The following is a 72089-nucleotide window of genomic DNA, read 5'->3' as shown; positions in this document are numbered from 1 at the left end:
GCAACTTTCAAAATATAATAAGCACTTCAGGAGTTGTCACATACCAGCAAATCATACATACTGACTATTCCGAATAGCTCTTCGGGTGCATACAGAGGCAGCTCTTTTTTTACTATTTTGCTTACACAAATTATCGGACATATAAGATTTGAGTTTTAAATCAAGAAGAAGTCAACAAACTGTGGTATCTTCATGGTTTTATTTCAGTTATTTACTTCTTTGTGGAAAAGAGGTTTATTGCATTAATCTTTGTTCTTAGCTTAAGAAATGGGCTGTATCAAAATTGAGCCTGTTATAGGTCCATTTCATTATTTCTAAACAAGGTTGAGAAAGGTATGACACATTTCAAAGATAAAATGTGAAATTTGGATTCAAACAGACATATTGCTTGAGTGTCATTTGAAAGCGCTTTAAATATGCAAAGACTGAAATGACAGCTGACTTGTCATTGACATTGACATTAGATGCCTTTGCGGCAGTTTTAAGATTATGACCGTTCAAAGTGTGAGGATAGTAAGTAAAGTTCTAAATCAGGTTCAGATGATGACTGATATTTGCAGATAAAATTGTATCCCTTTAGCAGCAGGAAAAAAGTAAATATGCCAAATACTTAATCATGCATATGGGTTGACCTCTGACTTCAAGATCTATAAGATCATCAACTGGTCACCCCCAACCTAGATGGCAAGTTTGAGGACCATGGGTGCAGGCATTGTCAAGTAATCACAGGAATATGCTTTCAAGGTCACTGTAACCTTCACCTTTGGCCTGATTACCCCTGAAATCAAAATGAACCATCTACTGGTAAATCCAAATCACCTTATCATGGGTGCAGGCATTGTTGTTTTATCACTCAATTCATTCTTTACGCACTTTCGTCACTTAGGGCCAATGACTCCTTAAATCAGTTATGGTCATACCCAGCCTCAATGTCAAGTTTGATGATCATAGGGCCAGACATTGTCGTGATATCGCTCAGAGAATCTTTGTTAACCTTTTCAACTTAAAGGTCACTGTGACTGTTACCATTGGCCCAATGACTCCTAAAATCAATAGGGGTCATCTACTAATCAGGCCCAGCCTCCATGTCAAATTTGATAACCATACCGTACTTTCAGATATTTTTTAGTTATTTCTCCGACAAGCTTTAACAACTGTATACCACAAGTACAAAAGTTGCTGCAAGATGCAGCAATTGGATGTTAGCGCGGGCCAACTATTGGTTATGCAAGTCTATATGTAGGGTCAGAACGAAGTAAATAAAGTGAGGACTAACATTGATTGTAGATGTCAGTGAAATGAAGTTACTTAAAAGATGACAGAATTGGGCTGTTGTTTTGAAATGAAAATAAAACTTAACACAATAACAATTGTACAACTGATGGTATATCTATGACAGAAACCATAATTGTATCAAATAACTTTATTCATGAACTGTATCAATATACACACATTTATAAAAGACAACATGGCCACAGTGATGGTTTTCTTTTGGAGTGGCTGATATGATAGCTGAAATGTTAAATATGCCAACATGATTTGGTAAATTCTGGGCAAAGTTCGAAACGTTGAGAATTTGAAGTACTTTGGTGAAATGATGACTTTAAACAGGAGCTGAGCACCAAAGGTTTATCCAAAAAACTAATTAAGGACATCTGCTTAAAACAATGTTTACTTTTGGCTAATAATCCGCGAAACAAGTTGACCGTTATAATTAAGTGTAACAAAGCCATTGTTTCTAACTGAAAAACACATAAAACTGTTTGCATATGTAACAGATTTTAACACAATTAAATAAATACATTTAACATAAACTAAAAGAAGTTGGTTATACATGAGCTGAAAGAAAGAAGTCTGATCATCATTATTAATATCATTTTCCTTGTTCCGTGGCGTAGATGATTTAAAGGTATGCAGGATGTTTTAAACAAAGGAAACAAGTTTAGCATATACTGACACTTATAGGTAATAAACATTATGTAATCATCATGCATTATGCACTTTTAAGGCATAAGATATAAGAATGATGAGCAGAATGCGATGCAGGTTGATAGTGGTATGACTGGGAAGTTGATCACTTAATGTGTATGGAAATATAATGACACAAAAGATTTATGAAGAAAGTGCTGAAAATTATAGGTTACAATGAAATGAAGTGAGGAATATGTTTTAATACATGAAAAGTGAAGCATTTGTACAAAGTTTGGTGGAAATGTGTTAATGTTATTTTGCCTGTAAAACTTCTCAATTCTTTAAAATATGACATTGAAATATAAGAATAAATACTGCATTGAGTATTACTGAAATGTGAACATATGTACAAACAAGAAATAACATGAACAATATGACATTTTATATACATTTTGTATACACCAAAGAGTAATAAGCATGATAACAAAATATACAGAGTTAGTATGTATGCTGGGAATGGTAGAGTTGTACTGAAATGTAATAAACAATAGAAAGAATATTTGTTATAATTTGGTGTAAGTGCGACATATGCATTATGACCAATACTTGGAATAAGAATGCACACAGACAAATTAATACAATTATTATGAAGCAATTTTGTGTCGAATTGTCTTCATATATTTGTTATCTTTTATTTAATATTTCTTAATGTTTTTGTCCCAGAAGTTAGATGTACATTCTTCTGCTATTCAGATGTAAATCTTTTATTCATATGAAATATATTATATTTGGTATGAAAATTATTGTTATCTTATGAGGAATTCATTTATATTCTTAATAATATAGAACCTTTGCATTATATGCAATATTTCATACATTTTATTTATTTCCTTTTACATCTGAAGGGTTTCATAATGGTTTTTAATTCTTCAACAAACTGTTATTTCTTGTGTCTACATGTTTCCTTTAATTTTAGCACCTTCATTATTTTATGTTCTAACTAATCTTTATGCAACAGGCTTAGCTAGACAAGTTTTGATAGCTAAGCCTGAGTGAGACATTTCAGACATTCTTGTTATTTCTTAACCTTTTAAAACAACAATATGTTTCATATAAAAGCTTAAGGGTCACTTTTATTAAGGACTTCGAATTGTATGGTGTTCCATAACATTACTTTATACTTTGTGTGTTACCAAAGTCAGGACATTGTGTTACAAATATTATTTTAGACTTTGTGTGTGTTACCAAAGTTATAATAAAGGACATTGTGTTACATATATTTCTAGGAACAGTTTAATAAGTGTGTTTAATAATTTGTGTTACAAATTTAAAATACTTAAACACTTGTGCTACAAGAATTATTGATGACACTGTATAAATTTCTTCTACTGGTGTTCCATAGAACTGTATGCATGTGATTATATTCTGGACATTATTAAACCTTAAATACATTCATTGTGAGTTGCGTCAGGATTTGAACCCACACATTCACGTCATTATAGTTTGGTGGATGAATCTGGGGCACAGCACTGTTTAGCTGCTGTGACTTTCCTGGTACCTCTGAGTGTGTGGACATATCAACAGCCAAGCGAGAAATTCCCATTATCAAAGAAACTGACGGACTCTACAATGAATTTCAACAATTTCCAAAAGGGTAACCATCATCTATTTTACCCTGTAATCATGATGTGCCAGCCATGCCGCAGTCATTCTCACCAACACTGCAATCGAACCAATTCCCCTGGTACTCCACACCAAGCCAGGTCAACTTCTATTCGCAAAAACCAGATGCAGCTGCGGGACCATGTAAGAATGACTGCCTTCATGAACAGAAAAGACTCCCAAAACATGCCATTTCACAACCTTGAGGATGCTGACCTGCAGAAGTTTCGCTTCAACTCTTTAACTAAAATAACATCAAATTGTAAGGCAAACTCTAAAAAACTTCAAGAAAAATTTCAGGCAACTATTGAAGGTCATTGTGCAGCAATCTCCGTCCTCAAGCTCCAAAACAATGACCTCAAAGTTAGTGACCGTGTGCTTAGTAACAAAAACATAGAATTATCAAAGCAGCTAGACCGCCAATCTGAAATACACACAAAGGCTATGTCAAAACAAATTAAGATAAATAAGGACCTCACCAAGAAGCTTGACCACATGGTATCCGAATCAAAAAGGGCTACTAATACAGAAGAGATTGCCCCACTTAAACTGCTCAACTCAAAGCTTGTTGAGAGACTCAACAAGGCACAAAAACTACTACAGGATCTAAACCTACGTAACAACCAGGCCTCACAGACACGACACAAAATATTTCACAAGGCCAGACAGGAATTCAAAGATGTAGTAAGTGAAGCCACTCTACAACGTTATGACTATATGGAAGATGTTGAAGATTTCAATTGCCGGCAATGTGGAAGTGATTCATACCATCATAAAAATGTGTGCCTTGCCATGGAAGAGACATGTGGGTGCTGCAAAAGAGATGGACACTTCACACTTTTGTGTAGACAGTTACAAAAACATCTGTAACATGCATAGATTTATATTCTTAACTTTTAAGATAATTGATGTAACGTTTGGGGTCCAAACTTAAATGTATTCGGGGGGAACTATTATGAAGCAATTTTGTGTCGAATTGTCTTCATATATTTGTTATCTTTTATTTAATATTTCTTAATGTTTTTGTCCCAGAAGTTAGATGTACATTCTTCTGCTATTCAGATGTAAATCTTTTATTCATATGAAATATATTATATTTGGTATGAAAATTATTGTTATCTTATGAGGAATTCATTTATATTCTTAATAATATAGAACCTTTGAATTATATGCAATATTTCATACATTTTATTTATTTCCTTTTACATCTGAAGGGTTTCATAATGGTTTTTAATTCTTCAACAAACTGTTATTTCTTGTGTCTACATGTTTCCTTTAATTTTAGCACCTTCATTATTTTATGTTCTAACTAATCTTTATGCAACAGGCTTAGCTAGACAAGTTTTGATAGCTAAGCCTGAGTGAGACATTTCAGACATTCTTGTTATTTCTTAACCTTTTAAAACAACAATATGTTTCATATAAAAGCTTAAGGGTCACTTTTATTAAGGACTTCGAATTGTATGGTGTTCCATAACATTACTTTATACTTTGTGTGTTACCAAAGTCAGGACATTGTGTTACAAATATTATTTTAGACTTTGTGTGTGTTACCAAAGTTATAATAAAGGACATTGTGTTACATATATTTCTAGGAACAGTTTAATAAGTGTGTTTAATAATTTGTGTTACAAATTTAAAATACTTAAACACTTGTGCTACAAGAATTATTGATGACACTGTATAAATTTCTTCTACTGGTGTTCCATAGAACTGTATGCATGTGATTATATTCTGGACATTATTAAACCTTAAATACATTCATTGTGAGTTGCGTCAGGATTTGAACCCACACATTCACGTCATTATACAATACTAAAATACATGCTGCCACTATTTCATAAGCAATGAAATAGAACAGGTATGAAAGAAAAGAATATAAATGAAAATGCATGAAAACCTAGTAATATGTACCTAGTATGCAAATGCACAGTATTTGAATGAAACTATTTATAGGGTGATAAATATCTTTTACATGGGGGGGGGGGGGGCTTAAAAAGACTCAGTTTCAGTTGTTATGTTGGAATGAATTGGGTTGAAAATAGGTATATTTGTTAAATGATTTACTAACTTAAAAGTTGAAAGTTGTCAAACCCAAAACTGTAAATGATATGCCTGGAGTTTTATATTATCAGTATAAGCATTGCTGATATGGTTGATAGCCAAAAGGCCATTAATTTTTGAAGTTTGAAAAGTCATACATCACGAAAATGAAAAACAACAACACACAATAGAATGGTTAAGGGTCATGCAAAAAAAGCAGGGTAAGTTGAGAAGTTGAAACAGGCATACTTTTTTAAGCATTATGAATTCAAATGTTTGTAAATGGAGAGTCAGTGCCTATAAAAGAGACATTTAATGATATATTCATCAGAGTTAAAGCTGCACAGTCTCACAGATTGAACGTTTTGACAACTTTTTCATTTTTTGACTTAGAACAAGCAATATTTTGTGAAAATCCATTGAAACCAGTTATATAAGACTGCTGACAAAAAAAGATTGCAGATTTTTATACTTAAGTTCAAAAACTGATGTTTTATGCAATTTTCTTAAACTGTTAGTAACAGATTAAGCCATAAGACATTAATTTTCAATTGGAAACATGAAAATCTGTGATTTGATCTTTTGTCAGTAATCTTAAATCATTTGTTTGCGGATATTAACACAAAATTTGCGCTTTCCAAGACAAACAATAAAAAAAGTTGTAAAATGGTAAATCTGTGAGAGTGCAGCTTTACGCATAACAGGTAGTAAAGAAGGGTGACATGGCAAAATGACATAGTGATATACCGTAAATACAAGTATTTCTTGTAATTTAACATTTTGTAACTGTTTAAGTGAGATGTTGAAAAACAGAACATTGTTAAATATATGTACATATGAGAAATTGGCAAAATGACATAGTGATATAAATACAAGTATTTTTTGTAAATTAACATTTTGTAACTGTTTAATTAGTAAGATGTTGAAAAACAGAACATTGTTAAATATACGTACATATGAGAAATTAATTTAAACATTAATGGGAATTAAACTTAGCAAAAGCATAGTGATATCTACAGAGCTTTCCCGTGCCAAAAAAAAGCTCAGCTTTCTAAAAAGCGCAGCTTTAGCTTAGCTAAAGCTATGCTTTTCAAAAAGCTGCGTTTTTTTAGCTAAGCTATTTTGAAAAAGCTTAGCAAAAGCTGTGTTTTTTATAGGAAGGTTAGCAAAAGCTGTGCTTTTTAATAATAGCTTAGCTAAAGCTATGTTTTTTTCTCTAAAAAGCTGCGCTTTTTCTTCAAAGCTGCGCTTTTTAAAAAAGAGCTGCACAAAAGCTATGTTCTTTTCTCTAAAAGCTGAGTTTTTTTCTTCTAAGCTGCGCTTTTTGTTTATGAAGATGCGTTTTTTAAATCAAAGCTTAGCTAAAGCTGCGTCTTTTGACTAGGTAAAAGATTGCCTCTTAGAAAAGCTGCGTCTTTTTCAAATTAGCTGCGTCTTTTCCAAAATTAAAATTGGGTTAGTATTTCTTTAAAAGACTAAGCTTTTCAAACAAAAGACTAAGCTTTTGGAGAAAAACAAAGGTTTATATTGTGAAATTCATTTTTTTATTATTTATTTATAACACATTATTCTGTAGTTTTTGGCATAAATATTTTGGCAGGAACAGAAGATACATCTTTTTTTTATTGGCATCCCTTTTAAAAGTATCTTTAGTTTTATTGATAATCTACTGTCATTAAAGAGTGCATTTTAAGTGTATCTTTTTACTAAGAAGTGCATCTTTTAGTTTAGGTAAAACAAAGTAGTATCTTTGTGTAATAAAGTAAACATTTATGAAATATACACATAAATACAAGAATATGAATGAATCAATCAATCAATCAATGAATGAATGAATGAATGAATGAATGAATGAATGAATGAATGAATGAATGAATGAATGAATGAATGAATGAATGAATGAATGAATGAATGAATGAATGAATGAATGAATGAATGAATGAATGAATGAATGAATGAATGAATGAATGAATGAATGAATGAATGAATGAATGAATGAATCAATCAATCAATCAATCAATCAGTAAATAAGCATTTTATTATTGATCAATATACCTTCAAACTAAAATAAAATAAAATAATGAAATAAAAAGAAAGATTATTTTAAAAATCAAAAATATATTATATTTTTTTTATTTAAATCAAAAGAACACCTTTTACTTATAGGCAATAATCAATTGCATGTAATAACAACATTTATAGAATTATTATTCCTTAAATTTCTTGTAATGCCACTACCAAATTCTTTGTCATTTCCTTTCCAATTTTACAACATGCATGATAAGCCTGATCTTATCTGATTGTACCAAGGACCAATTAAATCTCAGCATTTAGGGAGCCAATTTCAAATCAAAGCTACTGGTAGCCATTTTGTTGGGATTTCATTAAAAAAAAATTGATGATGTTTTAATTAATAAATGGATTTACACCAATTAAAGCAAATTGATATTAAAGGGATTAGTGAAATAAAATAATGATCATTAGATCAGATAAATATGAACTATGATTAGAAACATGACATACCACTATTGGATGATTTGTGATAAACTGACATGTGAAAGCACTCAGGTCATGGTATGTATTCTTTATTTCAGTTGTTAATTTCACTGTTATGACACTTGACTACATGTGGGACTTTTATTTGTCAACTTTCAATCTAGTGCACATATTTTAATAAATAACAATGGTGTTGTAGATAGTAGCCAGATGTAGGATTATTGGTCCCAGATAGTAGATTTACGTAGTTTTAAAACTCTATGAAGATGCACTTGTTTTCATCCTTATATATATGTTAATATCATATTAACATATTAAGCTGAAATTGCCATGTTTCCATACATATGCACACTAGCACCTTTAATGCTATACAAATGATTACAGTGTTGGTTTTTGGAGGGGTCATAAAACTGCCATCTGCCACATGGCTTGCCAGTTATTGGAAACTGGCCAAATTGGGTCAATCAATTTAAGTTAAGTACTAATAAAGTCATTACATATTTAAAATATGATACCCTGTTTTATTCCAGAGCTGTCAGGAATCTCTAGATTTGACAGAAATATAACTAAAGATCCTTGAGACTGTCATTTTCCAATTTGTAGCTTTAACAGTTTCATGATTTTCTATCAATTATTTTTGCCACTGAGTAAAAGGTTATTTTATTATTGCTAAATTTGACAAATATGTACTTGTTTGTCTGTCTGTAAATACATTATGTCCAGTTACAAGGTGTCATGTAAAATTAAATATGAAATAATAACAATATATGTAACACAAACTCATGTTTAGGAAATTTAAATAAAGCAAAGTGTCTATGTATTTATTCAAATGCGTTCTATTTTTGATGGTTCAATATATTTATATAACGCGGTTTAAACACACTTGGTGCATTTTTTTTTGTTTAATTTCGTTTAAAGCGTATATTTTTGATAAACAATGCACTTTAGATACACTCAAGTGTGTATTTAGTGCGTTTTTTTTGTAAAATCTTTTCTTCACCTGTGGTATTTTTTTATGAAAATAGGAGCTACGTTTTTTTTTTTTAAAAGCTGCGCTAAATTAGCTAAGCTATTTGAAAAGCTTCATCATAAAACTAAGCTTTTGGGCCAACACCGCCATAAAGCTGCGCTTTTCATAATTAGCTAAGCTATTTTGAAGAAAAAACACAGTCCCATCCAAAAGCTAAGCTTTTGGGCCAATTCTGCCATAAAGCTGCGCTTTTCATAATTAGCTAAGCTATTTTAGAAAAAGCTAAGCATTTGGGCCAATACCGCCATAAAGCTGCGCTTTTCATAATTAGCTAAGCTATTTTAGAAAAAGCTAAGCTTTTGGGCCAATACCGCCATAAAGCTGCGCTTTTCATAATTAGCTAAGCTATTTTAGAAAAAGCTAAGCTTTTGGGCCAATACCGCCATAAAGCTGCGCTTTTCATAATTAGCTAAGCTATTTTAGAAAAAGCTAAGCTTTTGGGCCAATACCACCAAAAAGCTGCGCTTTTCATAATTAGCTAAGCTATTTTAAAAGCTAAGCTTTTGGGCCAATACCGCCATAAAGCTGCGCTTTTCATAATTAGCTAAGCTATTTTAGAAAAAGCTAAGCTTTTGGGCCAATACCGCCATAAAGCTGCGCTTTTCATAATTAGCTAAGCTATTTTAGAAAAAGCTAAGCTTTTGGGCCAGTACCGCCAAAAAGCTGAGCTTTTCATAAAATAGCTTAGCTATTTAAGAAAAAGCGCAGCTCCATCAAAAAGCTTAGCTTTTGGGCCAATACTGCCATAAAGTTGTGTTTTTCATATTTAGCTAAGCTATTTTAGAAAAAGCTAAGCTTTTGGGCCAATACCGCCATAAAGCTGCGCTTTTCATAATTAGCTTAGCTATTTAAGAAAAAGCGCAGCTCCATCAAAAAGCTTAGCTTTTGGGCCAATACCGCCATAAAGCTGCGCTTTTCATAAAAATAGCTTAGCTATTTTGCCCAATATCACCAAGAGCTGAGCTTTTTTAAGAAATTAGCTAAGCTATTTTGGCCAAAAAGCATAGCTTTAGCGCAGCAGCTGTGTTGTTTTTTTCCTAAAAAGCTGCGTTTTTTATAAAAAAAAAAGCTGCGCTTTTTCGGGCCAATACCGCTAAGCTTTTAGCTATGCTTTTAGCTATGCTTTTAGCTGTGCTTTTAGCTCAGCTTTTAGCTTAGCTTTAGCGAACTTTTTTTGGCACGGGTTATGCAATCATCAGTGTTCAGATAGACAAAACCTTGAATGAGAAGTCTTATAATACTGTCAAATGTCACTGATTTTAGGAACATGTTTTGTAAATATTATTGAAATTGCAGAACATTTAAGAAAACAATAGGAAGATAAGTAATCATTATGATGAGGTTATTAAATAATGTTACGATTCTGTAAAGTCATATATTGTGACTGTAAGATATTGGCACAACTGTAACTTAACATATTGACAGAATGGTAAAACACAACAATGGCAAAAATGGAAGTACACTATTTTATAAATATCAAATTTCAAATCCCCCGCCACGGAGTGGGGAGGGGATTACAGAAACACTTCATCAGTCTGTCTGTCCGTCTGGCTGTAACATTTCGTGTCCGTGCTATAACTTACTTATGCATTGATGGATTACCATATTGCTTGGTACAAATGTTGTCTTCATTGAGACGATGAACAGTGACATTGACCAGGCTCCATAACTCAAAGATCAAAGTCACACGAGATATTTAAATGTCAGAGTACACATACCCGTGTCCGCGCTATAAACTCTTCCTACATATATCAAGTTTGGTCACAGTATGTCAGCCTTAACTGAAACAGTAATCTATTTTTAGTAACAGTGACAACGACCCTAGGGGGCCAAAAAGCATCCATTAAAGCTCTGCATAAACTTGTCCTATATACCAAGTTTGGTCACACTATGTCAACCCTTACTTGAGTTATTCAGTACTTACCATATTTCTATTTTGACCTTGACCTAGACCATAACTCTCAGGGCCAAAAACACAATCTCAGGAAAGGTCTCTATAAACTCTTCCTATATACCAAATTTGGTACCAATTAGAAGACCCTTACTTAAGTTATTCAAAACCAACCATTTTTCTATTAATAGTAACCTTGACCTTGATCATAGGGGCCTCAAACGCATTCCCATAAAAGGTCTCCATAAACTCTTTGCATATACCAAGTTTGGTCTCTTTATGTCAAACCTAGCTAAAATTATTCGATACATAAGGTGACTTTGACGCTGCTCTAACACCAGCCGCCCGAACAATGACACAGGTCATTCAAATATCTTGTTTTCCCTTTACGAAAATTTGGCTAGGAATATAAAAATGTGCCTTTCAAAAGAAATTAAAAGAAGAGTTAAAAAGGAAAAAAAAAACATTTAAGGGCAATAATTTGTATTTAGGGTTAACATGAAGTTATGTTCCTTAGTGTAAGATGGTCTTCAATAATTCTGCGAAGTATTAAGTGCATTGAATGAAGGTATAGAAGTTTTTTTATTAAAATCCCAACTTGCCCTAAAACTTTAACTTGCCCTAAAACTTTAACGTAAGTCAATCAGGGGCAATAACTTGTATTAAGGATAATATGAATGAAGGGTATAGAAGTTATCAATAAATATATCAACCTGCCCTAAAATTTTAACCTAAGTTCCATAGTCAATCAGGGGCCATTATGTGAATAAAAATTGATATGGAGTTTAAAAAATCTTACCTAATTATGTGATGGCACTGAACAACTGTGTAAAGTATTAAGTCAATTGAATGAAGGGTATTGGACTTATTAGTGAAAATCCCAACTTGTTCTAAAACTTTAACCTGCCCTAAACCTTTAACCTAAGTCAATCAGGGGCTATAACTTGTATTGAGGATAATACAGAGTTATGTAACCTCATTGTGTGATGGTCCTGAACAAATATGTCAAGTATTAAGTTAAATGAACGAATGGTAGAGAAGTTATTAATAAATATCCCAACCTGCCCTAAAACTTTAACCTAAGTTTGATAGTCAATCAGGGGCCATAACTTGTATAAAGGAGTTATCTATTCCCATTATATGATGGCCCTGAACAACTGTGTGAGGTATTAAGTCAATTGAATGAAGGGTATTGGACTTATAAGTGAAAATCCCAACTTGCCCTAAAACTTGAACCGGACACCGACACCAGAGCGAATAGTATAGCCAACCTTATTCTTAATATAGTCGAGCTAAAAAAACACAAATGTGATAATATATTTATAACATGTGTTTTCTCTTCAAAAACAGTGAAACAAGGTTATGACATCACCACAAAATATATGTATCACTTTATCGAAAATACTTAAGGCTTGCTATTTCATCGATGTTATGAATCAAGACTCATTTTCTTTTTTTAGCCAAAATAACCTTGACATTGATCTTACCTACACTACACACAATATGTATAACTTTAACAAATACTCTTTTTTTATGTTCAAATATTCAAGAATATTTTAGGTTACTGATCATACAACTTGTATTTCTATATTCTTGACCAGTGGTTGTGTACAATTTTGATCAGATTCAACATACCAGTCAGGTTGCGAGAAAAACAAATTGCCTTGTGTTTACTTGATGTAGTGCCAGCTAAAGCATTGAGGCAGGTTGTTTCGTTAAGAATCAATTGGTCCTTTCACTCTTGCAATGACAAGTTTTTCATTTTCAAACTTTCCTCTAGCGTTTATAGGGAAGAGCACTGTGAGGTAGAAGTGAAGTGCAAGATCGTCACCGATTGTTTTCAGTTCAGGTATTGTGATGAGGAGTAACTCAACTGTTGAAGATCAAGTTGGAACAGTTTCCGCATTTCATACCTACTGCTGCGTTTGATAACAACCTCAGCTGTGCAAAAGTAGGCCACTTGTGTAAGGGACTGGCTCTAACATAGAGGACATTTGTCAAGGTCCATTTACTTGTTGCCACACTCTAAAAAGATATGAAAGGAGTTTGTTATGATATCATGATAAGTGAATGTAGCACTGAAGACCTGATAACATGAAACATGAGAAATAAAATAACTCTAAACATTAAACTGAGGTGAATTTGTTAGGTTTCAAGGTTGATTTCATAAGCTTTATTCGAAATGTGAATTGACAGGTTATTTGCTATTTGATGTCAATTCTGAATCAGGTTATACAAATCAAACATTGATGGATGAATTGCAGAATAATAATTAAGATTAAGTATTTATATACAAGTAATGATTTCATTCCTTTATTCAGCTATTGAGTTAAGCAATTTTGTTAGAAAAAGTGAAAAAATGTTATTTATTTTTAGGAAGGCTTGTTTATAGGTCATGTATTTTGTGCGAAATAAATATCAAATGATGTCTAAAAAAAGATTATATTGTGAAATAATGTAAGCTTGTAGAGTTAATTTTTTTTAACATTATATGAAATTGTGAATAATTGTAAATACATTCAATTATTTATTGAAATGCATTGAAACATCCATATGTTTTTGTTTTATTAAAGGTTGAATGTACCAAAAGCAATGCTATTTAAAGTTGCAGTTAAAAACTTAGCAAAATATTTGCCTAGCTTTAGTTGTGTTACATAACAACACAAAATGCAGAAGGTTTGGGATTTCATTTTTAATATGAATGCTGGCTATTGTTCTGAAACCATAAAGTCAACAGGAAACTAAGAAAGAGAACAAACCTGGTTTTGGGCAGCGGGGCAGCACTGATATTTGTGGGCTGAAGAATACTCATTTCTTGGAACTCCTCAGTCCTGGCCCATTATTGTTGGTGGCCATTTTTTGCAGTTTTCATCTTGAAGGTGAAGCCCTTTCTGTTCAATATTTACAACTCTTGTGGTAGAAACTGGAATGTAGGATGATAAATATAAATATACATTTTATTGAGACAGAATCCCGTAAAACATGTTTATTATTTTAAACTAATGCACCAGTCAATTGTAACCACGACCCCCAAGGTCCGGGGGTATACCCGGGATAGCCGGGAAAATGGACCATGTTTTTAACTTTCAGGTGGCCCTGCATTGCCGGGATGGTTATGTCTCGCTTTAAATATAGCAAGGAATGGGCCTTACCTAGGGCCCCTGGGGTGCGGGGGCATTTGGCGCGATTAAACCATCTGTTCATCGTGGTTTCAATTGACTGATGCATTAGTCTAAAATAATAACTGGTGTATAATGAAAACGATGCAAAAATTTAATGACTACGAACAAATCACCTTAAACTCGTTACATACAGACTGACATGCAAACTTTGCGCATGCATTACGAAGAAGGGCTTGAAATATCATCCCTACCATTGTGACTCATTCAGTTAGACGCGTTAATGTCCAAATCAAACGTTTTTGTTGCGGTATTTCACTTCGAATCAGCCTCTCGCAATTTTGACCTTGACCGCACACTCGCCTCTTAATCTGAAATGCAAGAAGTGTTTTCATTGGACGGCTATCATTCCTGGTTTTAATGACGCAATTTGGAAAAGCCTTCAAATGTTGTCCAAAATGAAATTAGGAATACCGCAAAAAACCGTGCTACTGTTTAAATCGAAAGACACGAAACCTGCTTTTAAAATGATAAATATAAAATAACAATAGTTTTTCAGTTCACTACGTAAAAAGAAAATGAAAATACCTTTCCCCAACCGCCAGCGTGTTGACCACGATATCCCTAGTGTACTGGACGCTTGCATCTGACCCGTACGTGTCATAACCGGGTAATCAGATAATAGACTGGTTCACCGATTTTCTAAGATTATTGTAAGATACATTCTGCGCATTCGTGGTTTATTCTTTTATGTAAAAATATTTAAATAAAAAAGAGAAGTTTTCTCAACAACTGTGCCTTTATGATATTTTTTCTCTAAAAGAGTTATTTAAAAAAATCTCTGGTTTTAATTTGCCTTATATTTTCAAAGATTCACATATTAGAAGATTACCAATCTTCTATTGCAAAATCGAACAGGAACCAGTCTAATGGCGAACTGCTTCGGAATTATCCGAGAGTGGACGGTAAGAAACGGCGCATGCGCGATCAAAACAATGAAAACGCCGCATGCGCAAGCCCATTGCACCAGGGACACTTCTAAAACAATCAATATTTGCGTTCAAGGTTCACTGTGATCTTGAACTTGGACCTGATGACCCCTTAAATCAATAGGGGTTATCTACTGGTCAGGCCCAACATTCACGTCAAGTTTGATGACCATCTGTCCTTCAATTGGAGTTATCACTTAGACAAGCTTTGGTCTACCAACAAAGCTGCGAATCGTCCGACCAACATGTGCAATGCAATATACCCCTCTCCCTCGAAGGGGGCATAAATATAAACAATAACATGAGTATACATAACATGCAGGTTTTCTGGCTTTCAAATTGAAACGAGGATAATAACTTTATGACAGTTTAGCAAACAAAAACAGTACAAATCAGTATTTATAAAATAACAAGTCATTCACAAAAGTATACAAAAATGATCTGATAATATTGTTTATATTATATTTTAATATTTAAGAAAATCAAGAGGACAGATCGAGGGCTGATCGCGAAACTGTTCCATTTGACATATTTTCAGAAACCACTTTTTGGCAAAAATATATATATAATACTGTGATACATATCCTACAAAAATATTAAGTTCATATCTCTACAAATATTTATTTTATTCAACATTTGTCCGTTCCATCTGGCAAAGCAATTTTATTTTCCGAAACTGTTCCATGTGAATATGCAAGCAAATAGGACAGTTTTGAAGTCAATTTCAAATTATTTTTTCAAATGGAAATTGTTCTATTTGAATAAAGGTGTTTTTTGTCATTCATTTCTTAGATTTATATGAATGAAAAGTGTGGATCTAAACTTATATGGCTAAAATATATATTTTTTATCAAAATACTTCTTCTGTTTTTCAAATGGTACAGTTCCGCAGTATTTTTATCTTTGATAAGAATTAACTTTTACTGCGAAACTATACAAGTGCTGCACATTTCTCAATATTTGGCACATATTTTATCAATAATGATATTTATATCATTAGAATATAAGTATATAGTTACTATATGATCATTAAATAAATTGAAATTAGAAAATATTCAAAAAATAAAAAGATGCAATGTCATTATGATCATATCTGCATGATGTGATGTGAATTGAAATGTTTATGTTAATAAAAGTTTGGATATTATATAGTTTGAAAAAAAATATAAAAAAATATTATTCTTATTATTACTATTTTGATAAATCTTTATTTATCTAATATCATTTAAAGTGACACTCATATTCAAAATTCAATTAATAAGACATACACAAAAAAGTCATGTATAACAAACATAAATTTTGAGTGATAAACCTTTAACTACTTACTAAATAATGCACATATGAAAACTATTAAAAACTGCTTACAAGATGGTAACTGTGTATTTAATAGCTGAAAAATATTAAACGATTGGTGAGTGCAAAAAGATTTACTATGATCTTCTAATTAGGTAGAAATACCGTGTTTTCTGCACCTTTCTTTTAAATTAAACTTAGCATCCTTCATAAGAAACATTGTTTTAGACATAATTATTCATCCTTTTTAGTATATTATAACAATTGTATTAATTATGGTTAATCTTATTTGGGAGTACTAGAGTGTATCTTTAAGTATAATGGATGACTTATTATTTTACCTATTCTCCCACATAAAAAAAGAGGAATCAGACCACACATTTTAAATCATTCAACAGAAATTTAATTCATTCTAGATATTAACTATCAACTTTGTGACAAACAATTTAAAGTTTGATCTTTTCACTTGATTTTACTTCTGTTTTTACCTCAAGTTACCAGAATTTTTTTTTATACAATTTCAAAGGGACTTAAATGGCGTCAAAAGTATTCATGAATATGTTTGAAGATTTAAACTTAATATTTTCAAATAAAGCAACAAAAATGCCCAGTTTTGTAACACAGCAACTGCAATTCTAATAGTTATGGCCTTGTGCAAATGGCCTTGTGCAAACTATAAACAGCAAAATTCTTATTCTTATTCAAAGTGAATTCTTTATTTGCCACATTTGAAAGGTGTTTCTTTGTTTTTGTCTTATCATTAATCAGAACAGTTTCCAGTAGGCAAAGCTTTTACCGTGCAATAAGTTGCATGCAGATAAATAACAACAATGTTTATGAGTAGGATTGAAGGACTTGGCTATATTTTCAACTATTTTAAGTGTGAACTAGTACATTTTGCTGCAATATTGACATAAAAAGTTAACTCGAACAATTAATTAAAAACGGCTTTGGGGTGCCGACCGGAATTGCCCCCTCCATCATCCCCCTACAATACAACACACACACTACTTATCTGAAAACCACTAATTCTAGTTGTTTATTAAACTGACTATTTGTTATTGTTTATAAGGTTATATTGATTCCCAAAAAGTGTGGTGAAGTGTATTATATTATAAATCATTAAGATTCATATCAAGAGTAAATAAAAATGACTAAGCAATCTTCAAGCATAAGTTAAATTTCAAAATGCTGTTCTGATTGACTATTTAGAGAGTGCGAAAATTGACAATATGTTACTAAACAGTTACAGCATCCATTACCCTTGTAATTATAATACATTATAACAAATAAAATGAATTTGTTGTTTAATTTCAACAATTGAAGTATAAAATCAGCTAATATCAGAAACAGACTGTTCACTATCAAATACTTTGTCAATAGACTTTCAGAATGATGCACGTAAACTGGATGAGCCTCAGTTTAAGAATTAATATGGCAATGCCATATTTGCATTTAAAATAACTAATAACAAACCAACTTGTTAACTCTGAATTTTTAATCAGACTTTAGCTTAGCTCTCTGAGTCACAACAATGATCCCATATTTCATAGTAAATTATAACAAGAGGCACATCAGTGCCTGTGCTCCACTGGCCAAAAGGTTCAAGCAAAGACCACCTAACGAACATTTTCATCAAGTTTCATAGAAATACAATCATCAATTTTTGAGGAGAAGTTATTTAAAAAAATTTTTTACTTTAATAGCTCTGGCTGCCATGTTGTGCAGTAGACCGAAATGATTTGGGCAATTTGAGTAAAGGAGCACCAAACAAACATTTCTGTCAAGTTTTATCGAAAAAAGGTCATCGGTTTCGACGACAAGTCGTATAAAGTTTTTTTTATTTTTTAGCTCTGGCAGCCATGGTGTGCAGTGGACTGGAACCATTTAACAAATTTTGGTTAATGACCACCCAAGGAACATTTCTGTCAAGTTTCATCAAAATCTGATCATCGGTTAACATTTAATCTGAATAGATTATGAAGCAAATATCTAACCTGAACAAGAACTGACGAGATAGAATCGACTTGGTGTTTCACTTACACTTTTCGGCCATTTAAGTTACTAAAAATAGCTGTTTCATAAACTTTCAGAATGTCACTTAAACGAAAATTAATGTTCAGTCTATATATACTTTCCTATGTATAAATGTAAGGTTTTTAAATTGATCTTTTTGTGAGAACTTTATGCTTATATGTTTACTCATAAATTATTATTGTTTAAAAATTATTTAAAGATGCTATACGTGAAAAATTAAGACATTATTTTTTTTTCTATTAAAGGGAGGTAATTCAGTAGTAAAATGTAATCAAAGCTATTAAAGCATGGCATTTCTTTTCTAACCATGTTGATATTATTACAGTCTATTCAAGCAAGATGCCTTTTGTTTTTACATAGTACCCATAGGTTCTGAAAAACAAGGAGCACTATTCCCAACAGAAGGATGTCACTCCCTATCACTGCATGAGCATCATAATAAAGAAATGTTTACTCAAACTGCAAGCTGCTCAATTGAAATAGGTATTTACCGCAAGCATACAGTTTTATAATGTGGCAAAATAGTCAGACTACTAGATTGTCATTCGGACTAGTAAAATATGCCATTATGCTAGTCCAACTGGCTAGTAGGTTAAAATGTTTTTCGTGAAGACTGCGGACGAGAAGTCCTTAAAGGTTTTTCTATTTTTAACTCTCGCAGCCATGTTGTGCAGCGGACCGGAACCATTTGGGCAATTTTGGTTAAAGGGCATCCCGATGAACATTTATGTAAAGTTTCATCAAAATCTGATAATCGGTTTCTGAGAAGATGTAGTTTAACGTTTTTTTCTATTCTTAGCTCTGGTGCCCATGTTGTGCAGCAGACCAGAACTGTTTGGGCTATTTTGGTTAAGGACTACCCAAGTAACATTTCTGTCAAGTTTCATTGCAATACGATCATCAGTTTCTGAGGAGAAGTCGTTTAAAGGTTTTTCTATTTTTACCTCTGGGGGCCATCTTGTGCAGTGGACCGAAACCATTGAAGCAAATTTGATAAAGGACCATCCAAGGAACATTTCTGTTAAGTTTCATCAAAATCTGATCATCGGTTTCTGAGAAGATGTTCTTTAAAGGTTTTTCTATTTTTTTGCCCTGGCAGCCATGTTGTGCAGCGGACCGCTACCATTTGAGCAATTTTGGTTAAGGACCACCCAAGGAACATTGCTGTCAAGTTTCATCAAAATCTGCCAATCTGTTTCAGAGGAGATGTCGTTTAAAGATTTTGCTATTTTTAGCTGTGGCGGCCATATTGTGCAATGGACCAGAACCATTTGAGCAATTTTAATAAAGGACCACCCAAGGAACATTGCTGTCAAGTTTCATCAAAATCTGCCGAACCGTTTCAGAGGAGATGTCGTTTAAAGATTTTGCTATTTTTAGCTCTGGCGGCCATATTGTGCAATGGACCGGAACCATTTGAGCAATTTTGGTAAAGGACCACCAAAGGAACATTCCTGTGAAGTTTTGTCAAAATCCGCTTATCAGTTTCAGAGGAGATGTCGTTTAAAGTAAAAGTTTACGCACGCACGCACGCACTCACGACGGACAATCTGTGACGACATAAGCTCCATGGCCTTCGGCCAGTGGAGCTAAAAATGATAAAATATGTTGAATTGGGAGGTAAAGGTCCTGATTCTGCCAGGCAGATTCATTTCAAATGCACAAAGATATGTGACCACAATCATGCTTGGTATGCCTTAGTGTTTACACTCATGTCTCTATTAAATGGATTGACAGACAGATCTGATGAAAATAATCGCCAACTTTTAATTACCGTAGTTCATTTATTGGTCATATATATATACAGTTCCTTAATATCTAGACGTTTTGCATGCGCGCTGGCTAGTAAAGAGATATCCTTGCCAAACACTAATAAATAAGTGTTTTTACTCCATTAACTATTATTAAAATTGTTTAGTCGAGATATTTTACTGTAGTATTTGGATGATACACAGGGTAGTTATTATTGGCCACCAAAAACGATATGATTGTTCATGATCGGCTGAAGACTATATGAATAAATATCGAGTCCAGGATATCCATGCAAAATTTCACACGATTCACTAGACTCTGACTGATGTTACATTGCAGTGATTTGGTCATTATCGCAGATATAACGAGTACACAAATACTTGTAGTCTTTTTAACTGATGTTGTCACACTTTTTTAACTGATTGTTGTCACACTTTTGGTTTGTTCTGTTTTGTACAACTGTACAGATGTTTAGCTCAATCGTAAAAAAATACCCATATTTTAGAGGCTTTTTTTTCACAATAAAAAGAAGGTTTATAGTTCAGAGTTTACTTTAAAAACTTACATCATAGATATTTATATCATGCAATCATTTTTTTCATGATCAAACGTGTTTCTTGCTTGGGAATATTTCAATAATATTATATTATTTGTTCATTTAACTGAGGAAAAATGTTTCTTGAAATGCATATTTTTTTTTTCTGCAAATCATGCTTAATTAATGTTATTCATCTTATGTTTCAACTATTAACTTCAGTTTTCAATTTAAAAAAAAGGTTTCAGTTCATAGTTGTTAAATTTTAGTCATTTAATCTGGTAAAAACATTCGGTAACTGATATATGAAGCGCAATTCGAAAATGGCAAATAGGACAGTTTCGCAGTAATTTTAATTTCATATCTTGCTGCTTTTTTCCTAAAAGTGACAAATTTTCATAACTATTTTGTGTATAAAGTTATGAACCATCATTTAAATAGTAAAATTGCAATATAAACCATACTTTTTAAAATAAAATTTCATATAGTTTCGCAGTGAAACAAGAGTTTAGTTTTTAGGCAATTTTGACCGTGAAACTGTTCTAAGTAACATAAAAAAAAAATATTTGTAATAAATACATATTTTAAAAAGGCATTGGTTAAAATCTGAGTCATACCTATACTTCTGACATCATTTTGAACTAAGTTTCTGAATATAGTAACAAGAAAAGCCTTAATAAGAAAAATAAACAGTTTTTAGCTTCTCCTGAACAATTTACAAAAATGCAGATGGAACAGTTTCGCGCTCAGCCCTCGAGATAAGATCCATCTGCAAAAATTGTGTTCATCTACTGAACCCTCCTTGGCAAAAGGCCAGTGTATTGTTCTTAGGGAATCGCGAAGGTTTCCTGGTCGCCACACAACATAAGAGAAAAGCCCTCTTGTCACCAGCCAAAAAATAACTCAAAACACAATATAAGTCACCTAGTAGCAGTTGGGTCGCGCCTGGTCCTCCTCATCAATGAACACAAGAAATCCTGCCTCATCAAATAGGCAAGGGTTAGAACCTCTTCATTTAAAACAAGGAGGTCAGAGTCCTGAAAGAGGAAAGGTTTATCAAAAGCCAGTAGCATAATTCACAGATACTAAGATTAAAAACAAGAAATATCCAGTGATGTGCTACTATTAAGTCATACTTACTTCAGTACAAATGTTCAAGAAAGTTCTCAGCACGCACCTAAACAGGAGTGCTTTTAATAACTTAGTAGATACAAACTTTGCCAGCATATAGAAAAACTTTTTAATGTTTATAAAATAACACAGCCCATATTTCATACATGCCAACAATTCAACTCGGTCTGCCTGTGTGTGACTACATGCATGTTAAGATGTTTAAAACCATATGATTATACTCAGTATGCTGTTTTTTTTAGAAAAATACAACACTAGACTTCCTAAGAAGTAATAAGTACAAACATGCAAATGAGTTGTCAAGTATCCATTTCTCAGTACAAATTTTCAAGAACTCATTAGCAGTATTAAATAATGTAAAACCAGCTTTTAAATTCACATGAAATGTTATAAAATTGTTCATAAATATCTACTTTATTTAACATTTAGGTACACTCATGTCTTAGATCTATGCTTAATTTTAGTTTCTATAAGGTTCTTTCAGCAGTTTGAGAAAGACGGGCTTCCCCGGCAATAACAAACTCTTTAACTCTGCATTGAAATGTCGCGGCAGTTGAAGCACACTCAAACCAGCTTGGAGTTCTACTCCCTTCCTCAGACTCTGGTCCAGCACCTCTTATACAGCATTATGAATCCTGGCTCCATCTTGATGACCCTTATAATTGCTCACTGATGTGGCAGCTTTGTCAGCTTGCCCACTTGTTTCTAAAGATAATAAATAATATTACAAGTAAAATTGTAACTTTAAAATAGCGCAGCGCATTTTTTGGCAAAAGGCACTAGACATTTTGGTAATTTTGAGTCGCGAATATTCCTAAATAGGGAAATTTTACAGTAAAAAAAACAAGATTTTCAGTCTCCTGCAAATGGAGAATTTTTTATAAATAAGTTTATTTTCCCGTTCAAAAGACTTTAAATGCCTGAAATATCAATACTTGGGGTATAAATATCTTTAGCTATAAATCATGACACAAAATATTTCATACTGATAGATCTCTGAATGTGATGAAAATCAATAATTTTCATTTTTTGCCTTTGTTTGACTAGGATTTTTTTCTGAATATTGTATATTTTGCTTTGGGAATGGGTCTGATAGTCGGAGCTGTGGGTACTATAGAAAAAGCCCTGAAGCTGACTCTCATTATTGATCAACTTGTTTACCGTTATTCCAAAATACCGCACCAGTCAGTTGTAACCCCCCCCCGTGCGGGAAGCAGGGAGTTTCACTTTAGGTCCAGAAAATATCCCTGAACTGCTGGTAAAATCCCCACCAAATGCAACTGCACCCCGGGGATCAAAGGTAAGGCTCATTCCCCGCTATTTAGGCACTACACAAAACCACCGCATTCACCCAGGTTCACATTGGAGGTAAAACAAGGCCCATTTCGCCGGACATGGGGTGAGTGGGGGTGGGGGGGCGTAGTTACAATTGACTGTTGCATAATTCTTACAAGTTCACATTTCAATTGCAAATACTGACATGTTTTGGAAAATTGAAGAACATTTGGGAAGTATAATGGCAATTAAAGACAGATGATATAAAAGAAGTCAAAACGGTCAATTTGTGAGAATTCAGCTTTAAAATATACACTATCCAAAAAAATATGGAAAGGAGTACCCTCCAAACATAATTGTGCCCCCCATAACATATTAATTATTACTGGATCAACTTGTGGTTTAAATTTTATGTGTGCAGTTTCACGTATGTGTAGTGTCAAATTATAGAGTGATCTAGTTTTGGATTCTTAACTCTCTGCATCATTCAAGTACATTCAAATACACATTTAAGATGGATTTCTAAGATGATGAATTGATGTGTTATAAACTTACACTGTTTTTGTTTTTGGTTGGCTGTGTTATGGTATTTGAATCGATGGATTATAGGCTCATCAACATTCTCTTTTAATATCAATTTGCGATAAGGGAATGCTTGGAGGTGACTGAAAATACAAAAAAAAGAATTGTATCTATACTGTACAGACTCAGTAAATTATCTACCTGACACCTTACAAGTATGCGTTGCTCAAAACATAATACTGTACGAATCTATGATAAATTAGGCGCGATTGAATATTAACGTAATTTTATCCCACCCACTTCAGTTGAAGACATGCCTTTTGATTTATGGTAGAATTTAGAAAATATAAACAAAATAAAGCAAGTTCCTTCATTACCTCATTAAAAAGTCGGTAAGAAGTAAAATAAAATAATGCTCTAACCTCAAGAGTAACTGGTAGAAACATTTCTTTTGATCATGATTGTAGCTGAATGAAAGTCGCTATCCCAAGTATCAGTTGTTTACATACGGGCGCTTCATTCATGTATTATGCAAATGATCGATTCCGAAGCTGGCTACTAACGGCTACGAACTGTGGCGGGTAATTCGAAAGTTGATATCTTTGATCTTCAAAATATCAACAAATGCGAGTTTTCTTTATAAAAAATTAAAATGTAACATCAAATGAATATGATATGAACTAGTAAAAAAAAAATATCATAAAATTTTAACTTTATTTATGCTCACATATTTTTCTTATTACCGCTGAACGTACAACTTTAATTACTTTGAATATTACTCTATGCAATGAACATCGGACTTAAAAAGTTAGAAACTTACTTTTGAAATCAATATTCATCCCTGATTTCATCTTTTTGTTCAGCAAGCTTCTGTCATCTGAATAATTAAAAAAAGGAGACTGGTCACATTCACAATGAATAATTGATAGATTAACCGAGACTTACCTTCGTAGAGGGGAAGTTGAAGGTTGATTGGAACTTCATCACTGCAAACCCCTTAAGAGCTCAACACGAGAGCGCATAATTGATGTTTTCTACCACTAAACACAAACCGCAAGAATTTCCTATCTTCACAGACTGCTATGGAGTAAAATGCATCTGTCAGATCAACAGATGCAAACCAACAGTTTTTCCTGATGGCTGCATTATTGCCGTTGACAATGTTTCCATTTTGAAATGTATTTTATTTGTAAAATTTTTATTAAATGGCTTCATGTCGAGTATTATTCTTATCTTATTATTGGTTTTTGGTCTGTAAAAAATGTTCGATATAAACTCTCCATCCTCTGGTGTGTTTTCAACCTCTTCTACAATATTTTGTGATATGAACTTCTGAATTTCTGTGTTGATTTCGTTTTGTTCTTGAGGACTAAACTTGTATGGTATTGGTGAAATAACTTGAACAGGCAATCTGTTTACTTCAAGCTTGTATCCCATAATTGTTTTTATTATCCATCTATCATGTGTAATTTGTTTCCATGCATTAAGAACTAGTTTCGTTTTTCCTGCTTTAAAATTTTATTTTGTGTTGTGTTCTTTAAAAAACATGTGATACCACTTACATTTCCACTTTTCCTGTTGGTGAATGATAGGGTTCCATCTCTGATGTTGATTTGCCCCTTGCGGGTGCTGGCCTAAAAAAGCGCACTTGTAATTTTGGTTAATGATTACTTTCGTTTGTTCGGTTGATTTTATGGCTTCTGGAATCTTGTCAAATAGTTTTTCGACTGATGCGTCTTGGTTGGCCAAATGTTTGAATTTTGGTTGTATTTGTCTTTTTATCATTTCTCTTCTATAATAAATGGTTTTCCTGATGCCATTGGTGGCCAGTTTGAAAGCATCTGATAAATGCTCCTTCAGTTCTTTGTCCTGGGATGATTGAACACATTCCAGTGCTTTTACAGTAGGGCAATAATATTGTGAGACTCTTGTAGGACAAAGTCAATCTGCTTTGGGCTTCACACGGCTCATTTGTCGCCATAAAAATTCATCAATTTTTGGGACATGTAAATATTCAACATTCTCAGGTCTTTTGTTTTTGTTCAGAATGTTCTTTTTTTTTCAGCGGCCTTATTTTTTATTGATTTATTTGCAATTTCTGCCATTTTAGAATTAATTGGCTCTCCAGTTTCTGTTAATTCAGTGCAGAAATGTCCTGAGGTGTTCTGTGACACTTACCACTTATCCTGTCCCAAGTCAGCCAAGTGATATGGAACAAACGCGTTTTTGACTGTAATCTTTAAAGTGACACTCCTATGCAAAATCAATACATATACATGTATACCAAACACAGATTTTGACTGATAAACCTTTCACTACTTACTAAATAATGCATTTATGGAAAATATAAGTTACTGATAACAAGATTGTAACCGTGTGTTTAATAGCAGAACACGCAAAAATATTAAATGATAATGGCAAATGCTAAAAGTTTTACTGTGGTCTACTATAGTTTTATAAGGTATACTGTCTTTTATGCTCATTTCTTTCAAATTCAACTCGGTATCCTTCATAATAACCATTGCTTTTGACATTTATTCATCCTTTTTGGAATATAAAAACATTATTATTAATTGGGAAAGATCTTATTTGGGAGTAATAGTGCATCTTGAAGTGTTTACCTGGTGGTAGTTAACCACAGGAGATATTATAGTGTTACTTTAAACGTGCTAACCTTGTTTTAATTTATCAGAAAAAGAAAGAGGTCAGATATGGTTGTAAGACCCTAACAAATGTAAAAACACAACAACCATTTTAATTGTGCCAACCTTTTTGTAGTTTATCAGAGGAAATGAAGTTTTTCTCCATGTATGGAGACATGTGGAGGCGGAGCGGGAAGGAGAAATGTGTGATGACTTTCTTCTTCATCATTGCCAGCATGTTAAACGTGTAACACATCGTGTTGAAACAGATTATTTTCGGCAGCTTCCTGAAACACGCTCTGGAATCAGAGGGAAGAATATTTCAGTTTGAGCCTGTATCCTTGGCACACTATAAGGAGTTAACAGAGAAATGAGTGTCTTTTAAAACAACTGTGTCTTACCTGTTCTCAGTGCACATGTTGCATTCTTCACGGTATATACTAGGGATGGCAACGAGTAGTAAAATTCGTACTCGAGTACTCGGACAATCTTTCGATCGAGTACTCGGGTACTCGATTACTCCGAAAAAATGAATTCGTATTTGGGAAAGACAAGATCGTGTTTACATGTATCGTTCATGGCGTAAATTGTGCGTTGGTCGTATTATTGGTCATTTTCTTCTTTAAATCAGACTTTCATTATGTACTTAATTAAAGGAAACCAAATGTTGTTTCATGCTTTTAATTTTGTCTTTTTCATTCACTTAAATGATTTTATATATAAGTATGCACTGCAAATTAGCTACAATATAGCTGGAAAGTTAAACCCGGCCGCGGATTTTATTCGAGCGTCTAGATAATCGAGATTTATAATGAACATCAGAATTACAATGAACGAACATTAATAGCATAATGAACGAAATACTTCATACTGTATTATTGTTGTTTACCTCATTAATATTCATAATTCTTGATTTAAGATATCAACCAATCAATTGTGATAATCATTAAAAAAAAAAAAATTAAAATACGCCCATTAAGAAATCAATGCTTGTAATGGTCGCTACTGGTTCGCTCGTTAGCATCCATTGTTTGCTGAAAGGTCTCGAATTGGTAAACAATAGAATTGTGTAGGTGAAAGCTCCACTATCAAAACTTCTCTAATTGACATCAGTGCTAATTGGAAATAGGGGCCCTTTGTTGACAGTTTGCAACTCTCAACTAATTTATTAGGGTCAATTGTGTACACAGCGGGGATTAGAGGGTCACCGTAAATTGTCCTCTTGGCAACTAACCAGATCTGTCACTTTGTCTGTAAATAGTGTATTTGGTGATTTTTAGATTTTTTATTTTTTTTCCGAGTACTCGAGTAGTGATTTGGTACTCGAGAACTCAGACGATCGATTGAGTACTCGAGTACCCAGGTACTCGTTGCCATCCCTAGTATATACACAACCCCTTTAGGATGATAACACATTACAAACTAGTGTTTAAACCCTATATGGGGCTTACCTTTTCTTATCTCGAACCTTCTTGCTACACTTGGAGCAGGTGTACATGTAATATATCTCCCTCTAACATGTCCTTCACTGTAACCTCATCAAGAGACTCCTAAAAACAAGCAAACAACACATGATTGTAACAACACTTAAGTCCTGCACCATTTATAGGTTATACCATCATATATAACGTTGGTTGTGAATATGATCCTTAATATTTACTGACTCTGCAGACATGTGGCAGACAAAATATAAAAATGATAATCATACATAACTTTGATCCTTGATATTAACTGACTCAGTCACTCTTGTAACAAGTTGGGAGCATCTTCTTAGCCAGTCCATTCCACAGATTGAGATTTATAACCCCACATGGAGGTCAAACCTTTTTGAGGTTATTTCAAAATTTTACAACAGTGATGACTATGATCATATATTGCTAATACTCATAATGCTAATCCTGAACCTGAGATCCTCATTCTAATTGTTATGACAATCTTTATTCAAACACCAATATATGCATGTACCAAAACCGCATTGATGGATCAAACAACTTACATATAGGTTCTTCATGTCTGTTACTTGACAGCGGACTGTGTAGAACTCTTCAAGTGTCCGACTCACATGTTCACAGTCCTGCAAAAATAATAATGCATTGCAATAACTGTAAGAGCGATTGGCTCTTTCAAGACTTTCCCCTCCTCCAAGAATTATAACAGATGTGAAAACTAGAAAGTAATGGTGTATTTGAAACATTTAGCAAGACCAATTTTGCCAAGGAACTCTGTGTAGTATCAGCCGCCAATAGCATAATACAAACCGAAACTGAGAACCCCACAAAGGCTATGACAATAAAGTTTTCTTGAATAGAAACATCTAAGCTTAAAATTTTGCTAATAAATTTAAAACGAATCAGTGAAGAGATAGAGGATATTTGTTTATTTCAGTGTAAGATCGTATTTTATTAAACTTACATTTTCCTATCGGTCAAAACAGCATGTCACATAAATGCTTCAAAAAGCGTTGCACTCCTGCCATGCAGTTATTAGCCTAATGCTGATAGTGAGTGCATCTAGTACAGTTATTAGTGCTGAAATCTAAAAGTATTCATCTAATACTTCCTCGAAATGCAACTTAACCTGTTTTTAACTGAACCATTCAAATTTTACACACCACTAAGTAGTAAATGTTGCACTCCTGACAAACTCTGGTTGTCATCATATAGTGTCAGATAATTGGAGGGATAGTAGTTCACAATGTACATTTTATGGCCTGAACTCAAAGATTACATGCATTGCTTCACAATTCACATTTTAAATCTCAAGAAAAATACTTGCACTATAAGTTTAAGACTTTCTTTTGAAAAGTTTCCTTAATTATTTGTGCGATTATTTTTTTATAGTATGTTTGTTCATTGCCATGGTTTTACAAGAAAACTACAATTACTAGCACTCTGAGGAAAAACAGCTTAAGTAAGGTATTGAACAAATGAACAAAGTTGGATTATAACTAAGTATTTTCTTAATGAGAGCCATTCAAATTATCCATGTTATTGTAAGTGTCCCAAATATCTGTTGCACTCCTGACATTTCTGCTATGTTTTTTTCAAATAACTTTTTTTTGGTCCGACATATTCTAATAAAACTTTGCAAAGTAGTGCAAAACGTTGGTACATAAATGAAATACAGCGAATTATGCATATTGCTTATCAAGAAATAATTATACAATAGCAAAACTTAATGGTGCCATTTTTTTGAAACAGCTTCTTGTCTGTGAGGGGAAAGGTGGCTTAGGTGACTGGTGGACTCGGTATTTCTGCCCACACACAACACGGAGTATCTGAAAATGACAGAGACTGGCCATGCACTTATGTTACATAAACTGGAAATACGCCTCTGTACACAGGCAGTTATCCGATGACACTTCTGAACAACAATTGTTAGGCGCCCAATATAGCAGTACTGACAACAATGCCATAACATGTATATATGTCATGGAGCTGTGTTGGTTCTGTGGCGTCAAAACCACTGCAAATGAGCAATTCACTTGAAATATCTGTTTAGCAAAAAGATAGACTATTACATGGCAGCTTTTGTGACTCATTGCACACCCAGAACATCTAGTCACATGACAGTAGTCTCATAGGGATCTTTAAAATTAACAAAAAGTATCAGAAAGCTGTTGAATACAGCATTATATTGCTTAAATTTGAGGCAGGCAAATATTTTTAAGGAAAGAACTATTGTAGAAGTTTGTAAAAGAATATCCCAAGCTCCAGCTAGATGATTTAGGCCTTAATTCAAAGTGTTTATCAGTATCACAGCAGAGTTACTTTAATCAAATATCATCAAAGTAACTTAGAAAAATAAGAAATTTAATAAGAATAGACTTTTAACTCTGTCACATTCATGGCAGAATGTCTGATGATGGTCTTTTAAAAGATGCCGACCGAAACGGAGAATGCCCATACAAAATTTTCAGCAGGCATCCGGCCAGAATTTGGCAGGAAAGTGGCAGGAAAACCATATTTACGCTCGTAATCTGGCAGTAATTTATTTGTGGGCAGGAAAGTTATGTACCTGGACTGGAACTTCATTCATTTACGTACGGAAAATATACAAAATGTTACAAAATTACGGTTGGAAACTGATTCTGGCCGTAATTTCAAACTTAGAAAATTTCTGAAATACTTTTTACTGCTAAAACAGACTTAGTTTTACATGACACACGTAAAGTTCATTTTTCTGGCCGTAAATAGAGACTTCCATTTTTTTCTTAATGACTTTTATGTTTAATGGTGCTTCATCAGAATTTGTCTTTATTTTTATTCTTATTATTAATATTAATATTATTTATTTATTATCATTATTTATTATTATTATTATTATTATATTTTTTATTATTCATTATTATTATTATTATTATTATTATTATTAAATTTTCATTTCATAAGTTTAAGAAAGCAAAAAAGATAAACATACATTCTAGTGTTATTGGTTTATAACCTTATTAATGTTAATTGTTCTTCCTTTCACTATACACTTTTCTAAAGCAAAACATGAACATAAATAATTCAGTTTTGTATTCTTTAGAAATTAGATACCTTTTATCAGTGTGCTCTGTTAGTTTATTGACCAAGCTATTTCTCACAGTACAGGCTGGGCTTATCAGATTATCTAAGGTCAGGCAGAAAATTTGAGTGAGTATGCAGAGAATCAGGGCCCGTATTCACGTACGTGTCTTAGCCTCAAATGTAGACTTAGGACTCAAGACTCAGACTTTGGGCTGTAAAACGGTATTCACTAATGTTTCTGAGATCAAAGTTTGAGTTCAAAGTCTGAGCCTGAGTCTCAAATGTTGAGTCTATAATTTAGAAGCTTTGCAACCTTCAAAGATGGCGGCTGGACATAGAGCTATCGTTAGAGATCGTATGTTTCTGAGGCAAGTGCCACGTCCTCGTGTTTTTCGCGATAGGAGTAACCCTCTGGAGGACCTACGGGAAGAGGATATATTTGCTCGTTATCGTTTCCGGCCGGATACGATCTACTTCATTGTTGATTTATGCCAGGCAGCTGCCCGGGACACAGGCAGATGTTTCGCAATACCTTTGGTGTTGTGCGTTTTAAGCTATCTGCGATTTTTGGCAACAGGAGCTTTCCAGTTGACTGTCGTTGACACTGTCAACCTGAGCCAGCCCACAGTAAGCAGAGTTTGCCGCCAGGTTGGACAGGTGCTTTCTGCCCTTGCATACCGGTATATCAGCTTCCCCTCCGGTGATCGTGTCCGTCAAGTGAAGCAGCAGTTCGGTGCCATGGCTGGTATGTAATATCCACTAAATATTCACTTCTTAAGCTTAAACTTTAAAGGAATTACTCAGCTAAAAAATGTTGTTTACGTCACCTCCATGAAGGAGAGTATTCCTAGTGGGACGTAAACCTTGTACCCTGTTATGTAGGTTAACCTAAAAATAGCTCACCTATAGTCTTTTTCACTCTTTCTGTCATGAATACATGTATGTTTATGTTTACCTGGTTTTATGTATACATGTATGAAGTAAGCAATGATAAAAAAGGCTTGACAAGTGATTTTTAAGCATGACAATAACTGATATAAATGAAATTGTGTCTGTTTGACATATTCCTTCATTTCAATGCAAATATTACTGTTGATATACTGTAAATATTTTAGTAAAATAAGTTATAATGACATGTACAAGGAGTTCTACATGTATTTCATCAGTATTGAAAGAATTAACTAATATATACAATATTGATAAATGATCCAATTCCTCATTTGATGTAATTAAATGTTCCATGTAAAAGTCTGAGTGTGAATTTCAATACACTACAGTTTTACTATGTTTTTTCAGGAGCCATTGATAGTAACAGATGGTATACAGTTCCTCTTTTCTGAACACCTAAGACTGGGGCCAATAACAAAAAAATCTTACTTAGTCTAAAGTTATACATGATCATGTTTCAGGCTTTCCCAACGTTGTCGGGGTAATTGATTGCACCCATGTTTCGATAAAGAAGCCATCGGCCAATCCAGAAGATTACATTGGGAGGAAAGGAATTCCTACAATAAATGTTCAGGTAAATTGAATTTAATTGAATTGAATGTTATCCATTTTCCAAGATGTTGAAGTCATTTACCATAACCATCTTAATCCTTGAGTTTGTACTCAATTATAAAGGTATATTTAACATAACATTTATTGAACTGATTTGAATTATATGTAATTTAGCATTTTTGAAATCACAAATATTAAACTGTGTATATTTCAGGCTGTATGTGATGCCTCATATAGGATTACATCAGCAGTAGTGATGTGGCCAGGGAGGACACACGATGCACGAATCTGGCGCCAATGTGCACTCCGAAGGAGGTTTGAAGATGGTATGACCATGTTGTATATGACTTAATCAATGGATACATTGGTACTGTTAAATGAAACCATATGCCTCCTGTCTAGTTATAGCATGCATTCATACAGATATATATAGGCATACTAGATAAAGAAGTTAAAAATACTGGGACAATATGGCTATTTTTTAATTGATATGTTGTGTAGTTGTAACATAATGACACATTTTACCCACAGGTGATATGCATGGGTTTTTACTTGCTGACAGTGGGTATGCCTGTACAAGGTATATGTTAACCCCCTACATGAATCCTGTGGGAGAGGCACAGGCACGTTACAATGGGGCACTGTGTCGCACAAGGGTCACTGTTGAGCAAACCTTTGGAATTTTGAAGCAACGATTTCAGGTATAATAACATTTACACTTTTTAAAATTTCTCTCTGCTTTATGAATATTATACAGATGTATGACAATGTATTAATTATATAAAATGTAGTAATATAAAGTAATTTGTTCTTGCAATGTGTGTTTTTTCCCAAAAAAATGCATTTCCTTGTTGTCAGGTACTTCGGAGGAAGTTGAATTGTTATCCAGAAAGGGCATGTATGCATATCAGAAACTGCATCACATTGCACAATCTGGGGATCGATCGGAGGGATATCGTTGCTGTTGACCCAATTGACCCCAATGATAACCCCCATTATCATAGAGTTGATGTTGGGGACAACATGGATGGGAGGGCTGCCAGGGAGTACGTGACCAGAATGTACTTTGAGCGATAGGTAAAATCACTTGTAAAACACCATTCATTTTATCAATACATACACATGTAATGTTAAATGTGTTGTGCTTTTCTGGCAGAACATCATAGATGGCAATCATAACCTCTTTTTTTTATTTCAGGTGCCGAGATCCTGGCGTCTATGTACCCATTAGCTTTTAATCATCCTCTGATGCATGCTAACCTGCTTGTAACATAGCATCAAGATGGACGGTGAATGTGTTGTACACCGTTTAAGTTATTAGCAAGGCAACCTTAGCACAAAAGGACCTTGGGGTTCGGGTTAGGAACGCATGGTTTTCATACAGGACGACCAAGCACTAGTTCGCGGAACATGCATGTAAAGTGATAAGTTTAACCTAACAGACTGATTTCCTGTTTTGTTTCTAGTTTTCATTTGAAGTAAGCATATAAATACAACAAAGACATCATTAGATATGTTTCATGTTTTAATTATCTTACCACTATGAACAAGTAACAATGTGGAATGCTTCATATCACAAGTGTTTTCATAAATGAACAGGCCCCAACTTCTCAAGTCTATTATAAAAATGATTAAGTTTATATCACTATTTTTGTTTTCCAATAATTTGCATTATATTTACTTTTTAAGAACTTTTATACTTTAGGTATATACTTTCTCAAACTCCTGATGAACCTTGTGAATTATAAATGAATGAGAACTGTGTAGCAATTGGATATTTGAAAAGTAACAAGCAATACCCTTAACTTAATTGTCTGATGACTTTATGGCACCATACATTTTATAAATTTGATATGTATAAACTATATAGCAAACTACATACCTTATGTCCTTAATAAATAATTACTTCAGCAAACTTTACAAAGAATATTTCATTGGACATGGATGAACAATGATGTGTAACATATATATGAAATGTCATCATCAAACTTAGTGGCATAACATATATGGTTTAAAAACTTTAATAGCACATGAATTTCAGGGCATTACTTAATACAACAAGTACAATTTGACTTGATCAAAAATAAAGTCACCTAAGCCAATCATACATGCAATTCAAGACTGTACAAAGCTTAAAATATTTGAAGATTGATGTAGGATCTCAAAAGTAAGTTTGAAGAAGTTAGCTTAAACAAGTACATCACCTTCAAATATACAATGAAAAATACAGGGACAAGCCTAAAATGTTTCAAAGACAATCTAACAGTGTGCTTGTTACTTTCAAATATCCAATGAATTGGTTGAGCAGAATTATTTATTAAAAGTAAAGGAATCTACAAAAAGGATTTCCTGAATGAAACTCAATGGAAGACCTTTGTAAATAATAACTTTTGGCAGCATCAGCCATTTCCTTCACTGAAATAAGTGCATTTTTTTGTTCTAATAATAGGTCCATCTGGAGCTTGATTTTTTTGGTCTCCTCCCTAATCCTGACATTGTCAAGCGATAGGTTTTCTGCAGTTAATTCATTTATTGTGGACTGCTCTGTGGTGACAATTTTTCTTTTTGCTGAAAAACAACAAAAAACATATTTTTATTTTATACTCGACTTAATACATATAATGTTAGTATAGCTATCACATTTATCATTTACTTCAATCATACATTATTCTAAAACAAAATCACTATATGCTGCTTGATAAATTATAGAAAAGATGTTATATCCGCTTTTCTTACAATTATGATATCAAAGCGTAACACTTTCTATTAAACAATTTTCAAGAGGTTCTTTACATGAAAATACTTCATTTGGTGCCAATTTGGTGTACAATCCCTTGAAAGCAATCAACACGTACAGGAGTGTTAAGCATTTCCTAATAGTTCAAGAAGTTGAACTTAACAGTATTCATGAACACTAGATTCTTCACAAGGAAATATATTGGCAAAATAAGAACACTGACATATCAATACAGTCTATGCATGAAACACCTTATATGTTATTGCTAAAAATAATATCAAATAAGACCTTTTCGAATTTGAGTTAATTTTAGATCTACCACAGCAGATGTTACAAGCACAGGAAGTGTATGCATAAAAAGATCTGTCATAAACTATGACACAAAAAAAGTCTCATTTAATCTTTACTTAAATGAAATTACCTTTCCCGGTCTTTTGTCTGCACGACTTCAATGGACCTGAAAAATATGAAAAAGTTAATTTGTTACGTCAACTATATTTAAGCTGTACTCTCACTCATATACTGACTGTTTTAAAAACTTTTTTATTTCTTGTATCAGAAAGATAAAAATTTGACGTGAAATATCTGCAAACAAGTAAAAAAATATTGCTGACAAAACATCAACTTGCAGATTTTCATATTTCTGTTCGAAAAATAATTGCTAAAACTGTTATTAACAGTTTAGGAAACATAAAATCAGTCGGAATCCTCAAGTATAATAGTAAAAACAAGAGCTGTTACAGGGACAGCGTGCTCGACTATTCTGCCGCTTTTCAGTGAAAGGATTGAAAAGTGTTAGAAATGGATCACTGTAAGATTAGATTTCATTTGGTTACATTGAAAATGTTAACAATTTTGTTGTGTGGTTGTATACAATTGTATTAAGTCTCAATGCAATACATCACGCAGTTGCCGAGATATTATCCTGTTTGTGCTAACATGCAAGACCTTAACCGGATTTTGTGAGATATAGTTATTGTACTTGATTTAAGACGAAGGTTAAATGTTTGGGAGCCTGTGTGTAAAATTTCAATGCAATATAAGATGTATTATCTGAGGAATAGACTTATAAGTGGTTACATGCAAAACCATAACCATAATGTATATGTCCAAGAAAGGGGACATTATTTGAATTTATTACAAACAAGTGTTATCTACCTGGTTTAATTTAAGTAGGTGTGATCATTGAATACCATTGTTTAAAGTCTCAATGCAATAACTCAATTTGTATCATGTATTGGTGCTTTTCATAGTAATGAGGCTTTTTCTTTTATCTCTCCTAACTTTTATTCCTTTCACTTTCAGTAAGCGTTTTCATGCAAATTATGGGCCAATCAATCTTGTTAAGGGAATTGTTGAGTTTCAAATGGATGGCTTAATCAGCAAAAAAGTTGTGTAAGAATATAATGTTATTTAGAAGAAATAAAATTAAGAGAAATGAGGAAACAATAAAAGTCCAGAAAATGACAGACAAAATAAAAGGTGAAAGGTTAAAATGAGAATGTATGAACACCCACAGTTGAAGCAGCATCAGTTCAGAAAAAAGCACAACATGCAAAACAACCCCTTCAGAGGGATTCCATGGCATGGGACTCCACAATTAACCGTCTGGTAAACCGAAGTGAAGGTCTTAAAATAAGTCATTTTGTAGAAAATTACACAATTGGTGATGTCTGTCAGTCATAGTCATAAGAAAAGTAGGCACACCAACTAAATCAAGATTTTTTTTTAAAAAGGCAGCTAGTATACACAAGCAATGCTAAGAATATGTGGAGTTGCAAGAAAGGTCTGGCAATTTGAGCGCCTAAAAATAGACCGAAGTAAAACCATGTCAAAGCAAGGTGAACTTAAATCATTGTGGAAACCAAAAGTTGAGAATTTTCTTGAATTTAATTCTTGAATAATGCCTAATAAAACAGATACTATTATATTGAGTAGGATGCCAAAGAAATTGCTGGGAAATTAAACAAGGTGTGTTGGAAAACCGGCGCTTGGGTGAGTAGTATAGCTCTCCATATTCTTCACATAGCCGAGCTAAAACTGAATGCCATCAGACAAAATTGTGTGATTCTATCAACGTAGCTCATATGATAATGTATGACAACATTTTTTTTATGAACCAGACAACATTGCACGCATACATTCAGCCTTCCTGCAATACATAACACATTAATGAAAGTGAAAGGGTTTACGGAATTGAATTGCTTCTATTGATTTAATGTTGGGATAAGGAAAAGAATGAAATATTTTACCTCCTGATGTTTCTGGGATAGTGGCCTCAGACGTTGGCTCATCTGCCAAGATCATTGAGGCCGGTTTCGAGGCCCGAAAAATTTGTTCAAGGTCTGCAATAATAAAAATCATCTCGAAAGTTTGGCATGGCACGCTGGATTGTTATTTCAACAATGGAAAACTCGTACAACTTCTACCAGTATACATAATGTGATTTGATTTTGTATTTATTATTCAAAGTCATAACAATTTCAACCAAAATATGAACACCTTTAAAATAAAAACTTGTTTCAGTCATCAAAATTAGACTTTTGGATGAACAAGCCCGAACTATTGTTTTATTGCATGATAAATAAAATTCAGAATTTGAGCAAGCCCGGAAGACATTTTACCAGAGATGAGGGCTTGCTGTTTACTGTCGATCAATTTGACATGAATATACAGTGCATATCAAACATTAGACTGATAAAGCTTTTACAAAACATATGTGAATGAAGGATAAAACATATGTGAATGAAGGATAAATACCATCTGAATCAAATCCTCCGCCAATGCCCGTGACAACTTCGTGTGTGGCAAGATGGTCTGCCACACACGACTCTGCCACGGACAATACAGCCGATGGGCCCCCTCCTGTTGGTGGATGCCGCAGCCCACTGACTTTGTTGATGGCTAAACGAAACAAAGATAATATGCAAGAAAATGTACTTTTCTGTCATCTTTTCACACCTGACTGAATCAACAATTAAAGCAACCAAACATCTAGAAATATTTTGTTTTAGTTAATGACGTTAGTCACTGACACAGTGAGACTTGACACAATGAGATGCATATAATCATATACATGTATACTTTCAGTAACTTCTGCAATTTTTCGTTGCAAATCTTTTAGATTGTTTCTGCCTATATGAACTAGTAGCATGGTAAACATATTTTACTTACAACGTCCTTTTACATTTTGAAATTTCTTCCGGCATTGTTCCGAAGAACGTGGAGCTGTAAATTCACTGAAATATAACAACATGAGGTGTTTTACTTTTAATTATTTTAACTTCAGTAATTCTTACAAAGTTGAATGTCCACTGGTAATTGTTTCAATGTATATTGCATTCTTATAAAAGTTTAAATATTTTTTTATGGATGATTTTCATTCAATTGCCAAATCAATAACAAGTGTATACCATCATTACAATGTTGATAAATGTATATTATAAATTAGTACAGTATGTTTCAGTGGAACAATAATGTGGCAGTAATACAGCTATGCATGGCCATGTTACGTAACTGTTATTTTTAATAAAATTGTTGAAAACTGTGTTTAATACCGCATGCAAAATATTATCCTTATGAACAATTATCCTTCATGCCATGCTGTATCAAAAAGAAATAACAACAAAAACACATGTACAAATAAGGCATAAAGTCTGTTTCAACTATCAAACGTACTGGCTTACAACAGTGGCAATCTCTTGCCACTTTGCCCGGCGTTTTTTTGTTAAGAAACCCTAAAAGAATAACAACGTTATAATATCTAAACTTTCTAGTCCATTGCTAAGGTATCTACGTAAAAAAGAGTTCTCAATGAGAAATTATTCAGTATATGATCAGCATGTAAATTACTTTTTTAACGAAATGCATGATATCAGTATCAATAATTTATAATAAAAAACATGTAAACAATATACCTGTCGAGTCCATTATCCGTCTGTCAGTGATGTAACGGCGCGTGCGAGCACCTGCTGACGTAATCATGGAAAAATACCGCTTGCATCATCGACATAAAGTATTCTCAGCTGAGTCTGAGTCTAAAATCGTTAGTGAATACCAAAATCAAAATAGTCTCAGCATAGCCTGAGTCTGAGACTGAGACTGAGTCTGAGTTTGAGTCAATAAAAAATGTACGTGAATACGGGCCCAGGGCTCAGTAGCCAATAAGATCAGTGTATTTCAAATGTTCAGGCGGTTTTCTTGATGTAAACATGCAGCCATGGGGATTTAACCTTCTGAAGATTCCTATTGTTTTGCTGGATATAATCAGGATCTCTCATGGTTTGAAGGTAAACACTTATTTCAAAATGTATCTTAAATTATATGTCATTCATTTGATCCTATTTGTTACATTATATGAGTCTTTTAAAAAGTTATGCTATAGATCAGTAAAATAATGCTATTTCCCTCATTGTGAGTTCATAACAAATGGTATTTCAGATTGTGTTTTTATAGAAAACATGGTCAGAACTTTACATTTGTATGATTGTGGAAAACCTGGGAAATGTTTAAATTGAGTGTGTCATAAAGCCATATAAATTTACATGCATGATACATTGCATAATAAAATATAAAAATTAAAATATATAGATAACTTAAATAACTATCAACTAAAGAAACTGTAAGTGACAAGTCTGACAGTAAAATTGAGTTTTAATTATGTTTTTCTGTATATGTATGTTATTCTTTGTTAAAATGCTTGTAGATGGCTTTAATATTCAATGGTGAGGGAGAAAACAAGATCTGAAAGTAACAGTTGGAGCATATAAAGCCGACCTTACCCTCAAAAAAGGTTTGTGGAGGATTGTATTTTAATTCAGAAAGAAATATATCTATATGATAATCATGCTGATTTTATAGTCTTATAGTTTTAAAGCAGTATTGTTACTCATGTAAAAAACAACAAAAACACATTTGTGATGAGTAACATCTTTATGTAGCGGGTAATTAAAATAGAGGCTATGTTGATTGAATGTTTGCATTTGTGTTTTGTTGCATGTTTCTAGCCATTGCCCAGATCCATAAAACAGGGTTTGACTGCTGGGCATGTCCTTGTCAACATATCCACCAATCTGTATAAGTCCTGGTGGCTGTGTGGACAAGCCTGCTGTTTTCTAATAATTTCTTGACTTAAACGGCATTGGTTCGAACTCCACTTTAACCAAAATCTTTTTTTATACTTTAACTGTATTTTTGTCTGCAATTTTGATATGATAGAGTAAAATAATGATAAATAAGTGTTTTCAGATGCATAACCGGGAAAACTTATTTCTGGTCCAAAATCATGAGCGAGTCACTTTAAGCTGTGAGAATGATAAAGTGTGCTTGAGAATGTATAAATGGATTAAAAATGATGCATTTTGATACTAGTGATAAAATAATTTTACATGATATTAAATTTTACTGCAGATTGTGTGACATCATAGTTGCTGGACAGAATACATTTGGATCTAGACTGGAAAAAAAAGCATCATCAATCCAGCAAGTTGAGTCTGTGTTAAAAAAGTGAAAATAACAATTGACATAAAACTCACAGACGATTCCAAAAACACTATAACTATTATTTTCAAATAAGTCTTTGTTAGGACTTAGTGTCTCTTCATCTCATGATAAATTTATATTGCAGATTATATCATTATAATCAGTGTATTGATTTTAAAATCAGAAAAAAATAAACTCATGGAAATGTAAATAAAGTATATAATATAATAAATAATATGAAAGAAAATTATATTATTTGATTTAGACAAGAGTTGGAAAAGTTAAAGCAGGCATGTAGTGAAAAGCAATGAATTGAGTTCTAGAAATGTTGTAAATTCCAGTTACAGTAAATATTACGTGCCATTTTACGGTCAGATTTTTGAAAAATTCCTGTTCCAAAATTCTGGTTAATTTAAATATTACGTCCACTTTTACGGTCAGATTCCGTCCGTTTAGCACACGTAAATTCTATCTTAATTTTACGTACGGAAATATTTACGCACAGAATGTTATATAAATTCCTGTTCCGAAATTCCGGGTAATTTAAATATTACGTGCCATTTTACGGTCAGATTTTTGAAAAATTCCTGTTCCAAAATTCCAGTTAATTTAAATATTACGTCCACTTTTACGGTCAGATTCCGTCTGTTTAGCACACGTAAATCGTTCTTTATTTTCCTTAATTCTGGGTGTAATTTCCATGATTCCGTACGTAAAAATTAAAGTTTTACGTATGTTTTACGGTTGGAAAATTTCGTATAATGTGATGTTGCATACACACTTGCATAATCAATCAATCAATAAACACACACCTGGGAAGCAATGAAACCCTTTGGAAGAGATGAATCTTGCAGTCTGGTAGACGGATGCTGTCTTAACTTAAATAGACCCGTACAGCAACTGCAATTAGAAAAACATGTTGTTTACAGTCCAAAATGGAGATGTCCACATTAAAAAAAACCTAATATTGTGAAATGGCTACATGCTGTAGAAAATGTAGAGAAAGCATTATCATGGCCAAATTTGAATTTTTCTTTTACTTTAAATATCTGTTTTTAAGGCTCAATTCCGTACAAACTAAGAATACAGCACATTACCATTGTATATAAATTGCTTAAATTAAATGACTTGCTTAAAAAACTCATTTGAACCATTTACACAGAACCAAGTACTACAGAGTTGACTAACATCTTTATTCTCCTAAAATATTGGATTCGGAGGTGCATCTTCTGGATTCATATTGCAGGACAACTTTTTTAATATGATGTAAGCCGCACACTTAAATTACGGACTCGGTTCTGCTATTTTACTGAGTAAGCTATTTTGGACCGAAATTAGAAAAAAGAGAACAATTTCCGAACCAAATATTTTAGACATTTTCTATATATGTTTATACATATCATGGGAAAATTGACAGACAAAATCTTGTTGATATAAATATGCATGGGGCAGGAGAAACAGCTCTTCATCTAATTAAATCACATGCTACAAATAAATACTCTTTAATAAGGCCAAAAAAAAAAAATACCTGTGTTTCCGGTAACCCGACTGACCCTATTTTTTCCTCGCCCGACCCTAATCTTTTTTTTAGACTTTTTTTAAATTCTTTCGTAAAAAAATATATTTCTTCAAATATATCGTTATTATTTTCGTTGTTTGTCTTTCAATGTCCCTGGAGAATATGCTTTCATTCCTGATGATGCATTATCGAGACGGAAAAACAAAATGGCGGAGGGCGGCGAACCCTGTCCGATATCTTAAAATTGGCAAACGCATGTTTACGGTCAAAACACGTGGTTGATCACCGGAGACATATTTTGATGTCTTTTTAATGAAAATATTTTGAATTATAGTTTGCGGTGTTATTTATCCATATCCATGTCCAAATTAAAACTTACTTTTTTACGATAAGGCTTTGCGTATATCACACTAGGCTGTGGGAAGATTTTCGGTTTTTACCATATATGGAATATTAAAATAGTCACGTGGTGTGAGCATGCGCGGTGCTACACTACCGTGATGCTGACTGTAACAAAAATGGCTGCCTAGAAGAAGGAAATGTGTTGCCGGTAACGAGACTTACGCATACTTGGTTGCATGTTTGTATGAAATCATGAGAAGATAAGTGGTGTTAAATGTGTGTAATTTAAATACTTTGTTCAATTGAGTTTAGCGTCGTAGCCAACGGTGAAAATGGCATCGATCCAATTCCAAAATAATAATTGATGTTTTTTATTTGTTAGTTCTTTTTATGTTTTTACTTTGACTACATACAGGCTAAGGATACAAATCCGTACACTTTTTAAGTGTTTTTTTCACACTTATCTTTTTTGTTGCAAGGTAAAATTTCGTATGAAACATCTTTGGTTAATGTGACAACAGATTCCCGTCCTAATATTTCTTTTATGTAAAAAAATCGTTCATTTTATGGAAAGAAAAACACCAGTAAAATTATGCTATGGAGGGCACATATACTGTTTCCTTGCATGGTAATACAATTATAAATCATACGTATGCTATTTTGAATAAACACTACTGTCAGTCAATTGTAACCACGGCCCCCTAGGTCCTGGTGGGTGGGTGGGGTATATACCAGGGATAGCTGGGGAAATGGGCCGTGTTTTTACCTTTCAGGTGGCCCCACAGTGCCGGGTGAATGCGGTGGTTTTGTCTTCGCTTTAAATATACCTAGGGTCCCTGGGGGACGGGGGCATTTGGCGGGGATCTTACCATCTGTTTGTGCCCGCAGGGCGGGGATTTTAGCTGGGGTTGGCTGGGCTGAAAGTCAAAATCCCCACTATCCCCCAGAAAGGGAGGGGGGGGGGGGGCATGGTTACAATTGACTGGTGCATAAGCCTCACTCAAGTTATTTATTGTTTCAAATGTTTTTTGGAACAATTGCAATTCAAATGTTAAGATTATTTATATTTATAAATATCTTGAAGTTAACATAACCACAAAACCTCAAAAATGCACATGAATCTTCTGAGGTCATTCCCGCGTGTGCTACATTATGATTTTTAAGCGTATTTACATTAAATGGCATTTTTATTTTTAAAAAGTACTCAACAAACAAGATGAAATTAATGACCAAGGCAAGCCCTGTATTCATCAAATAATGCACCAGTCAATTGTAACCACGGTTCCCCCATGTCTGGGGGTATACCGGGGAAAAGGGCCGTGTTTTTACTTTCCAGGTGACCCCGCAGGGCCAGGTGACCGTGGTGGTTTTGTCATAGGGCCATATTAAGCCGAGATTGGGCGTTATTTAGAGTCTCTGGGGTGCGGGGGCATTTGGCCGGGGTTTAAACATCAGTTTGTCCCCGCAGGGCGGGGATTTTACCCGGGGTTGGCTGGACCGAAAGTCAGACCTGGGGGGGGGGGGGGGGGGGGGGGGGGGGGGGGCTGGGGGCTGGGGGCTGGTTACAATTAGTAGGTGATCAGTATTTGTGCCCTGTTTGGAAATATACCACGTATGGTCAACCAGTAATGTCATAATTTTTCTTTAAGCTGCCCTTCTATAACTCCTGTTTGAATTCTTTTCATCTCAGTAAGTTATTGTGGGGCTATTAGAACAGGTTATATGAAAGTTGACGTCACGGTATGTGAATTTCATCACCAACATCAGAATCTTCTATTTAGAAGTAAGAGCCACATTGTTGGTTGCTTGTCATGTAATGGGACAAAATAAAACAATTTATCATGAGGAAATAGTTGTCAAACATTTAAAATGCTCCAAAAAACTGATGTTTACAACCATGTACACAGGAGTTAAGAAATGAAAAAGACATGTTTGTGAATTGTCACAGTAAATAAATACTGCCGGTAGATATCTATAACTGTCTCCGATGCCCAGTTGTAAAGTTGTCCGCCTAAGGAGTTGGAGGTCAGGGTTCAAACTCCCAAGCCACTTCTTACTGAAATACTTTAAAAGTTGGTACAAGTACATGTAGCTCCCTTGTCTGGTGCCTGGCAGTGTAGTGCTTAAAAAAGTGGTGTATTCAGTACTGGTTTAGTCTAGGTAAGTTGCACCCTGTGTATCAGTGCTTCACACCTAGCCCGTGAAGGAACTAAGGGGTCTCTTCGTAAAAGAGCTAGGGTATTGCACCTGGACTCTTGTTTCCCACATCTGCCTTTTGCTACATCTTTTTCTATTTTTTTCTATTTTATAAGGTGGTTGTCTCAAGGTGTTCATGTTAAATAAAGCATTCGGGGTTGTTTATCTTCCAAGTCTAATTTCAACATGTAAACATGACGGTATTTTTCATGGTCTCTGCACAATTGCCTCCGAATATGACAATTCTGTCTCATGGAAGTGGCATGCAATGCACCAGTTATTGGTTACCACGCTTTTTCCCCCCAGACCTGGGAATTCGTTGTTACAATTGACTGGTGCAATTTAACTTGTGTAATCATCTTTTTCAAAAATTTAATATTGTCACTCTTCAGACAGTTTGAGGGACGAATTTCTCATAGTATACTATACATGACAAACAGAATACTTGAAAAAAATGTCTGTTTTTCAGCCTGTCTGTGAATTTGTTAAAATTCACAGCCGAAAAATGACAGGCGTGAGCCTTGCATACGAGAAAGGCTAAATACCCTCTAGGGTTATAACATTGAAAAGTCAAAAGATAGTAATAGTAATCTTTTCTTTTTTTAAAAAAATGTCCACACACACTTCAAACATGAATAATATTGATATCAAGTCATAGGGTACCTATATATTGCTTTTAGTGAAACAATGTTTATACTCCTTTTCACTAGCTAACGACCAAACTAGTTTGTTCAAACAGTTGGAGAAATCCATCAAAACAGACACATATTTAGTAAACAAAAACACTATTTTATACACCTAAATCATACATTTCATTATATGACAGTACTGTTTTATTAACAGCGTTGATACAAATACCTAAAAGAATTAAGTACTCTTACTGGAGCATGATTTAGATATGAAACTATTAATCTTTTAAAGAGACACCGCATAATACAATTGCACACAATTAAAAATATTGTCTAGAATTTACATAACTTTTATATATTGTTGTGAAAAAAAAATGAATTACAGATCAATACATACCCTGCTGTAAAAGTCAATAAAGTGGTCCAGTGAACTCATGGTTCCAATACCCAATTATGGGAACTATTATTGCTTTGTCTTTGGGTACAATTAGGTTTGGTGTTTCTATACAGTGTCAGCAGGTGCTCTAAAATGGCAGCCAAAGGAATGCTTTTCATCTATATAATTTGCATATATTATATATATAAATATCACAGATTTGGTTAGTATATTGAAAGGCTAGTCACGACATAGACACAGTGAAGGTCAACTCTGCTGAAAGTCACAGCAAATAGTTGTAGCCCGGAATTATAGCTATTCTGGTTTACCCAACCTAATCCTCCGGTACAAACAAAATTAAACCGCTGTAATATATACACGTTACTTTGGAAACAATAGAGGACTGTTACATGCATTTCAATACCTTGAAATTCACCTTTTATTTGTACCGGCATGGGAAAACTCAGTTATGTTAATTCCGGGCTATATGTATTGCTACAATGCTTTAAAGTTGAGTTTAAGATATGAAATGATCACATGACTTGCAAGGTCACATCATTCCATGCTTTTTTTTAATTGGGAACCCATTATGTGCTATTTCTAAATAGGTAAACTGTGCTGATGTCAGTGATGTGACATAATTGTTGTGTTTATCTTCATTATAAATGATCTGCCTCATGGTAGCTCACAAGGACATTTCTATGCTGTTTTTGAGAAGTTACTGGGTTTTTTGACCATCTGATGTCTGGACAATTATCGAATAGAATGTGTAACGCTTTGATATAAAAAAAAATGTGTCGGAGACGGGGTTCAAACCCGCGTGGCCAAATTTAAAAACCCAGCATCTTACTTTTCTTACGTGAGAAAGCCCCTTGAAAGCCAATGTTTAAGCCACTTTCACTGATACTCAGTACCTTGATATTTTGTAAATTGACTTAAAGCTGCACTCTCACAGATTGAACGTTTTGACAACTTTTTTATTTTTTGTCTTGGAACGAGCCAATTTTTGCGAAAATCCCTGGAAAGCAGTTATATAAGACTGATGACAAAAGATCAGATGGCAGATTTTCATATTTCCTCTCCAAAATTGATGTTTATGCATTTTTTTAAACCGTCTAAGCCATAAAACATTAAATTTGGAATGGAAATATGAAAATCTGCGATGTGACATTTTGCCAACGGTCTTTCATCACTGGTTTGCAGATATTGACACAAAAGTTTGCTAATTCCAAGACAAATAATAAAAAAGTTGTAAAAACGGTAAATTTGTGAGAGTGCAGCTTTAAGTTGTAATATTTTTGAATTTGTAACTCCAGTCCACGGACATTGAATGATGATTGTTAAAAAGTTTCTGATTTTATTCCCCCGCAACAGAGTGGGGAGAGGATTATAGGAATGCATTTCGTCTGTCTGTCCATAACATTTCGTGTCTGGGCTTTAACTTACTTATGCATTAATGGATTACCATTTTCCTTGGTACAAATGTTGTCCTTATTGAGACGATGTGCAGTGAACTTGATCCGGGTCTATATTTCAAATGCATTGATGGGTACCATATAACTTTTTACAAATGTTGTCATTGAGATGATGTGGAGTGACCTTGACCCAGGTCCAAACCTCAATGTTCAAGGTCACATCTGACATTTAAAGGCCATAGTACACATGCTCGTGTCTGGGGTATATCTTGCAGGAATGGATTACCATATTACCTGGTTGAAATGTGTCCTCATTGGGATGATTTGCAGTGACCTTGACCTGTGTCCATAACTCAATGGTCAAGGTCACATCTAACATTTAGGTCCTACACTTAGTACACACAATATGAATAACAAATATCGTTATGTTCAGATATCCGAGAATGTTATTTGCAGGGGATATAGCTGTCCTTTGGATTGCCTTGTTGTACATTCAGGCACTGATTTAATTGTGTCTTTGAACAGATCTTGAAATGATGCCCCACCCCAATTTAATATTATAGTTGTAAAATTTTGTTTTGAATTGTTACAGGCCCATTGTCCGCATTTCCAGAATGGTGAAAGCCAAAGTATGTTCAGGATGGAACATTACAGGAAAGATCCAGGGATATGCTCACAAAGGCAAGGTTGATTTTTACAGAAGATTACATTTGGAGCCAATTATCAATATGAGTTCTTTTCAATGGATTATTTACTTGTTTAGGTACTTACTTTTGTGTTAAGGCAATGACTTATTTGCATCTATGATAACAATAAATATTTGACATGGAAAGCCAAAATATTGAAAGCAATTCAATGGTATAGTTTCAAAACTATTTTATCCCATCAAGCCTTAAGTGAAAATGAATGGACACTGCAATTTTGTGAAGAATATGAGTTTCATACATGAACACAAGGGAATGCCACAGCTAATTTATTATTGCTCAGTAGGTTAAGGAGATCATCATGGCTATTGATAAACCCTGTCATTACATTTTTAATTTTCTATTTAGTGTTATAAACATGCAAAAAAGTTAAACATTACAATATTTTTTTTGCACCATACATCAAAGAAGTGGTCGTGTATAATGTGTAACTCCAGGTCTTCGTAGCTCGTTCGCTGAAATCCATTGCATTGCGCCCATTTGCATTCCTCTTCTCGTCCATGTTGTGGCAGGTGTTGTCCCATTCTAGTTGTTGTTAGCCCGATGAATCCACAATTATTCCATTCACAGTGATAGGTCTTGGGGACAAAAACAGAAGAAATTTGTTTATATGGTAAATAAATCATTTAATCTTTTTCTGAATTATTACCTTCATTCAGACCATAGAAAATGCAAATTTTTTATTACAAATCTGTTATATTGCATGTTTCTTAATATTAGTCATTAAAGCAAGACCAGTTTAAACTGTTTTATTTTTTTAAATGTCATAAACAAACTTTAGGATAACATGCAGAAGATGAAGGTTGGCACTTAACTTAATAATAGTAACTTTATATTTCATAAATTTTGATCTCTTCGTTATTTTCATGTTAACATATTTTATAACTCACAGGTCCAGGATTTTGCTCAACATCATTTGATAAAAGTAATTTTAATTTGGAGAAATCGGCGTGATTTGCGATATCCAATTCATCTGTAAGAAAATCACAAATTTCTGAATTCATGTACACTTGAGCCTTAATAACTTTTATTTTTACACAGATATTAAGTTGATAAGTAAGTGTTGACAAAAAGAAGCATGAATAACATGAAAAAATTATATAAACAATGTTTGATTTAGTACCCAAGAAAGAAATTAAACCTTGATGGGGAGGTGAAGTTTTTTCTACAGGGTTCAGGCTGGATGTTGAAATGGTGCTCTTCGAGTTTGGCTGACTTCTGCTGCTCTTCGTTGATTTCTTGTTCGTAAATTGTAATAAAATAATTTCATTAAACATTAATATCCCTTTTTATTATTTTAACATTAAAATTACCCTAATGGAAAGTTCATTATATATAGATGATGCTTGTTTTGTTTTTCGATGTAATATTGTAATTTATTTCACTGAACGAGCAAGATAAATGTCATTTCAGAAAGGATATCATAAATTTATAATTTGAGTTCCTGGACCCTGTTTGCACTAAAGTATGGTTTTGACATTAAAACTGACTAAAATTCAGAACAGTGTAAATAACCATTTTGTTTTACTGATAAATTTCTTTTATTAGACAGAAAGCACATAATGAATATTACATATTAATCTGTCATTTTTGGCATTAATTCAATTAAATTTGATTAACATTACAATGAATTGACAATTATTGACAAGCAAGAATCATTGATTATCTAATGAGCATTAAGATTCAGTAAATAAACAAAACTAATGCATATATACAATTATAAACATATCTTTCACTGGGGATGGGGGGAATGTCACATAGAGAAAGTAGACAATCCAATGTATCTTACGCCAATATAAATTTATTGCCACATTTTCATCAAATTCTTGTTTTAAATAGTGGTTTGGGTTGTGTGTTTTTTATAAATGACTGTATCACATTTGGATATGTGTTCATGCTCTGTCTTATTGCATAACACAATGTAACAATCCTCCCTTTTTACATGTAAATGTTTACATCAACACCAGCTGGTATCAATTTAAGCTGTTTCCAATACCTGACAAATATGCAAGACGGTTAGACCCGTGTTGAGCATTTTTATATCAGTCAATAAATTTAAGGGGCCAGGGGGAAATTTCCGAAAAGGGGGTGGGGGATCAAAATATACCAATTTAATCATAGCCACCTTATTAAAACTTACAAAGTAGTCATGTAAGAAATGAAGATGCCAAGGACTATGAAAAATTTATTATAAAATGTATAATTATAAACTAAGAGGTAAAACTCATTCACTGATATAAAAAAAACTTGTTTACCGTACTACTCAGTAAATATCTAACATACCCGATGACAGAAAGAATTGTCAGTGTTCTTCTTGTATTTGGTCCCTCCAGGTACATGGCGTCGACAGAAATGGTCCAGTAGGAAATCTTCTCTAGAACACTTCACTGGGCAAAGGGGGCAGTCAAACCATGTCTGCTACAGTTAACGGACACAATGCATTCAATATTTCTTGCTTCAAGTTATAAAATGAGGTTTTTACAATTCACTTCGACACTTTTCGTAATATTGCACGTTAAAACATTTTAACAGAAAGCATCAAAGCAATACACCAAAACATTCTTAGAAATAAATAGAAAAAAAAATATGATAATAATAATAATGCAAACTCAAGGGCTATAACTCTGGTTTTACTAAAATGAAGCTGGGAATGAAATCCTCATAGATTAACAAAGGCATTAGTTTTGCATTTGCCTACCCTTTTTTTATTAAATTATTGGAAAACTGAATTGTATTTAATTTAAATGATGCTGCAATTTGTTACAAATTGCAATTTCATGTAGCATGTTCTTACCTTGTTTATCTTCTTAACTCCAGTCATTGTAGAGCAGACAGGTAGGCGCTTCTTTGTGGTAATGGCGTCTTCTTTCGGGCACTAAATATGCAAGATATCAAAGCATTTATTATCCATAACCACCATCAAAAGTGTTTCTTCTCTCTATTTCAAGAACACATCAGAACACTAGGACATTGTTATGGCTCAGAAAATGATTAGGATTAACTTTGATAGTTATGTTGATTTTAATCTTCTTTGAAGAAACTACATCACTACAGGAATATTGTAACTTACCATCCAGATGCTATGTACATTGTCTGCCTTCACCTTTACCGTTACATCAGATGTCAACGGAATTTCAACGTGATCTTTATACTGCTCAGATCTACAAATATACATGTGGAAACATAATTGTAACATCAATTAATTGATTTGACAAGTAAATTAAACAGAAGCTTTAACATCAGCAAATATATTTCATTTACCTTTGAACTTTCAGCTGTCTGTGTTGCGTAAATTTTCTTCGCCTTGCCCTTCGATGTTTGTTTGATCTGTGGTTACATGGTCTGGCTGATCTAGCACATTCATCAACCTAAATATTAATGACAAAAAACGTTGGCTACCTTCTGGGTATAAGTCAATCAGGATATATAAAAATATAGCAAAATATGGAAATGTTTCAGGTTGTTTAACCCTTGTCCCTACCAAAGGTAGACAAGAAACAGACATGCTTTAAATGTTTTCATCAATGAATGTATTTAAGTTTAGTTATGTAAATGCTCATTAAATTTTATTAAAATTGTTGCATTGCCCATCTGAAACAGCTTAACAGGCTTTCAAAAAGAACACCAGCACAGGAATCTCAGATTGACATAAGTTTTTTTGCACTATTACCTATATTTATTAAATAATTATGTTATAATATATATTTTAAGTACAAAACAAACATAACAGAGACCTTCAATACATTGCGCCTTGGTAACTTCACATTATGCTGCACTGAGGTAACATCTGGAACTTCAGCTGCTGGCTGTAAGAATAAATTTACAAATGTTCCTTTTGCGGTCATAATATGAAGTTCAGTTCATTTGTTTTATGAAGTCACTATAATTAAGAATAACCTTGTTATCTCCTCTGAATAGAGGCATTTTCAAAATAAAAAGAACAGTGGTACAAAATAGGAATTAAGGCAAAAAAAAAACACAACATATTTGATTCTTCCATGCTAAGGTTAAAACACTTGACATTGACCACTTTTGCCTTAGTAAATAAGTGTTAATTTACTTTCGACACAAAATAGATAAAATATATATTAGCACAAGCCCCATCCCTGCACTGGTAAAATGTGTTTTGGCTTCCTGAATTTCTGGGTTTTATACTGCAGGGCTTGTTAAAAAAATCAAATGCCAAGCATTTATACATGAATTCGGGCTTGTTCATCCGAAAGACTAACTTGATGACTGACCAAATGTTACGAATATCAAATTAGAAAAGGTTCATAATTGTTTGAATTACCTGTTAATGGTAACTTATGAATGAACATCCTATATCTACCAACCAACACAAGCATCTTATCAGAGAATTCAATGCTTTTGATAAATTATAACTATTCATCTAGCAAATGCCATCCATTTAGAGCAAGTGTTGTATTTACCAAACAGACTATTTCCGAGTACAGAGGCTGCTTGCTGGCCTGGACATTCTGGTCACTGACTGGTTCAACAGCAGCTGCCAGGCTTTGAAAATAGTCAGAGCTAAAAATAAGGCACCAGGAAAATATTGTTTTTAATATCTTAGACGTAGGGAGTTAGGAACACCATATGAACTATAATTAAATGGACATCCTTCTTTTAACTGACTAACATATTACAAACCGAACAAGAGTCATACTTAACCTTGCATCATACAACAAGCAATTAAGTGAGACAGTATCGAACAATGCCAACATTTAATATAATTCTTATCATTGTAAAATATTTCATGTTAATTCATCAACACGACATGTTCATCTTATACCCTTAAACAACACTGAGGTAATGACAATATTCGGATATTTTACACAGGCAAAAAACTAATTAACTCAGCTGAATTGAAATATATTTGAAACAAATACCACTGGTCAAAGCTTGATGCATCAATCTCTGCTGAATGTGGTTGGCGTATGTCTTCATTCCAATGTACATCCTGCTGATAGGCTATTTCACTCCAGGAATACACATCCTCCTCAATCACCTGACTACAATGTCTACCACCAACACGACTCAGATGAAGTCCATCACGACCCAACACATCAGCACATTCCTTAATTGTATATAAAAACAGAATGCATGGTTTAACAAACTTTTCAATCATTGGAATATTAAGTCTTCATCTTTGCTATCTTCAATATACTATCTTGTTAACGGAGATACAGAAACAAAAATAATGATATTGCTCATATACTGTTTTTGAAAAAGTTGGTGAATATTATATAAATATTGCATGCCTTCCAGTGTGACAGTACATATTGTTAACATGAGGGAAATACTGTTACCGAGGAGAAGCCGAGGGAAACAGTATTTACCCGAATGTTGACAATATGTACTGTCACACTGGAAGCCATGCAATATTTATTTTATTATACCGAACACAGTTACATTTATATACATGATATATAAGATTTTTACAATAACACAACTTTCAAGTTTAATCAATTTATTCTGTAATTATTGTTTGTTTACTTTAGCTGTCATTTTGTTGCAAATGTTGTTTAGAAATAAGGCAAACACCGGTTGTAACCAGATTCACAATACATTTTAATAAGCGCTTACCACCTCAGACTTGGAAAACCAAAAAATGCCTATTTTAAGACGTGCGTGCTATGTGACAGTATCATGTCAACCGGTCAAAACGATACTGTCAGTGTGTGACAGTACGAAATTGCCCATGATGGGAATTTGAGAAATTAACATGGGCAGGTCACGTGACTTATAATAATGATATATGTATACCAATGAAATAAACAATATCATTATGACAACCCATATCCACAAAGGCATAAAAATGCATTACAGTTACATATTTCTACCTGTCTATATAAATAAGGATCATCTTAAATTTGCCAAATATCTACAACTTTTATTTCTGTATTGCATAAACTTATTTTGTTGATTTATACCTGAGCTCCATATCCAAGGAATCTGATGTATGGGATGGCCTCTGAAATGTCCATTAGCATGGTGTTAGCATTCTGGATCCATCTGTTGAAGACTCTCGCTTAAATGTTGAAGATACTCGTCTGTCATTCTTTTTTCGTGGCAGAATAGAACATAAAACAATCTCAGTTTCCGGACTCGTCTCGTGGATACTATCACATACCTCAGTGACTCTCCTTTGAAATAAACATACATTATTAGACTATTAATAAAGCCAAGGCAAACAAGTAGTGACTTCCATAAATAAAGCATTATAAAGTCGTAATAACACTTTGTCATAACTTTCTTGAATCAGGCATATTTCATAACATTAAAACTTGAGGAAAAGGAGATTAAATAAAATTTCATAAATTGTTTTGTTACTTAGTAGACAAAATGTGTGTCATTGAAATAGAGTACGCCAAAGGGAGTTTTTAAAAACTGGTACCTTGACGAAGCTTATTGAAAAGACTGCTTCGTACGTAATAGAATCAAACATATTTAATGTGTACCTATAAAACACATCCTCTCTGGCTTGAACATCATTGGAGCCAAGATGAATATAGACACATGGGTAAAACTCCTTCTTCAATGAAAGCTGCAGAACTGCCACAAATCCCTTCTTGTCATTCACAAACTTGGCTCCTACAATTGAGGTAAACTGAACAATGGTAGCTTTTGTTTTTATGTTTTCTTTAACCACGACCCCCCCCCCCCCCCTTGGGTCCAGAATACCGGTGACTTTGACTCTCGGTCCAGCAAATCCCGGGTTTAACCCCAGCCCTGTGGGGACAAACTGCTAACCCTAAGCCCGGTAAGGACCATTTCTTGGGGGGGGGGATGGTTCAAATCAATCAAGAAACATTTGATTCAATAATTAATATGGAATGGAATAAGCAGTACCATATCTTGTGATATGATTGGCGCATGGAATTTAATTGGTATTAAATAAAAAAACATTTTTCCTTTTCTTTTCACATAATACACTGTTTAAAAAGTGGTCGTGTGGAGTTCTTGTTTGTCCATATACGTAAAAAAATTATTTAGTTTAGCTTGACTGATATGTGGGATGTTTAAACAGGAAAAGTGAAAAGAAAGAAGGTCTTTAACTAGAAACTTAAGAAAAACATTTTGTATACACCAATCACTTTAACAAGTACTTTGACGCTAACAGGGACCTTTAGATGAAATGGCTGAGAAACAAGGCAATATATGACATTTTTACTTCTAGCAATATATTGGCCTACATGTATCTGTACCTTGTGTGGGTAAGAACCACCAGCCCAGCTCAATAGGTTAGAGAACTGTGCTAATGTTCCTGCCGCCATGGGTTTGAGTCCAAAAGAAGGCTATTATTCAAACAAACAATATTTCCTCCAAATTGTTTTCCTTACTTGTGTCAATAAAAGGTAAAAATGCCAGAATCAGCTTATAGGTTAATTGGGGCCAAGGAGTGTAAAATGTGTGAGCAAGAACAAGCTACAAAATAAATGGCGGAGTGGAGTTAACAGTGTGTGGGTAATGGTAAATAGACATGTTATCACTTCTTTATGCAAACATTATGCTGTGAACAAGTTTGTCATGTCAAGATTTTTTTTATAAAATTCACTGCAATTTGTATAAATCAACATAATTTGCAAATATGAAATTGGACAAAAAATAAGAATATTTTGGGAAAAATAAAATTTATGGTCCAGTGAAACAGCCTTGAGAAGCCTTTGCACAAAATTAATCACTGGAATGCCATGCTAGTGCAATCATGGGTTCAAGCCACACACAGGATGCACTCTTTCTCGCAGGACTACTTATATACTGATATATCAAAAGTAAAATGCAAGAATCTCTGGATCAGCCTAAAAGGTTATTGGTGGAAGGCATGAAGCGTGTGTATATGCGTGTGTGTGTGCATGTGTAAAAACCAGCTGCCCAGCTAGCCAATTGGTTAGAGGGCTGTGCTATTGTTCTGGTATTCATGTGTCCAGCCACCACACTGGGTACTTTCACTACCTCCACGGATGTCTTTATTGGTGTCAGAAAAGAAAGAACCGAGTGCCAGAATCACCCTTAAATGTAAATATGGGGAAAATTAGAGAGTGTTTGGATACGAAATCCTTCATGTCCGGAAAGCTCAGTTGGTTCGAGCAGTTCTGGGTTGAAAGCCAACACTGCATGGACACACTTATCCTCACAGAATACCCTTGAGATAATAGTGCTACGCTAATTCACCAGTCAATATTGTAACCATGGCCCCCAGGGGCAGGGGAATAGCCGGGACTTTGACTTTCGGTCCAGCCAACCCCGGGTAAAATCCCTGCCCTGCGGGAACGAACTGATGGTTAAACCCCGGCCAAATGCCCCCGCACCTCAGAGACTCTACATAAAGCCCAATCTCGGCTTAATTTGGCGCTATGACAAAAACACCGCAGTCACCCGGCCCTGCGGGGCCACCTGGAAAGTAGAAACATGGCCCTTTTCACCGGCTATCCCTGGTATTCCCCCGGACCTGGGGGGGGGGGGGGTTTACAATTTACTGGTGCATAACATAGTGTTTACAGTAATAACCATCAAATATATCAGGGCAAATTGGATACTATAAGGAATAAGGTCTTCGGGTTGATGAAATATGTCGTCTGCAAAACTGAAGGAGACTATAAGTTGAATATTGTGGCAGATTATTTGGGTCATAATACATTCACTAACATCTTTATGCAATATTGAAGCAAAATAGTTCGCCATAATCATTTAAATAACATCCATTTGCCTTTTAAAAATGTGTGTACCTGATACTGGGAGGCATCGAATAGTGGACCAATTTGGAATCGCTGCTTGGATACGATGTACGTTGGAATCACCTGCCACAAGCGCACTACCAAGACATCCACTTGAATCTGCAATGGAAGAAAACACACACTCCTCGACCTGGATGTGCATCTCGACAGAAAAGAAAATATAGACAAATACTGCTGGTTTTTTTTTAAAATAAAGTCGCGAAATCAAATGACGATTCACCAATACAAGCGAAAACGCGATGAATAATTCTAGGAACTTAATTCAGTCACAATTATATTCAAAAAAAAGGCGCGAGTAGTATTTTGATTTAAAGTTTGGTCAGCGATGATATCTAAGCAAGCTTAAATCTCAGTTTCAATCTTAAGAAATTCGAATCGAATCTCTCTCGTGAGCTTTCCGTGACAGAAAGCATCAGTTTCCGGGTCATTTCTCCAGAAGTGTGCGTAGATCGTAACCTTTGCAATACGTCATGTGCTATTTTAAGCATTTTCCATATAAGGTAATCCTCTACTTCCGATACTGAAGAACTTACAACAGGCCTCTCATCATGCAAGCTTCTTACGATTAGGCTTTGCGAATTCATGCAGGCTAACTGCCAGGTTCTAATACACTTTTCATTTATCGTTATATTAATTTATCCGCAATTATCAATGTTTATTTATTTCGCCTTATTTAAGTCCCATCAACTGAAATCCAAATAAAAAGCTGTGAAAGTTAACACATTTATTGGAATGTGTCGGCTGCAGATAAAACGGTACAATTTGTGACGTCAGAGCACGAGCGGTGATAAGATCAAAAGCTTGTGGCTATGGTTTGTATCTAATTCGGTCAGTCGGATACCGTATGATCCCATTTGATTGCCAGGATTTCGCCTAGGCTGGTACGAAAATACCATAGTGATACGATTGAAAAAATAATAATCAATAATCGTCCTCTGGGAATCTTAAAATGATGACCGAAATGTTTGAATTCACTATAAATATGAATGGAATTTTGATTGTAGTAATGTACGAAAATAAGATAAATCCATAACCGCGTTTAATTATTGTTTTATTAACCTATACCTCCACTTGAAGGCCTAGTTTAAGGAGCTCACAGTTGACAAGAAAATCGAAGCAAATTAAAAATTTAGGTGATAATTGACTGTTTGGATAAAACATTATCAAAGATTTGTTGAAATTGAAGTGCTGGATTTTTCCTAAAAACCAACCACGACTTATAAACGAGTATTGCATACAAAACAAGAGCTGTCATAGAGACAGCGCGCTCGACTATTCCGCTGCTTTTCAGTGTAAGGATTGAAATGTTTTGGCAAAACATGCATGGATCACTGTTAGATTAGATTTCAATGCAATACATGATGAGCGGAGATATTAACATAAATGTGGTTACATGCAAAATTTTAACCAGAATTTTTAAGTGTAATAATAAAGGGCCAGTATTTGCAAAACACAGTTATCAAACTTGATTATTCAATTAGGTTGGGTGGTTCACTCAGAATACCATTGTATAAATGGAATACATCAAGTAGTTGCTGAGATATTATCCTATGTGTGCCAACATGCAAGACCAAGTTAACCAGAATTTCTAAGGGGCAAAAATTATATAATATGAAAGATAGAGTTATCTTACTTGATTAAATAAGAAGGTTAAATGGTTGGGCGCCTGTGTGTAAAGTTTCAATGCAATACATGATGTATTTGCTGAAGCATTGACTTAAAAGTGGTTACATGCAAAACCTTAACCAGAATTTATATGTTGAATAAAAAAGGGGCCATTATTTGAATATAATGCAAACTAGAGTTATCTTACTTGGTTATTTAAGTAGATTGGATGGTTGAGTACCATTTTATAAAGTCTCAATGCAATTCATCCAGTAGTTGCTGAGATATTAACCTCACGTAACACGCAAAACCTTAACCAGAATTTCTGAGTCGAATAATAAAGGGCAATTATATGCATTTAATGCAAACTAGAGTTATCTAACTTGGTAAATTAAGTAGGTTGGATGGTTGAGTACCATTGTATCAAGTCTCAATGCAATACCTTAAGCAGTTGCTGAGATATTAACCTATGTGTGCTTGCATGCAAAACCTTAACCAGAATTTCTAAGTCAAATAATAAAGGCCTATTATTGGCATTAAATGCAAACTAGAGTTATCTAACTTGATTAATTGAGTAGGTTGGATGGTTGAGTACCATTGTATCAAGTCTCAATGCAATACCCCAAGTAGTTGCTGAGATATTAACCTATGTGTGCTTGCAAACAAAACCTTAACCAAGGGGTGACGCCGACGCCTACGCTGACGCCGACGCTTGGGTGAGTAGTATAGCTCTCCTTATTCTCCAAATAGTCGAGCTAAAAACACACCAGATTTCATGGGCAAAATTGGCAGGAAAATACGGTAGTCGAAGGTATTAAAAGGAAATAATTTCAGACATTAAACAATGCTGTTTTATCAGACTTTTTGTAAATTAGGAAACCTGTAGATATAACATAATTGATCTGATTGCAACTGAAATTTGCATGATATGGAGTGTAAAATTATTTTTTTTTAAAAATCCCGACCTACCGACCCTATTTTTTTTCGCCATGTTACCGGAAACACAGGTATTTTATTTTTTTGGACTAACCATGTACTGTCAGTTATATCAGCAGGCAAATGATCAAAGTGGCTGGTTTAAAATTTAAAGTCACCCATTTAAACTCAAGCCTTTGCCAGATTTCTTTTAGCATGAGTGTCTGTGCTTATGTAGGTCATTTCACAAGAGAAATTTACTTGTGTAACCTATGAAACTGCCTGATTAAATATTCATGAGGACATGATTGCACAATGAAGCATAGCACAGTAGTGTACCTTAGGTATCCCTTGTCTGTCTTAAGTTTTTACTCCTCCTGTTTTATCAGATAATAGAATTTCTTTTCTTTCTAAGATTTTTCATGAAACTTGAAACAGTACTTAAAGCTGCACTCTCACAGACTGAACGTTTCGACAACTTTTTTTATATTTTATCTTGGATTGAGCCATTGAAATCCATTGAAACCAGTTATATAAAACTGCTGACAAATAATTAAATCGCAGGTGTAATATTAATGCAATCTTTAGTCATTGGTTTGCAAAAATTTGCTCTTCCCATGACAAGAAATAAGAAGTTGGAAAATGGCATATCTGTGAGAGTGCACCTTTAATAGGGCAGTAACAAGTAACATACCTTGTGATGTGAGAAGGGTTAGCTCCCTTGGGTTTTCATTCACATACTGGAATTTCACCCTTGGATACCAATGCATTGTTTCCTCTTGCTGGCTGTATAACTCTGCATCTGCAAAAGTGTGGGAGATTTGAAATTAATCAGTAAACAAGAGTGCTGCTGAGGGAAAACCAATGCTTGTCTGGCGTTTTCAATTAACAAGAGGGCACTGAAAGCCCTGTATCGCTCATCTGATCCAATTCAAGTGTGAAATAAGTGTTTTCAGGACGAGGGCCAGTGTGACAGGGAGAGGGAATAAGTGTTTTCAGGGCGATGGAGAGTGCAACGAGAGGGGACTTAATTAAACAAATTTAGGACTAGTTTTCAATGCTGCATGTTAAGTATTTTAGTTGAGGGTATTACAGTTTTAGAGAATTTGAAATGTCAGTCTGGTGGTCTACTACCTTAGAAAGGATGCATTCATGTCTTTGTTTGTACATTTTTATTTTCTGTTCTTGTTATGGTTGGAGTATTAACATGAAAATTGTTTCATTTAATTCAGAATGTACATGACACATGACCCAGATTAGAACTTGGCCTAGAGCTTATTAATATTAACATTCTGACCAAATGTCATGAAGATACAGTCATAAATGTGACCTCTAGAGTGTAAACAAGCTTTTCCTTCAATTTGACCTGGCGACCTAATTTTTGACCGCACATGACCCAGATTCGAACTTGACTTGAGATTATTAATATTAACATTCTGCCCAAGTTTCCAGAAGATACAGTCATAAATATGACCTCTATAGTGATAATAAGCTTATCCTTTAATTTGACCTGGTAACCTAGTTTTTAACCCCAGATGACCCAATATAAAACTCGTCCAAGATTTTAAGGGCTACATTCTGACCAAGTTTCATTGAGATTGTGCCCAAATTGTGACCTCTTGAGTGTAAACAGTCAAATTGTTGACGACGGACGATGACGAACGGCTACGAAAGCTGATGGACACAGGGCAATATCTCACCTTGAGCACTGCGAATAAACAAGACCATTATCGCATAAGTTCGTAGTATTGGTATCTAAAGGCAGTGCAAAGTTTTCACACCTTATCGTACAACTGACAAAAAATATTTTGACAGTGCTGAAATTTGTTCATATTAAGAATAAATTCATTTTCTATGAGATAATCTTATTCATATGTGAGGATGAGATAGTTCTATCATTATTTAATTGGAGAATAACCAATGCTCACATATAATTTAATTTAGTCACAATCATAGAAGTCAGAGAAAAGGGCTTGGCAGTTACTGTGTGAATTGATTTTGGTAGTTTTAATATATTTTTTAGTGAAAAAAGGTGAAATGAAATACACTATGATGATGCAAACTACATAAGGGCTTGCAAAAAAACAATGACCTTTTATAAAAAAGACAAGCTTTGTTGAGATATCACTGGGAGAAGATTTGTTAACTTTTTTGCTTTAAATGTAACTGTGACCTTGACCTTTGCCCGATGACCCCCAAAGTCAAGAGGGGTCATCTACTGGTCAGGCCCACCCTTCAGATCAAGTTTGATGACCTTATATCAAGTTTGATGACCATAGGTCCAGGAATTGTCGAGTTTGCTTTCAAGGTCACTGTGACCTTGACCTTTGACCCTAAAATCAATAGGGGTCATCTTCCAAGTCAAGTTTGAAGGCCATGGTTGCAGGCATTTTTAAGTTATCATTCGGACAACCTTTTATCATTTAAGGTAACTGTGACCTTGACCTTTGGCCCAATGACCCCTAAAGCCAATAGGGGCTATCTACTGGTCAGGCCCAACATCCATGTCAAGTATGAGGGCCATGGGGGCAGGCATTGTCGAGTAATCACACGGACAACATTTTTCCATTTAAAGTCACTTTGAACTTGACCTTTGGCCCAATGACCCCCAAAAACAAAAGGGGTCGTCTACTGGTCAGGCCCAACCTCCATGTCAAGTATGAGGGCCGTGGGTGCAGGCATTGTTGAGTTATCACACCGACAACCTTTTACAATTCAAGATCACTGCGACCTTGACATTTAGCCCGATGACCCCCAAAAACAATAGGACCGGGTCATCTACTGGTCCGCCCCAACGTCCATGTTAAGTATGAGGGCCATGGGGGCAGGCATTGTCGAGTAATCACACGGAAAACCTTTTATCATTCAAGGTCAGTGACCTTGACCTTTGGCCCGATGACCCCTAAAAACAAAAGGGGTCCTCTTATGGTCAGGCCAAATGTCCATGTCAAGTGTTAGGGCCATGGGTGCAGGCATTGTCTAGTCATCACTCGGACAACCTTTTACCACTCAAGGTCTCTGTGACCTTGACCTTTGGTCGATGACCCCCAAAAACAATAGGGGTCATCTACTGGTCAGGCCCAACTTCCATATCAAGTTTGATGACCATAGGTCTAGGCATTGTTGAGTTATCACTCGGACAAGCTTTAAAATTATTTTACCATTAAAGCTCACTGTGACCTTGACCTTTGACCGGATATGCCCTAAAATAGGGTTCATCTACTGGTCAGGCCCAACCTTCATGTCAAGTTTGATGACCATACGTCCAGAATTGTTGAGTTATCACTTGGACAAGCTTTGGTCTACCGACGGTCGGACGGACCGACCGACATGTGCAAAGCAATATACCCCTCTTCTTCGAAGGGGGGCATAATAAATTAGTGAACTATTGGTGTCAATATATACTTAGTAATGAATTGCAGGTTTGATGTCATTCAGACTTCACACACTTTGACCAGCCTAATTGACCTTACGACAGGATTTGATTGACAGCTCCTATCGGCCAATCAGAATACAGCATTGATAAGCCGTGTTGGTATCCGCAGTTTTGTCCGTCAAACTTACCAGAGTCTGTCATATATTTAATACATGCGCTGGCATTTCCATCACTTTTTAACAACTATGGTACTAATGTAATTCGGATACAAGGTATCCAGACCGACTTAAAGATGGTGTGGAATTTGTTACGTTTCCGAAACCAGCGAGTAATTTAGAAAAATGCAAGCGCTGGATCAGACTGTGGAAGACCTCACCAACAGCTAAACTTGTAAATTTTAAAAGATCGTTCAAAGGCAAAACATCTATATGTCTGTACAAAAGTATGTTTCTGAACAAATATCGCAATTATTTACTTAAATAAGGGGGGCAAATTAATCTGCTTCAAGTTCATTTAATACTGAAGTTGTCTGTCTGTGACCAAAATTAGTGTTAATATTTTTAAACTTGAAACATCATACATTTATGCTTTAGCTTGTGTTGTCAAATCGGCATGAATAACCATTAAATATCTGGTTCAACATGGACACGATTGACTTGATTCAAGATAGTGGTATTTTGTTGATACCGTTATATATGATTTGCTTTCAAAGTAAATCAGAAAATATTGTACAATGATATTTTTGTCCGAACCATTGCATGCTTCCGAATCTCATCCACTTGTATGGTTACTGGTGTCGGATCACAACGAAAATGCCCTTCTTGTTCTATGTGAAATCACTCCAGTTCACCACTCTCTGAATCCATCCACCCAAGAAAGATATCCTGCAAAATAAATTCATTCAAAACCACATAATTATCTCCAAATATGATATAAATCATGTGTAAACTTGAAAATACATACAAGAATACAATGTACACATCATCAAATGCTACCTGAATGGGGAGAAACATTTTTTTAAGAACTACTTGAAGAGGTACTACGACCCGGAAGCATTTTGTTGTGTGCCGACACCTACTATGTAAATAATGGTTACTGTAGCGGTCATTTCAACACATTTTCATAGATTTTTTATCTTTATATCGGCACTTTGTCAAGAGGAAATCAAATCAAGAAAACCCTGACCCTCAAGCAGCTACCAGCTAGACCTCCTCCAAAAATCAGATCAATATCTGAGCCACCAAAGAAAAAATCAAGAACAGTTAACTATCTGAATCATTTTGGTACTATTTACTGTGTAAATCAAATTATTTCACTGTGCATTTTATCAATGATGATGTTTATTATAACATGATTCTGCCAAACTGGAGCTGTAAAGAATCAAATAAAGAACAAGTTGAACATGCATATGCTTTCAAAGTAATTTTTATACGTGTAGCTATTAACATAAATCTACAATCTTTAATAATTAAAGGTTATACCTTATTCAGCTTCTGGATCACATGAAAATAAAGAATACTAGTATTCTTAAAGTTACCATATAACATGAAAATACCGATTACCAATATTCTTAAATTTGCATTCTCATTTATTGTCTGTTTTGATACTATGCTATTTTTTAGTCTTAGAATCGGCTGAAGTAAACTCACAACCAAAACATGATAAATGTAATCAGATCTTTTGTCAGCTGTCAAACAATCTACCTGAAAAAGTGCTGCTTTAAAGGTGAAAAATACTTATGCTATACATTAAGTATACTTGCCATTTGCAAAATAGAGACAATTATAAGTAGACGAAAGCACACAATATAAAATAATGTTAAAGCTGCACTCTCACAGATATACCATTTTTAAAACTTTTTTATTTTTTTATCTTGGAAAGAGCAATTTCTGCGCAAATATCTGCAAACTAATGATAAGATTACTGACAAAAAATCAGATCATGGATTTTCATATTTCTGTTTGAAAATTTATGTTTTATAGCTAAAACTGTTACTAACGGTTTAAGAAAAATACATTAAACAACAATTTTGGAACTTAATTATAAAAATCTGTGATCTAATGTTTGTCAGCAGTCCTATATAACTGGTTTCCATGGATTTTCGCAAAGATTGGCTCGTTCCAAGACCAAAAAACAAGAGCCGTCGTAAGACAGCGCGCTCAACTACGCTGCTTTGACTTAGAATACAATAACGATGTATTAATACAAAGTTTGGTCTCTTTATGTCAAACCTAACTAAAATTATTCAATACATAAGGTGACTTTGATGCTGCCCTCCCACCAGCCCGCCCAAACAATGACCCAAGTAATTCAAATCACTTGATTTCCCATTATGAAAATGTGGTTAAGAATATACAAATATGCCCTTCAAAGGAAATTCAAAAAAATTCATGGGCCATAATTTGTATTTAGCCTTAAAACCGAGTTATGTTTCTTGTTGTAAGATGGTCGTAAATAATTTTGAATTTTATTAAGTGTATTTAATGAACAGTATAGAAGTTTTTTTATTAAAATCCCAACTTGCCCTCAACTTTTACTTGCCTAAAACTTTAACCTAAGTCAATCAGGGGCCATAACTTGTATTAAGGATATAGAGTTATGTAACCTCATTGGGTGATGGTCCTGAACAATTGTGTGAAGTATTAAGTCCATTGAATTAAGGGTATAGAAGTTATTAAACAATATCCCAACGTGCCCTAAAACTTTAACCTAAGTTCCATAGTCAATCAGGGGCCATAATTTGTATAAAAGACAATATGGAGTTATCTAACCTCATTATGTGATGGCTCTGAACATCTGTGTGAAGTATTAAGTCAATTGAACAAACGATATAGCAGTTATTAATAAATATTTCAACTTGCCCTAAAACTTTAACCTAAGTTACATAGTCAATCAGGGGCCATAATCTGTGTAAAGAATAATATGGCGTTATCTAACCTCATCATGGGTTGGCCCTGAACAACTGCTTCAAGTATTAAGTCAATTGAACGTAGGGTATTGGACTTATAAGTGAAAATCCCAACTTGCCCTAAAACTTTAACCGGACGCCAACGCCGGGGCGAGTAGTATAGCCCACCTAATCTTCGAATAGTCGAGCTAAAAAGGAGAAAGTTGTCAAAACGTTCAATCTGTGAGAATGTAGCTTTAAAGTTTTAAATGTTTGCAAAATAGTAATATAATTAATGTGAATTCAACCCAATAAATCTGAATATGCAACAACTGCTGTTATACTCCAGGACTTAGGCTAACACAACAGAGGTAAATCTTTCCAAGAACCCACCAACTCATCATGAAGATCAACTACAAGGAATATCTCCAGAGGAAAATGAAGAAACCAATACACCTCAGTCATCATTGAAAGCAATGACTATGGTTTGTTAATACACTGTTTACATCACAGGTGACAGAAACAAATTATTTGTTTTTTCACAAGCCTGTACAGTGTATCAAGTATATATATATATACATATCATTTTATTGTGTTTCAATGAACCAAATGACAGAAGCATATGTATATCTTTATATAATTTTATATTTAAACTGTATAGGCTATTTTCCTCTATAATACTCTATAACATTCTGTATTACATACTCCATTTCACCGACTGAATGATGATTTACTGTGCTTGAAATTAACGTTTTGCGTTTATGAATCAAAATATTTTGTGAATGTGTACTTCAGCAGAGGCTGAGGTTTGAACCAAACATTATTAATGCCAAGTTTGAAGTTACTAGAACCAAAACTCGCAAAGATATTGTTAAAAACTGTCAAAACTGTTTGGATTTACAAACTCAACCAGTATAGTCCCTTTAAACTTTGAACTTCATCATTTTAGTAAATAATATTGTTTTAAGGTTCAGACTTATCAAAAGTTATCTAAAACGTCATTAGAAACTTTAAACAAGTCCTACATATTGTCTGTAAAATTTGCCATAACTGGCTTTCTCTTTTGGTTAACATTTCCAGGACTGGCAAAAATCATGTGTGATATGGGCTCTGGTCTTAATTTGGGTCCCCTAGGTTTGTCCCACTGTTGCGGTAGGCTCGTTCAGAAGACAACAACGAGGGGACTTCCTTGTAACCGGCAATCTTCCACTGCTCTATAGCCATGATCACAGCCAGTGTATGAGAACGTGTTCAACAAACTGTAAGAATGAGAAACAAAGTATGTGAATGTGTAGCATTGCAAATGTTGCAGACTGTCATCACCCAAAAAATACATGACCGTATTTCACTTGAAGGAATGCTATAAAAACATTCGGTCAGGCAGAGGGTTCCACCATTCATCATTGTATGATTAATTAGTCTTTCTTTCAACATTCCTCTAAGAATTACCGATGTGAATTAGAGTTAAAACTAAATTACCCCTGTTTGCATTTGCAGTATGCGTCAGACACACGCCTTTCCTTTGTTTCAGCCATTTTGTTGTTGTTGATCAATCTCAATGCCTTTTTGTATTATTGTAAGGGTCATGCAATAAAGCTTCCTGTAAAGTTTCAGTGAATTTGGCATGGTAGTTTTAGAGATGTTTTTTAAAGCAAAACAGGAAGTCAGCCATTTTGTTGTTGTTGCTGTTTTTGTTGATCAATCGAAAGCCCTGGTTGTATTTCTGTAGAGGGTCACCCAAGGAAGCTTCCTGGGAAGTTTCAGTGAATTTGGAGTGGTAGTTTCAGAGGAGATGTTTTTTAAGCAATTGTTGACGGACAGGCGGACTGACTGACGATGGACAAAGACCGACCACAATTGGTCACCTTGAGCACTTTGGTGCGCTAAAAATTGATTGATAAAGCTAAAAGCTTTAACTTCTTACTATAGAATGCATTTATAGAAAGTATTCATAACTGATAACAAGATCAAAAGATCCCTCAAAAGAACCATAGTTTCGACATTTATTCAACCTTTTTGGTCTTATTTGGGAGTAATGTAATAAGTGCTGCTTTAACATTTACTGTTTGTTTTTTTTGTAAATAAATGTTCAAATATGCTGATTTTTTCTTATTGTGTTACTTGTGCAAACATTTTTTTTATATATGATAATAAGACACAGTCACATGATGCCTCTGGCATTAGGTGCACTAAGATTATATTTATTGATATCGAGACCGACAGGTGAGCATATCAGCGGGCCTACGTTTGATCCCCATTCAACTTCGTTTATAATAGTATTGGTTATCACACAAGAAATGGTTCTTAATCACTTTTCTTGTGCATGGTATTAAATCATACATAAATCCATTGGTTGCTCAAAAGCTCATCAGAGCCTATGCTTCATATATATTAATTTCGACATTCTTAGATAACTGTTTTGAAGACACCAGTCCTTTCTTTTTGATAAACCAGATAAAAAAATACTTTCGGTTGGACTTGGTTTGGGACTTTTTTGTACTCCCAACTTTATGGGACAAAATGTACTTATTATTTCACTCATGTTCTTAATTATATAATCATACAATAAATATTGGCTGGTGTAAATGCACCAGCCCTTTTCAATCCAATAGCTGTTAGTGGTTCTTGTCCCATAAATGAACTCCAGTTGTGAGAGCGCAAATATAAATAATACAAACATTGAACCATTTTTATTTCATATTCAACTAAGAACTTATATATATGTGTCAATGCCTGTAAAAAGGGGTACAAAGGTGCAAAAATGACTTTTTGAGTTTTTGGTATGTCTGAAGGGGAATTTCATTGCAATCATTTTGGTGAAAATTTAAAGTCAAAATCATACGGTAAGTACTTTCGTTGTTATGTCGATTTAAAGAAGCACACCAGTGGAACATTTTTTTGGGCGAAAGCGTCAAAAACAGCGGATTTTTTAAAAGAGTAATAAAAGAAGAAAACTTGTTTTTTTCCAAGTCTTTATATAATTTTTAGTTATATATCATACACAGACTATTTGAATAATCTAGCAAAATAATGATAATGTTTAAGTACATAAAACAAAATGTTACATGATGGCAACCAAAATATAAAGCAATATAATATGTAACGGCATTAAGGATCAAAGATACCGAAGAGATTATTTGAAAGAGACAGTTATAGGTCGTCAGCTTTTCAATATGTTTTTAAAAATAAAAGTAATTATAATTAGAATTTTCATTGTTATGGGTCAAGAGTAGATCAGTAATGTGCAAAATAAATTATCAAAATACTCAGAAATAGTAACAGAAATTATACAGTTTTGTCAGGTATTTAAGAATATTGATTCTTTTCTTATTTTACAAAATATAATTTCAAAACTTAATAAAATAGCATTAATCATTGCAAATTAGAAATAAAAATGTTGCCATGGCAACAAAAAATACATACTTCAACATACATAACATACAGGTAATATAACCATAACTATAGTTGTCTATGCTCTTGCATGTATGCAAAATCAAGGAACTGTACTTGAAAGGGAAACCTTCTGTTTCAAACATTCATAGATTGCCACATGCTGAATGTACTCTATTTATAATAATGTTATGTAGTTTTTTAACTTAACATAATAACAGCAAATAAAGGAAAATGTTTCTTTGGCAAGACATAATATTTATGTTTTAATTTCAAAGTTGTAAATGTTTTGCATCGACACTGCATACTACTTACAGATTGGCACAGGCATTAGTTTTAACAGAATTAATAATTCAAGCAGATTTCCAATCAACATTTGTTAAATGAAAGCTAGGAGATTAGGTTAAAAGTTGGTTACAATTACATAACAGTTTCAAAGTCTTGCGGTTTGCAAACAATGAGAACCATAACGTTAATTCTCGACAATAGCAAACACTATTCCAAACAATAAGCTTCCAAAGGTAATAACTGGTGTACTGTCTGTTCAATGCCTTGGTTAAGAAGGTTTGGGGCAAACTATGTCCTTATGTCAATTCGGCAGAATTCCCAGATTGTGTCAGGCAAACACCATTGCCGCTCAACATCCATGCCCTTGATGCAGACATTTGATGGGAGTCCAGGAACAACAACTGCATTATTTTTTAGCAACGCAAACTCGAAAACATCTGATGCAGCAAACTGACTCTTCACTGTGCACAAGGCCTGGCCTGTTTGCTGAAAGAATAATTTGATACAAATCATGTGCAATTTGAGTGATTTTTTAACACTGAAAAATAAACATCAAATTTATAAACAAAACAAAATATTACGTAATGGTTTTTGACTTGGTGGGGAAATTCTTGACTCAATAAAAATCAATGACGAAATACAGAGTATATGCTTTTAAACATTGTATGGAATATAAAATAGAAATTGAATGATAATAAAGATAAGCTAAATGATATATTTATGTTGATGTGACATATTTCATGTTACCCTACCTTCAAGTACAACATGATGGTACTTTGAGATGTTCTTCATTTGTTTGAAAAACTGTTGAAGATACAGTTTCCAATAGAAGAATTTGACAGGTTTTTCGGGATCACCAACAAGTTGAGGAATGTTATGACCACTCCGTGATGAGCTGGTTACAGTAGCACCTACTTCTCCAATTGTCTCTGCATTTGACTTCCTCCATCTGAGATAAAAAATCAATATGAAAAGACAAGTGAATACCAACATTTGTTTGTGTTCAATTTAATGTATGAAATTAATTAAACAAAAAATAAGGTACTTGCTTCACATCTTTATACTGCCAAAGTAAAGCAACATGTTTTTAGTTGTATAATATAGTTTCAACAGTTTTTGAGTTATAAACAAGGTACAGACAGTTGCTTAGACAATAGTAAATACATGTAGTTTTGAAAATCTAAAGCAAAAGTTTTTCAGAGAAGTACTACATAATTATTATTATTTACCTGTTTTTCCATAGGCCGAAGTGCCAATCCGGGTGGAACTCTGATCATAGTAGAAAGCTCTATCCGCTTATGTAGTCCTGAAACAAATATAAATACATGTAGATAATTTAAGTACATTTATATTATGACATTGATCTATCATTTTCTATGGTACTGTCATGTTTACAAAATAGTAAATTATTTTCTTCACTAATATCAAGATCCTATTTCTTCCATTCTTATTCACTTAACCCATTACACATGTTTTGCATTTACCAATATATGTGAAAGTGATTTATCTGCACATAAATAACAGCATAGAACTAGCCAATCACTCTTTTGGAAACATTTAAATGCAATAGTGGTAAAGAAATGCTTATTTCACCTGTCATTGTTCTCCAAAGAGCATACCAAAGAACGGTATGATTTTTGTTTTGCCCGGCACAGTTATCAAAATGAATTTCTGCATTCTGTTCTCCAAGGCCATGGTAATGGAAATAGTGATGCACAAGGCTAACAACTGTGTCTGCCCCCTTCCCTGGCATCTCTGGCTCATCCAGTAAATAAAACACTTGCTGTCCCGTAACAGTTAATATATATCTGTATTTCATACATGATAATTTTCAATCTATCACATGGCATGACTGAAACATGAATTATCGATACTGGTATAAATTATTTGTGATACCCATAAAATGTATTTCCTTAAATTTATTTTTTGAAACAACAAGAAAAACAAAGCAAGTAAACTGACACTCCAGGCATTGATTGGAAAAAACTATTTAGAAACAATTCATTGTTTATAATATATATATGAACATGAGTTAATTGTAAATACAATGTACCTGAGCCTTCCGCGCACACTCCAAAGACAGCACATTTCCGTGGGGTTTTGAAGAAGATAGGGCCAGTCCGTTGGGCATGATGGGGGAAAAAGACCTGCTGCGCGAAGTCCCAACTGTAATGGAGGTCCGGCAACACGCATGGAGGCTGTCCTGTAATAAGAAAGCAAAATAAAGAATACATATATACATATTGACAATTTACGTATTTACTCAAACTTTTCATAACAGATTGCCTGGTATGCATTTCTTATACTATTATAAAAAGAATCAGTTTTAGGCAAAACTTAAGTTTTAACTTCTCAAGTCTTGTTCTGTCCTAAAAATAAGTTTTATACAAAGTGAATTGAAGCAAACACAATTTTAGTTCAACCACCAGTACCTCCAGCCTTTTCCTCATCAGTGCCAGCTCCAAAAGCACATTTTTACTTTGAGCACATTGGTTTCTGTAGTACTCTCTGTGTTTTTGCTTTTAATACATGGTCTGTGTATTCTTCTAACAGCTTTGCCTTTTCATCTTGACCACATAAGGATGTGGAAATGGCTAAGGTTTGACATTTATGGCAAAGGTCTGTCTTTGGTTTAGCAATAGTAATATGTGGACAAAGCTCCTGCCATACACGTTGAAAAGATCTTAAACTCATGACCTTATATGCCGCTTCAACCATTGTTTTTGCAAAAAAAGAATAAATATCTGCAATAGATTCATCAGATGGCAAAACATACACATGTCTTCTTTTGAACTGTGGCAACCTGCCAGGCAATGGAAGAGCATTGTCTCGGGCATATTTCACAATGGAAGTTCGCACTCTTTCTCTGTCCTGATATGTTATACCTTTCCCATTATTTGAAGGCTGCTAAATACTAAGACCATGGGTGAGGGCAGTCAGGCCATTTATTTGTAATGCCTGCTGGATAATAGTCTTTTCTTTCCGATAGAATGTCCAAAGCAAAATAGTTTGCCGCACACGTGCTGCCCATCAAAAAAGTAACTGTGGCGAATTTTTTCCCTTAATTTCTGTTTCTTTTTTTTGGCCTAATATATGCTCAGTGGAAAAAATTGTGTGTTCTGACCAAGCTCAGCCATAATTACTAAATCCAG

The 72089-nt window shown here is 34.1% G+C and overlaps 3 protein-coding genes and 2 long non-coding RNA genes across 7 annotated transcripts; all 5 read right to left on the bottom strand.

Moving 5' to 3' along the window:
* Nucleotides 1-12348: 12348 nt before the first annotated feature.
* LOC128243268 (uncharacterized) lies at nt 12349-14789 on the bottom strand. Its single transcript, XR_008262806.1, has 3 exons — nt 14407-14789; nt 13793-13956; nt 12349-13058 (listed from the first exon to the last, which is right to left on the bottom strand). It is a non-coding gene; the product is annotated as an uncharacterized LOC128243268 (long non-coding RNA).
* A 660-nt stretch (nt 14790-15449) lies between these two features.
* Nucleotides 15450-32082, bottom strand: LOC128243269 (uncharacterized). Of its 3 annotated transcripts, none has more exons than XR_008262807.1 (8): nt 30870-32082; nt 28325-28402; nt 27780-27878; nt 26455-26627; nt 24507-24563; nt 24109-24293; nt 23720-23829; nt 15450-22594 (listed from the first exon to the last, which is right to left on the bottom strand). It is a non-coding gene; the product is annotated as an uncharacterized LOC128243269 (long non-coding RNA). The 3 variants fall into 3 exon arrangements; XR_008262809.1 differs by having other exon boundaries at nt 24109-24258; XR_008262808.1 differs by having other exon boundaries at nt 31518-32082.
* A 1783-nt stretch (nt 32083-33865) lies between these two features.
* LOC128243266 (uncharacterized) lies at nt 33866-38792 on the bottom strand. Its single transcript, XM_052960918.1, has 6 exons — nt 38755-38792; nt 38251-38315; nt 37837-37980; nt 37329-37421; nt 35498-35533; nt 33866-34907 (listed from the first exon to the last, which is right to left on the bottom strand). Exons 4-6 carry the CDS (start codon nt 37381-37383, stop codon nt 34657-34659), a joined length of 342 nt encoding a protein of 113 aa, XP_052816878.1. The 5' UTR covers nt 37384-37421; nt 37837-37980; nt 38251-38315; nt 38755-38792; the 3' UTR covers nt 33866-34656.
* A 2644-nt stretch (nt 38793-41436) lies between these two features.
* Nucleotides 41437-60724, bottom strand: LOC128244379 (uncharacterized). Its single transcript, XM_052962391.1, has 14 exons — nt 60697-60724; nt 59691-59798; nt 53672-53769; nt 52628-52815; nt 52169-52250; nt 51473-51544; nt 51000-51106; nt 50809-50899; nt 50533-50613; nt 50022-50156; nt 48880-48976; nt 48629-48711; nt 48140-48316; nt 41437-41457 (listed from the first exon to the last, which is right to left on the bottom strand). The coding sequence occupies exons 1-14, from the start codon at nt 60722-60724 to the stop codon at nt 41437-41439; spliced, it is 1368 nt and encodes a 455-aa protein (XP_052818351.1).
* An 8501-nt stretch (nt 60725-69225) lies between these two features.
* Nucleotides 69226-70690, bottom strand: LOC128244378 (uncharacterized). The gene is made up of 4 exons (XM_052962390.1): nt 70531-70690; nt 70167-70206; nt 69685-69886; nt 69226-69423 (listed from the first exon to the last, which is right to left on the bottom strand). The coding sequence occupies exons 1-4, from the start codon at nt 70688-70690 to the stop codon at nt 69226-69228; spliced, it is 600 nt and encodes a 199-aa protein (XP_052818350.1).
* Between the last annotated feature and the right edge of the window lie 1399 nt (nt 70691-72089).

The sequence above is a fragment of the Mya arenaria genome, chromosome 8, assembly GCF_026914265.1.
Source record: "Mya arenaria isolate MELC-2E11 chromosome 8, ASM2691426v1".
Classification (NCBI taxonomy): domain Eukaryota; kingdom Metazoa; phylum Mollusca; class Bivalvia; order Myida; family Myidae; genus Mya; species Mya arenaria.
The sequence above is the reverse complement of the archived record's forward strand: the minus strand, read 5'-3'. Positions and strand labels throughout refer to the sequence as shown.

Coding starts and splice junctions, on each gene's coding strand:
- LOC128243266 (XM_052960918.1), bottom strand. CDS start 37,383: ATGATCTTGGCAGATGAGCCAACGTCTGAGGCCACTATCCCAGAAACA. Junction 35,534..37,328: donor TATCCCAGAAACATCAGGAG/GTAAAATATTTC, acceptor CATATTTTTCAG/GTCCATTGAAGTCGTGCAGA. Junction 34,908..35,497: donor CAGACAAAAGACCGGGAAAG/GTAATTTCATTT, acceptor GTTGTTTTTCAG/CAAAAAGAAAAATTGTCACC.
- LOC128244379 (XM_052962391.1), bottom strand. CDS start 60,724: ATGGTCTTGTTTATTCGCAGTGCTCAAG. Junction 59,799..60,696: donor GTTTATTCGCAGTGCTCAAG/GTGAGATATTGC, acceptor ACACTTTTGCAG/ATGCAGAGTTATACAGCCAG. Junction 48,977..50,021: donor ACAATTCTTTCTGTCATCGG/GTATGTTAGATA, acceptor TTTACGAACAAG/AAATCAACGAAGAGCAGCAG.
- LOC128244378 (XM_052962390.1), bottom strand. CDS start 70,690: ATGCCAGGGAAGGGGGCAGACACAGTTGTTAGCCTTGTGCATCACTAT. Junction 70,207..70,530: donor TCTTTGGAGAACAATGACAG/GTGAAATAAGCA, acceptor TACTATGATCAG/AGTTCCACCCGGATTGGCAC. Junction 69,887..70,166: donor TTCGGCCTATGGAAAAACAG/GTAAATAATAAT, acceptor TTTTTATCTCAG/ATGGAGGAAGTCAAATGCAG.